Here is a 72,089-nt window from a genome sequence, read left to right as displayed (position 1 = left end):
TACACACCAGTATTCCATTTCTCCCTAAACATTTTAAGCATCGAAGTCTTTAACTAAAGAGATACCGGAGTCAACAAGCATACTTTTAGAATTTGATTAAAAGGGAATATAATATGGAATCGCGTATCTAAAGAATTTAATAACGATATGATTATATTTGTGTACTGCGACAGGGCTGTGTAGGGCTGTTTCGCCTCTCTCTTCATGTGACTTCCCTTGTAGCCTACTGGTCTACGTGCCCGATTACCAACTCACGGGTTGTGTGTTCAAATCCAGCTGGTGCTGGACTTTTCTTTTAACAAACATTTCTTCGAAAAAATAGAATAGCGATATTATGGACAATCAATTGACTTTTATATTTCAAAATATCACAACATGATCGATTCTAAGTCATTTTTGATAACAATGAATAGTCACCTTCTTCCCTTCTGACAACGGTCCCTGCTTCTGCTTCCTGCTTCTATTGTGTGTGTGTGTGTAATAGAGTAAATTTTTATAGAGAAATGGAGGCTGGACAGTATGCGATACAATATAAACATTTATATTGATTTAAATCGTGTTTTGATTTAAATCGCAAACGCGTGTTTAATTATATGTGTTTTTTAATCATAATCAGGCTAAAGCAACATAAATTGATACAGTATCTCTGTCTTCTAGGTATCTTAATGAACTTTCAGCATAGCTTTCTACCCGTTTAGATTTATATTTCTTGGGATTTTGGGATCAAACGTGGAAGGATTAGATTGTAATCGTTTTTATTTTTCAAATACGTTTTAGAAAAGTGTAATCTATACCTGCCCAGACTGTACGCCTTCCTAAACCCCGCCTTTCACTAGTGTCCTGCTCTTCCCCGCGCACCCCAGCCGGGCGCTCTTTGGCCTGTGCCCGGGACGAATGTATATTTTGATGTTTACACCCGGTGTGGCACCGAGGGAGCGTCTGCATTTATAACTTAGTTTTTAAAATTAGTGAAGCAATATGAAGCATCTCCTTTTACTTTTAAGTCCCTTAAATACATTGAGCACAGCTTTCTCACCACTTAAGATTACTTTTTGATACTATCCTTACACAAAGCAGAAACTTTCCGATGACATACGGTACAAGTGGAAAGATTACAGATTTTAATCGTCTTTAATTTTGTTACGTTATACGTTTTAGGAACATTCATCTAAACAAACACCACAAAACTATTCTCGATTGTATTTCTGAATGTTATGTTACACCTACAGTAGTTCACTGCTTTAAATACATCAAATTAAGAATGTTAGGTGTAGCACTTAAGATCTTTTTTTCTGAACCAGGGAAAATCTGATCATGTTTCTCTATAACAATAATAAAAAACTTTATTTTACATATCACCTTTAAAAGTGGCATCTCAAAGCAATACAGTAGATCGAAAAACAGTTAAGAGGGACCAAAGTAAATACCAGACAAACGCAAACGCGTTTTTAATAAAATGCTTTTATTCATTCAGCAGAGAGTGAGAGGGACATCCAGCAGAGAGAGACACACACACCGGTTTCCATTGACAAAATTGTTTTTTTTCAATTCCTCTTGTCTAACAGGAATGTTTTGTTTGTGGACAGACTGTTAGACTAGAGGAAAAGAGCGCCTCCTGATCCGATCACGAATTCTTTTCCAGTCGCACGAAGTAAGGGTTGAGAATCTCCGATTCACCATGCGACTAATGGTTTCCCGGAGATTGCAAGGCAAGGCACTTTTGCCTCTGGACCCATCGAAATTTACAGACGTGGTCCACCCCCAGTAAATTTCAAAAGTCACAAGATTTCGAAACACGAGGGCGGCGTAGCGGTCGGCTCTTGCTTTCCCGTCTATGCCGATGCACTGCAAGTACAACCCCCCCTCCATCTCCTGAGTGATGGGTAGCAGTTGGATATCTGGGAGAATTATTCGTCCCACTGGCGTCTGTGAATTCCGCTCTGTGAACGGTGCTTCCTGGGGGGAGATAGACGGCGGGGACAGCATCAACAAATTCCTGCGCGGTGGTGAGCGGAGAGGCCGGGATGGAGTGTCCTGAGGCGGTGTGTGCTCTACGGGGGGCACAGCTTCCGCCATGCATTGCAACTTGCGCGGCGGGGAGAGGCACTTTTCGGGAGACAGCTGCTCAACTGTTTGACTGCTGGAACATACTGTCTCCTTCCTCTGCATTTTCAGGAGTGTCTCTAGCCTCCCAATCCTCCCCAGTAATGCATCGTACTCCTCCCGCTGCTGCCGAAATGTCTCCACACAGATGCTGCTTCTACATGTTGGCACCCTGGCCAGTGGCCGAGAGTGGAGACCCACGGCCTGTGGCAAAATAACATAATTCATGTAAGAAATAAAGTCACACAGTAGTATTCATCAGTCGCGGAACAGACGTCAAAATAAACTTTTCTTTTTTTCCGTCTTACCGCTTTCTTTTTTACTGTCCTGGTGGTAGATTTCGAAGATCGTTTCGCCCGTGCGGTGTTTTCTTGAAGAACAGGCTACGAAGAAATAATTATAATTGAATTTAAAATTCAAAACGGCAATAATACCTTGTAATATGCGCTGTAATTGCGTATTTCAAATGAAGTCTGCTGTATTTGCTTACCCTTCGCTCTTTGGAAGCTGGGGCGGCAGAAGCAACCCGTCTCTTCCCGTAAAAGGTCTTGGTCTCCATACTGTACTGTGGTCGCTGTAGTGCAGGTTCGCAGTTTTTTTTGTGATGGGAGCTCACCCAATCCCTTGGTGTATTTATGCTATATTGACATGTATGGCTAGAATGTTCATTGTCTTCCAATGAAAGGCGGGTGCCTTTTGCCGAAGTCGGGAGACAGAGGCTTGCCACACCCGGACTGTTAAACCAACGCATTAGCACGTCAAAGCCCATTGAGGACCCGGGCGCAATAATTGTTTTGTCCCTTGATTTACTGATCTGCATTAATTATGGAAATCGAGTTCCTGCTCTGTGCAGATGACCTGGTCCCGCTGTCGCCCACAGAACAGAGGCTGCGCCAGAACCTGGCACTGCTGGAGCAGCACTGTCAGACCTGGGCGCCGACAGTCAATCTGGACAAGACCAGAGTTATGGTTTTCCAGAAAAAAAGCCAGACCTCAGGGAAACAGGTACAAATTCACATTTAACAACACATTAACACCTAACAACGGGAGCAGGGACGAATTAGGCCAGTACCCACTATTGTTAAACATACAGAAAAGAATATAAAAGTATTAAAGTATTAAAGTATTAAAGTATTGGCTTTAGTATTAGCCATACAGAACATTAAAGTGCCCCTTTTCCATTCAGCGGGTGCCTGAGCCACTGTGTCCTATCTTCTGACAGTCGCTGTTGTGAATGTCTATAGAGTGTATCTTATTTTTAGTACTATATTTTTGTATTATATTCCCTATTAATCAAACTCTAAGAGTATGTATTGGCTTGTCCCCTCCTCCTGCCCCTCTCTGTGTACAGTAGAGCCTCCTGTCCAGCCAGCACATGTCCACAGACATTCACAACAGCGACATATCATAAAACGTTTGCACATATAGTTAAATTATTAGTTGTTTTTCAGGAAGTTAAAAAAAACACTTGAACTACTTATCCAGTCTCTCGAAATAAAGTTATTTTTCAAGCAATGCAACAAACGTCGGGCAATGTGTTTTTTTTTATCCAACATTCAGCCACATCTTAAATCTTGTCAGTCAGCTCTTTTTTTCTCTATTTGAATTGTGGCTTACACATCGCACGACTTTAAAAGCTAGAAAGACAGGTTTCGATTCACATTAGCTGGCGAGCCTTGTTAACAAAAAAACAGACAATACCCAGGGAGGGGGAGGTCAAGCCAGAGAATTTTTTACCCTCTGTCTAAAAACCCAAATAACCCGGGGCAGAGACTCCGGGGGGATCATTGCGTGGTACAGAGCGGAGCTCAGTCAATTCTTATGGAATGTGTTTTCTTTCTTCTTTTTTTCAGCATGGAATAAAGTTGTTACTTGATTCATATGGATGCCCGGTTCCGCCGGAGATTCAAAACATTTTTTTTTTAATCGGGTATCAAAGGGAATAGGCAGTATAACCCTGTTCATGCACAAACTGTGGCATGTTACATTGATTTGGGTGTCTCCTCTTGCCAGAAAGCTCTAAATTGCATTTTGAGCGCGGTTTTTGACTTTTTTTAAATTGCATTTTGAGCGCGGACAGCACATACGAGGGTTAATTGCACAATGAACTGCGCCAAGAAATTTAAAATAGTCTTCTTTAGGTGTGAGGGTAGGAGTGGACCGCAGCAGGCATAATCAGCAAACCAGGAAAACAAAGAACAGGACAGGTGAGACGTGTATCCAGAAAGCGAGTGATCAGAAAAAGGAAATGGTGTTACGCCCAGGTTTTCGACCCAATTGTTTAACTTGCTAATGCATCAGACACATTTCCTGGCGTATTGTGTTTTAAATAAAATAGGAGTGTCTTTCCCTGGTATTAGCTCATCGGTATGGTGTAAGTTTTATCTGTACCATACCATACAGTATATAGGTACAGAATTCAAGCTGCACCACTGTATCGCTTTGGTAAGGAGACGGACAATGGCCAAAATCACGAAGACTCTCTCACACCAAATAATGAAGATGAAAAGAAACGGGAAGTCAACACGGGACATTGTACAGCAGTTGGCTTCGATGGACATCTTCGTTTCTGAAAGCACAGTGACACGGCATTATAAAGGGGAGAGGAGGCAAAGAGAATCTAAACCGAGGACGATTCAAAGGTAAATAAATTTCTAAAAATATCTTTCTTGCATGTAAATACAACTACGCACATTATTTTTAAAACTAACTGTTGATCTCTTTTTTTTCAAGTCCTATTGTGTGAGCTATCGACAAACTGACTAATGAAAATGATGAGCTACCGGCGATGCAAGTCCAAAGACGGCTATGGGCTGACCTCGGTGCGACCGTTAGCCCGACATCGATAAGAAGAGTATCGAGTAAGAGGAGGCTTGGATGGAGATACAGAAAAACCAACACATGCTCCATGATAAGGCTAAAAAACAAAGAGGAAAGACTCAAGCAAGCGCTCCAATGGATTGAACAGGGGGAGGCATTTCTGGATGTACTTTTCACCGACGAAACAACAGTGGCTCTGGAACAGTTTTCAACAATGGCATTTTGCAAAAAGGGGAGATATGTGGACAAGCCAAAGCCCAAGCATCCACTGAAGGTTCACGTCTGGGGTATATCTAGAAGAGGCCCGGGACCACTTCTTATTTTCGAAGGAATTATGGACCGTGAATTCTTCGAGGAAGTCGTGGTCACACAGCATGCTGCCCCATATATCAGGGAGCAGTTTGGATCAAGGCACCGTCTCTTTCAAGACAACGATCCGAAACACACAGCAGCAAGGGCGAGGCTTATAGCAGAAGGAGTGAACTGGGTGAAAACTCCAGCCGAATCCCCAGATCTAAATCCGATAGAGATGGTTTGGCATTCGTTGAAAGACTACGTTTGGAAAACTGCCAAGCCCGTCACAAAGCAGGAACTGATCGATGCGATCTATAAATTCTGGGAAGAAGAACTGACTGAACAAAATTGTAACAATTTTATTAACAGGCTGTTTCGTGTTCTTCCTAGGATTGTTGACCGGGGCGGGGGACATTCGGGAATGTAAGTCTGAGAAAGACAGTCTCACGTTTGTGGACAGTCTGTCCACAAACAAAACGTAAAAAAAATGTAAAAAAAACAATTACTTTTTGTCAATGGAAACCGGTGTGTGTGTCTCTCTCTGCTGGATGTCCCTCTCACTCTCTGCTGAATGAATAAAAGCATTTTATTAAAAACGCGTTTGCGTTTGTCTGGTATTTACTTTGGTCCCTTTTAACTGTTTTTCGATCTACTGTATTGCTTTGAGATGCCACTTTTAAAGGTGATATGTAAAATAAAGTTTTTTATTATTGTTATAGAGAAACATGATCATATTTTCCCTGGTTCAAAAAAAAAGATCTAAAGTGCTACACCTAACATTCTTAATTCGATGTATTTAAAGCAGTGAACTACTGTAGGTCTAACATAACATTCAGAAATACAATTGAGAATAGTTTTGTGGTGTTTGTTTAGATGAAACGTTCCTAAAACGTATAACGTATATATCTAACGTATATAGATGCTTCATATTGCTTGACTAATTTTAAAAACTAAGTTATAAATGCAGACGGTCCCTCGGTGCCGCGCCGGGTGTAAATATCAAAATATACATTCGTCCCAGGCACAGGCTGAAGAGCGCCCAGCTGGGGTGCGCGGGGAAGAGCAGGACACTAGTGAAAGGCGGGGTTTAGGAAGGCGTACAGTCTGGGCAGGTATAGATTACACTTTTCTAAAACGTATTTGAAAAATAAAAACGATTACAATCTAATCCTTCCACGTTTGATCCCAAAATCCCAAGAAATATAAATCTAAACGGGTAGAAAGCTATGCTGAAAGTTTATTAAGATACCTAGAAGACAGAGGTACTGTATCAATTTATGTTGCATTAGCCTGATTATGATTAAAAAACACATATAATTAAACACGTGTTTGCGATTTAAATCAAAACACGATTTAAATCAATATAAATGTTTATATTGTATCGCATACTGTCCAGCCTTCATTTCTCTATAAAAATTTACTCTATTACACACACACACACAATAGAAGCAGGAAGCAGAAGCAGGGACCGTTGTCAGAAGGGAAGAAGGTGACTATTCATTGTTATCAAAAATGACTTAGAATCGATCATGTTGTGATATTTTGAAATATAAAAGTCAATTGATTGTCCATAATATCGCTATTCTATTTTTTCGAAGAAATGTTTGTTAAAAGAAAAGTCCAGCACCAGCTGGATTTGAACACACAACCCGTGAGTTGGTAATCAGGCACGTAGACCAGTAGGCTACAAGGGAAGTCACATGAAGAGAGAGGCGAAACAACCCTACACAGCCCTGTCGCAGTACACGAATATAATCATATCGTTATTAAATTCTTTAGATACGCGATTCCATATTATATTAGCAGAAAAGCTTAAAACTACCACTTTTTCACACGCTATTTCACATGCTAGTTAAATACTTCGATGCTTGAAATGTTTAGGGAGAAATGGAATACCGGTGTGTATTTTTCCTTTAAAGTACCGATTCCTGGAATCTGACTGGCTGACACCCTTCTGAAGTGGTTCCATAAACTCTGGTATATGGAAAAGAAAGCATTGATAAAAAAAAGCCTGGATTCTCATGTATCTCATACAAGTATCTTTTAATACAGTCTTTGCTGTGCTCTTGAGGATCCTTGTGATATTTTGAGCTCTAGTTGAATGATAAGTGTTGCATTTTAAATCATTTTTGTAGTTAGAAATTATGAAACGCCCTGTTAAAAGCAAGGGAGTTTTTATGCCCGTTGAAGTAAAACAAAATGCCTGACAAAGTATGGCTTGGACAGATTCCAAGTGCTTGTACAAATGTGCTAAAGAAATTATACTTTGAGTATACAGCTTGTCCAAAGTCATTCATTATTAATACTATTAGTAATATCTTCGGTAAAGGCTTTGATGCATAAATATTTCTGATAAAGGTAGGTTGTGTACTTTTGTCCAACTGAGCAATCTTGCTTTCATAAAATATACCAACATTTTAATGACTGATGATTAACATGCTGTAATACACAGTTCAAAATTAAAAGCTCAAATGCTGTACATGAGAGGTTAAGCTCCCCCTGGCGGTTTTACAAGGTGACGCTGGATAGTTTCCGGCATGACGTCAAATGACACGATTAACCGCGTGATACTGCGTGATACCGCGTGATACCGCGACACGCCCACCGGGGTATGCCGCAAAATACCCCACCCATTTTGAATGGCTGCATCTGTATTACTTGTTCATATAAATGATGTACTGTATACACATATTTTTAGAGTGATATCCTTTAATCAAAACAGGAATCCTCTAACCAAGAAAAAATATTCTAATAATTTAAAATTATTATTAATAATAATTATTTTATAATTATTTAATGATAAGTTAAATACAAGCAAAAAAAGGAAAACATAATAAAATGTGTTGATTGCATATATTGACACCGCTGACATGGAAACACCTCTGGCAGCAATTACAGCCTCAAGCCATTTTGATCATTTAGATGTCTCTCAAACAACTTTGTACCTGGTGCAAAAGTGGTGTTTCAGAAGAGAGCAGAAGCCTTTTTAATTTTTTTTAAATGCAAGTTAATCAATGATGCTCACAATGAAGTGTAGCAGGCATATTGTTGTATACAGGTGTTTAATTTAAAAATATGTTTCCATACCTTATACATGTAGTAAGCCACGTCCTCTGGCTTACTACTGTTGATCACAGAGATAAACAACATCAGCAATGAGCTACACGGCTCTGTGTCAGATGGTGACATTTTGCATGGTTAACTAGTAGTAATTAATATCAGTGATTGAGAGCTTCAGTGCAGACATAGGTTTTGACCTTTTTCAAACCTTAGCTGTGCGACAGTTAATGCCTCTGCTGTGAGCTAAATCATGATTTGTTAGACTTCCTGAAAGGAGCATGATTTATGGAACTTTTGATTTGCAGCACAGTCCAGGTCTGAACACAGAAAAGACACTTCATTTAGATATTGGTCCATGTACCATACTTTCTCTAGTTATGTGCTTGTTGTATTAAGCTTTCCTCCAGCATGGGAAAAATACAGAGGTGGGTATTATTAAATACCATTACATCTGTACCCATACCCACACTTATACCCATAAATACAAATATGGGATATGGCATATTATTAAAGACAAATTATTTTACTTTTCAGCCCTTTCTGTAACCTGGGCTATTTTCTGGTACAGAGAATGATAAGACACAAGCACATTAGTGTGAAATTGAAATTTTGCAAAGCAACTACAAGAATGACTTGGTTCAAACTTCACGTATTCAATTAAAACCCATTTTAGTTTATCACAAATATGTTGTGGCTATCTGATGTTTGTGTGTGTATGTGATAAAAGCTGTGCTTTTCTTAGAGAACTTCCTTTTTATCAATATCAGATAAAAGAGAGTGCAGTGAATTGGTAAGTAATGTATGTAGAAATTTTAATTACCCTAATGCTTTCTTTAAAATATAAATCAATGCCATTACTTAGGAGCATAATTACATGATGATTTATTATTAATGTTTTTTTTTAAGAATGGCTCAATACATATCCTCTGGGAAAAGAAACATAATTAATATCTAATTACACTTCTTAAAGTAAAAGTCTTCCATCCATGATGACACAAAAGATATTGTTCTAAAAAAGGACAAGCTGCATTGTCAATTTGAGTTGTACCTAGAGATATAGAGCTCAGGGGATGAGGAATACTTTGCAAGTTTGTCAAAGGAAACAATTTGAATAAGAAGAGGATTTAGAAGAAATGGGTGCATTTTTGGATACTGCCTGACAGCTGACCATCTAAAGACAATTTTGAATATGCTGCAACATCCTGTTGTCATAAGGTTCATGGACATCAAAATACATAGTCCCACCTTACAAAACAAGCAGCCTTGATACAAGACAGTTTTTGTTTTTTGAGATGACTCATGTTGAAGTTTAGAAGTAGGCTGCCAAGTGTTGAAAATAAAACACTTGGCAAAGTGAAAATAAAATATTCCACCATTAATTCTCTTTATACGGTATTTATGTGTTTAGTGCAGTGAAGGATACAAAAGACTAGTGGTGCCCAGTTTGGGATGAAAAGTGTCTGCAGAATGAGGGTGTGATTGAAGTGAAGCATCAATTGGGAGTCTAAACAAGAAGTAAAACAGTATTGAACACTCTTAAATAATAATCAGACTCAAAAGTTCAAGCAAATTAGTGTCTGACAAAAACCTTACACAGACTTCCCTAACCCCGTTGCTTGGTTCACCAAAATAAGAGATGTACTAATGGAACCAGTTCATGCTTATTGTTCTCAAGGCCCAAAGGTTTACAGCCAAAAAGCATAAGGCCAGAGATTACCTTGTAAAACACTTTAATGCTTTTGTCAATAGGTTTCTGCTAGACCTGCTTTTAAAAGCGTACAGTAAACCCAGTCTGCATAACCTGCCATGAGGAGTGTCTCATGGGTTCCGAACAACACAAAGTTCTCTGGCTGTTTCAAATGGCTGGCCTGTGTTAGTTTCCTGTCTCCTATCTCAACAGACAGGTGTGTTTAGAAAAAAAAAACATTCTTAAGCATTAGCTAACTTTATAGCTGTGTCTTCTTTGTATTTATTCAACAAGAATCAATGCTGTAATTTTTTTATTTTTCTTTGGCTATTATTCTTAATAGTATTTCACAAGGAATAACAAAATTCAAGAATCCGTATAAACGGAACTCAGCAATAAAGAGATTTAAAACAGCTGTGGGAGACTGGCTTTGTCTGTTATTATCCCTCCTGAACTTCAGCTAAAAACTTCCATTTATACTACAGTACATTTTGGTATGAAAAGTGTGACGCAATTTATTTACTGATTTGTTATTTTTCCATCTTGTTTATAGTATTTTTAATGTTTTAAATTACTTTTAAACTTTTTAAAATAATTTACATTATTTTAATAAATTTAAATTACAAGTGTGCATTTTAAAAATAATTTTAAAAATGATCATTGTTTTATTTAGTTATAATTACTGCAAATAAATACTTGTTTGCTCACTATGTGTGAATAGCTTGAAAGTAGGCTTGATTATAATAGTGTGAAAAGAACAGGACATGGAACCCCACAATTTGCTGCATTGTTGATACTGTAACAAACAGTTCTTTCCGGACCCTATGCGGACGACACAATCCGAAGAAGTGGGGGAACACTAGGAAAAAGTCATGCAGGAATACGGGGATGAAAACAGGGGGGTGTGTCCAAAGTGCCCTGGTGCACGGGGGAGGTGTGGCCGAGGCAAACAATCCAAAAATAATCCATAGAGGGAATCCAAAAACGCAAGAAAGTCCATAGCCAGGTGATCCATCCAAACAAGGAGTTAAAACACGAACCGGTTTGGAACCAGTGGACAAGGAACAGGAACAGAGATTAAAACCTTAACGGGACCAGGCGCTTCCAGATCTCGGACTCGCACGGTGCAGAAACCAGATGCAGAGCCAGGATGAACATCAGCGCCTGGCTTTTAAGGTGGACTAGGAACAGGGGTCAGGTGCACACAATCAAATCCAAAGTGAAAGAGCCGGAGCGCCTTTAAGGAGGAGGGACTACAATCGTGACAGATACCAGTGCAGACTGTCAGCAATTGAAAGGGAATGATAGGGTACAAATTTTGCACTGCCATTAGCTCACTCATGCTTAAATCTTCAACAGCATATTTCTTCAGAAATCAGGAGAAATTTTGGGTAGGTAGAACAGTACAGAACAGTATTAAAACATGGTCAATACTAGATGAGGCTACTTGTTTAAGGAAAATCATGCTACTGTACAACGCACATCTGTTCATCCCTTTTTTAAACCAAAAATGTGTTTAAATCATTGCTTTCTAAAAATAATGAAAAAGATGATAAAGTTATCCATACAATGAAATGACTTTAATTCATAGAAAGAGATAATTAGATTAGATTACGTTAGATTCTGAAAATCTTAAAGTTCAGAGTTAAAATGGTCAAAACTAGAGTAGGCCTAATACCATTATTATCTTATTTTAAACTATTAATTAAAAAACGTTTACCTTGTTAGACATTTATTGAAAATACTTTACAATTATGTTAATCGTTTTGTGCATGTCACAATTAAGTGCTTCTGTTGCCCCACCGACTGTATATCCACACTCTCCCATACAAACTGAGGTTCATTCAATCCTCATGATTTAAAATTTAAACACTAAATATGTCCACATTTTTTATTTAACTAATTGGTTAATTATTCTTGAAAACAGTTTACTATGAAATCTCACTTTAGAAAGAACTGCTGTATACAATGATGTGTACACACCGATAAATGGCATACACATACTGTAGATCAATAGCACAATGGGATATGTATTAGTGTTCTATAATAAATTGCTTTTTTATGTACTATAATAATAGGTATATATCCCTTAAGGCATTCATCAAAATAAATGTCAGCACATTTATGTGATCTGCAATCCTTTAAATATGTGGCACTTATTGACCTTTACTTCTGTTGTTCACGAACAAGTTCAGCTATTCATTGCAGTTAGGCAGTCACTTCAGATTCTTGAAGAGAATCAACTGTCTGTGTCCCATGCATAACAGAAGGCATCTAGATTAATGACTTTGTTTCTAACCCCAGCCACAGCACGTGAAGCTGCATAGTGTTGAGTATCCATTGTGGGCAGCAGGATGAAGATGAGGTCCTGGTTCTCTGCAAAGTCAGGAGCTATTTTTACACAAGCCAAGGACACCTGCAGCATGCAGTTGCAGGTGTGGAGAGGGGCTTGATCCCTGGGTCAAGCTGTAAATCATTCCTATCTTGAGTTTATGCATGAATTGCTTGCTGCACAGGACTTGGATATAGATTGCACTCTATTCACCTTAATCAGAATTGTCCTTTCTGGTATTGATTTCTTCCTGGATGATGGTAGTAAAATAAAATGAGGACATATCCCATATTATCACATGGAGTAAGTTGATGTTTTTAAGCTTCTGTTCTGTCATTTTCATTTTTTATCATCCATTTATGTTCATATTCAGGTGTAAATCTAACCCATTGTCGGCTACATCTTGAGTAAGAAGCATCTATTTAAAATGAATGCATGGGAAAATAGAGTTGGACAGTTTTGGAGTTTCATGTTGGTAACTTGTACATATATATCTTTACATATCTATGTTCTTATGCATATGTAATGTTCAAGAATATATACATTACATGTACAAGACTGATTTGGATGAGCTGTGGAAGGTATGTTCTTAAGGGAAACTAATTATTTAACGTCTACACCTGTCTTCATTCCAGTGTTTGCAGGTAGATGTTGAAATGTCTGAAGAAAATGAAAAGGGGACCATCTGTGGTGCATATAATTTCCACCCACTAGTGTCCTTTAGCAGAAAATAAATAGCCTTGCATATATCAGAAAAAACAAAAGAGACAGGCACTTCAGTACTACCTTTAAAAAAAAGAAAAGGAAAACTGAGGGTAAGAAATAAATTAGTAGGGTTCAAGAAATTTCTTGGAAATTGTTTTTTCCAGCTCTAGTGATCTGAATTAAATTGTTTGCAAGGAAGAAGCCTTCTTGCGTTGGGTTGCTATTTGCTGCAAGATCAAAGAAGACACTCCAAGTTCTATTTCATGGCCTCATCTCCATACACGCCTTTCATCTCCGTGCTCAGCTAGTCTCGAAGCACATACAGCTCCTGAAAAGATTGCTTCTAAGTTTTTTTCCTTAATTCTGAAAATTGTTTTATTGATCATGAGAGCTACAACATGAATATGACTGTGTTCTGGGAGTTCTTTGCTGTTTATACAATGCAGGCAGCAAAGCTAATGGCATGCAGTAGGCTTCCACCCCCAAGTCCCACTGCTTATGTTAAACTTTCTGGTTCCGTAAGTGAAATCACAGACTTCAACAGACATAGTACTTTGCTTTGGTTGTCATTACTGCTTTCGTGGTTTGAGATATTTGGAGGAAAAATAAAAATATATAAGTTTAGAGGTTTGTAGTGAAAATGTAAAAAAATATATAAAAAGCAACAATTCACAGCAAAATTCACATTAGTTAGCTCATGCACTTCTGTTTATGGATTTGTGTGCCATTGATATTCTTAATGTCATTAATAGCTCTACTTATATTTTGATTTATATATATATTAAAGCATAACAATATCTAAAATTAATAAATTGCTCATATACACATCTTACCACTTGGTGTGATCTTTCCCCTTGCTGTCCCTTGCTGGTTCTCCAATTGCAGGCTCATAGCTTGACACTTCAGGTACCACTGTCCATCACCTGCAGCAGATTTTGAAACTTGTGCATCAAGGCAGATCAAGCAACAGGAAAAGTCTCTATTTTCACCACTGTAGTTATCACACTGTAAAGCTCATAATTCAAAATCATGGCACTAAGATTTTCTTAATGAATAATACAATGAAAATGTACCATTGGGTTGGCTAATGACATCCACAAAGATCTTTACAAATCCCTCTGTTTCCTGACCGTAGCAGGGTGTCACAAAAATATTTTCTTAATGTCAATTCCTCTTTTCTCAAAATGATTAATAAACATCTTAGCTATATCTCCCCCTTGTAGTTGTCACGTATAGGTTTTAGGTGGCACATCTTTTCTCAAATTCCATCTGAGTCACAGTGTCTTGAAAAAATTACTAACTGCAGTCGATCATTTATGTCCACACACTCATCGAGAGCAACACTTTTGACTCCAAATTTCCGATTGCCCATTACCAATCATAATATCTAATAATCCCCTCTGAAAATTCCTAATAATAATAATAATAATAATAATAATAATTATTATTATACATCTTTTAAAGCCAATTTCTGTTGTTTGTTAACATTTTTGACCATTTTGGTTATGTTGCAAAGGAACAAGGTGAAATGTGTCTGTCCTCATCCTTGAAGTGTTTGTCGTGTTGTGTAAAAAAGTTCTCATAACATAGAGCACCAACAGCACGGTCGTATGCTGAACAAATCCATATTCACCTCTCCAAAAGGGCAACCTTTGTCCAAAGTGTGAAAAATGTTGTTAGTGGTTCAGATTGCAAACTCTCCTGTAAAAACAATAGGCTAGCCTTGCTAAAAATAATGCAGTAAATAAATCACTCATTTTTTCTAAACTAAATACCTTTCTTTGGGTAGCAGACTGTAGAGAATTACAGAACAGTCAAGCATAGTTTTTATCATTTGTTTAACTTAATTTAAAAGTCTTTTATATCACATGCTGCATCCATTGCGTTAATAATCCCTTTATGTGTCAATAATGCCACATGTGCAGCAGGTTGCTGACCCATGATTTAGACTGCTGTCTTTTATATTTCTCCTGGAATTTCTTGCTCGGCTTTCTTCAGCCCTCCTTTCACCTACCCCTAACTATTCTCACATTTTCTTTCATCTTATCCACCCGACCCATTTTCCTCATATTTCTCTCTCTGCCATACACTTAAAAAGCTCTAAAACTAATATTGTGTGCATTTCTTTTTTGCTTTTCACTTTTCTGCCTGGAATTAATGATTACACATGCTGAGTGTTCATGGTTAGGTACTTTGTTCACTTTTACATTCCACCAATATGGAATATGGATACAGGATATGAATGTTTACTTCTGCAGTTCCATAGAGTTCTTTAGAATTGTCCCAATCTATATAACAAAATAAAAAGAAATTGTCGTGGAATGGAAAAATTGTGTATTGTCGAAGTATAAAAGGTACTACATGATAAAAAACTACAAAATGGATATTTAAAACAGGGCTTACACATTGAACATCCAGATCTCTTAAATCTACATATTGGCTCTCATAAAATCTCATAACATCACAGTAAGTCACAGAGACTGTAAGACATCTATTCCTGAGTGACAGTATCACATTGGTGGGTTCTGGCCTTTGCAGCTGCTGTCTGAAGACAATTACAGAGGTGCATGACCTTGATCCATTTCTCTTGTGCTAGTGTTATTACACATGAAAGTCCTGAAAGTGCCCTAATATTGAGATTATAATTGGTATTGCAGCATCTTATCAGTGCACTGCTAATATTGTTTTACATCTAAAGTGGTCTGCAACACTTGCTGAGACATTCCAGACCAAAGAATACTAATCTCTTGCTAATATTCATCATTGGATAACCATGGTATTACCATACATGGCTCCTTGTCCTAAATACTGTACACACAGTTACTGAAAATGTTCCTATGATTACAAATATAAGGTTTTGTACAGTTTCACTTATTTATGTTCATAGACATATATAAAAACAACATATAAATTGTGTGAATTAGATTCTTATAAATCATCATACAAAGCAATTATTTTAACGGAATTTTAACAAACTAGATGACATTCAATAGTTTACTTCATATTTTTTTATTTCCAACTGCTTGAACCTACAGTATGTTGATAAACAATGGGTGCAAGGCAGGGTACACTCTGGACATGCACACACTTACACCAGGGACAATTCTTTTTCAGAAGACAATGAACCTACAAGTATATCTTTGGCCTGAGTGAGGAAACCGGACTAAACCCACATGAACACAGGGAGAACTTACAAAGTCCACAAGATACAGAAGCTCTCCATATCTGGAATTGGACTCAAGGCCCCATTACTGTGAGTTAGCAATGATAACTACTGTGCAACCGTGCTGTCCATACTGGACATACTGTATGTGTGTACATGTAATATACTGTATAAGTAAGATGCAGAAAATAGGTGTGGATGGGTGGACAGGAAGTACACATTACATGAAGAGAAACAAACAGAATACAAGAAAGTTGCACAGGGAAGTAGAGCTGCTTGAAAACAACTACTCTAATAAAGAGTCAGAAACATGCTGTAGCAGAGAGCTATTTAAATCAATTGCTTTCTATTCCCCAGTCTCCCTGGTTCAGCAGTCAAATATTTAAACTGTCCAGTTGTAACATTCGTTCCTTGGAGGGCTTTTGAGCACAACTTTCCCAGGCTCCCCTTGGACCATACTGAAGCATCTTAACCTATGAGAAAACATACAAAATACAAAATGTAAAGCCAAACACAAGTACAGGTTAATATTGTGATATTATTTTGGAATTTTAATCATTATTGTATATATTATATAATCTAGTTTGAAACTCTTATAATTATATGTCTTTGTTATTATAACTCTTAGGAACCCAATTGTTTGTTTTGTTTCTTATTGAAGTTAGTTTTTAATTGTTAGTAGACAATTGTCCAGATGTTTCCACTTGATAACAGCTCCTGTAAAGCATTTTTTTCAGTTCTAAAAAAGAAAATTAAGCCTTAACAAACCACAGCATATATTCTAAAAAACTGACTGTGGATGTGTTCTTTCTTGTCAGGGTTGCTAATATTTGGCCCAATAAAAGTATATCATAAGTTAAGTTCAGTTTTTTATAAGCATCAAATAAAGTGTGATTTGGAATCAGGAAGATCTGGGCAGTGTCCTTGTAAGTAAATGCTGAGTAAGCAGTGAACTCTTCCCTGCCTCTCTGCCTGTCAGGTTCACTCACAGTTAGAATAAATCAGGCCAGCCAGTGTTTGATAAGGAAGCCTCACATTAAACTCTCATAACACCCCGATTAACCCAGCTGAAAAACAAGGACAAAGAACACGCAAATAATTATTTTCTAATCTTTCAACATCACTTTTTTCCTATTATAGGTTATTGTATCTGTCTAGTTGTCAGAATCATGAATTTGATTGTATTCTTTTGCAAACTTGCAGCTACAAGTGTTTTGGTTATTTGCCTATAAATGGAAGAGTGCAAGATAATTTCTGAGGCACAAAAATACAGCCTGCTCTGCTTCATTCTTGTCCTGTTATAAATTAAATATATTACATTTTTTGGAAATGAATGACATAGAGGCTTTTTTGTTTTGTTTTGTTTCAGTGTCAGAAACTTCATATTTATGGAACATACAGTTTTGTAGAATGACAAATGCCATGTTTTGCTTCAAAGTTTCAAAGAAGGTTGTGCTTTTACTGCATGTAGGGTTTGGCTAGAACAAAGCACATTACATAAACATAGCCATAACATGAATAAATGTCTACATTTGGGAAAAACATTAACTCTAACTCAGACTTAAAATATTTCATTAAAAGTATAATTTAATCGTGTTGACACTTGTTTGTTTAATCTGTTTAAAAAATTGAACGATTGTTATGTGAAATCTTCTAATATTCCATCATGTCCATTTTAGCCAGTTTACAACTCAAATTATACAGTACTTGTTGTTCATAAGCATTACTGAATGTGGAAAAGCCTAGTTCTTTTAGAAAAAGTCACCCTAATGTGGCAGACAACACTAATAAAGTTGTGCTGTATATTACAGTACATATATACCTAGAGCTTGGAAACAATATATTTTTTTGTTTCAGACAAAGAAATACTAAGAACACTGCTATTAAGTGGAATAAAAACAGTGGAATGGTTTGTATCTGTTGTGTTACTACATGTTATTGAAAAAAATAGCAAAAAAATGTTTGGACATTGCATGCAGATTAGATCAAATAATTTCTTCCTTTTGAAACTGCCAACTCTGCATGAAGAAAAGTCTGTCATTCTTTTATATGAACAGATAATAGCATGCAAGTGAGGAAATGAAGGTGCAATGGCAGTTATCCTTGACAAGAAGGCCTTTTGACAACACAATGTGTCTCACCTACTTCTTGCCTGCGTCTCCCTCACATTGCAACGAAGGAGGCTGAGAAATCCATTAACCTTTGCTAAAAAGGGAGCTTTGGAAAGAAATGGCTTTAATTCAGGATAATAGGGAGAATAAATCCTTGCGGATGTGACACTTAAGATTTTCTTTTCCTTGCTGTGGTTTCTGACTTGCGGTTTCTCCATTATGTGTCCTAAATTCTAATCTATGTGATAAGCTCATCTCCCAGATGATCAAAGGTGAAATTAACATACAGAACACTAGTTCTCTACACTTGAACTAGTTGAAAAATATTAAGATATACATGTAAATTTGTTTTGGACATTTCTCTACTTATTGTTGATAAAAAATTAATTTATTATTTAGTTTATTACTTGAAATACTGAAATAAAAAGCTGATAACTAAGCTAACACATTTATTGACTTCTGCCTATAATATTATAGTTTCAACTTGTGTGGCCAGTTTGCCCTCTTTAAAGTTTCCACTGTATATTTTAGCGCAGTCTTATTTTCAGTCTGCCTGTTGCATGGAAACTAGTGAGCTCTGTTTAAGCATACACTAAGTCTTCAAAATACAATAGGATCACTAAAATGCTTTTATGTCATTTAATGCATGGGAATATAAAACAAAAACAAGTGTTATAAACAAATATTCAGAGATTAACCTTACATTATACTAGAACATATAAAATAACTAGGAAGACAGAACTAAAACATGTGTTAATTGTACTTGGGAGTTTGCTTGCCACTTCACACACATGTCTCACATTTATTTCTAAGATATTCATGAACTAATTAAGGCAGGGTTATATTTTTTTCAGTTTTCAATTAATTTGAAAACTGGAAAAATAGTGGCTCGTGTGTTGACAGACATTACGCTAATATCCGTGCGGTGCTTTTATAGTTGTAATTGTGAAGTCTAGATCTTACAATATATCAATATAATGTAATTATAATTATAATTACAATACAGATGCAGCCATTCAAAATGCACGGTACAAACCCGCGGTACGGGAAAGCCACCACAGGGCACCGCGGTAAGTGATTGGCTGGCCAAAATGACCGACAGGGGCACTCGTGGTGCATTGGTCGGTAGTGAAAAGATTTAATCATTTAATCTCTTTACTGTGCACATTTTAATCCGCTTTGTAATGAATATTTATATGAAATTTTACCACTAAAGGGAAATTTTAGTAGCTGAGCATAAAAAGAAGTGGAGCATAACGCATCTGAAGGTCATAAACGATATTAATTTAGGAACATAAACATTACAGTATGTAAACTGTACTGTGTATGGCTGGTCTTGGTAGTTTAAAGAAAAAATACACACCAGTCTTCCATTTCTCCCTAAACATTTTAAGCATGAAAGTTTTATGAAACGGTACCCAAATATGCGATTGCTGTATAGAATGAATTTTAATTTAAAAAAATTATTTAAACACGAAAATTAAGCTGTTTACATCTTCCGCCTGAGAACATAGTCACCCGTTGCTACCCAACGCAGAAACACAGCCAGTAACTAGCAAAGAGAGGACATTAGCTAGCCAATATGATAAAGAAATAAATGATTATTTTGTTTATTTCTTTTGCACATTTATTTGAACATTTCCATCGATTGTACAAGCACTTGGAAACGCCCGTTTTCCATGTAAATAGTTCCCTGGTTCCGCACCCCGCACCAAACAAATTTATATTTCTAAATATCACAACATGATCAAATTTAAGTCATTTTAATAACAATGAATAGTCACCTATGCGTTATAATATAAACATTTATATTGATTTAAATCGCGTTTAAATCACATTTATTTAAAACCCATAAATAAAGCTGATACTGTTTAGACTTTTAATTATTTAAAACTGTATTACAGCAGCACAATGCACAATGCAACGTAAATCGCTATCTTTGTCTTCTGCGTAATAATGTTCACCTCTCTGTCCAGCAAATTAACAATAGTAATAATAATGAACTTTATTGTATATGGCACCTTTAAAGGTGGCTCCTCAAAGCGCTTTACAGGATAAAAACAATAACAACAATACTGTTAGGCTGGGCAAACAATTTTTTTTTTTAAAGAAATACAAAATGAGATATAATGATGTGTTCCGGCTTAGACATTAACGAAGAGCATAACACGTGGGCGGCGTAGCGGTCGGCTCTGGCTTTCCCATCTACTGTATACCGATACACTGCAAGTACAACCCCCCTCTCTGCGGGAGTGCTGGCTGTAACGAATTAAGCCAGTTTCACAGGTATTTTCAAAGTAGAAGGGGGCGAGATTTCCAGAGAAAGACACCTCCCCCCCTCCAAAACCAAGTAAGTACAGTACTTACTAGTTAAGAAAGCTAGGCTCCTCAATGAAATCACTTTAACATGCTAATGCGTTGGTGTAACAGTCCGGGTGTGGCAAGCTTCTAATGTCAACCCGAATACGGCGAAAGGAACCCTTCTTTCATTGGAAGACAATGAACATATTCTAGCCCTAAATGAATTAATAGCAAACATGGTTTACATAAAAGACATTTTTCCAAGAAAGTTTAGCCTTTGTCACTAATGAAACCACTAAATAAAGACATAAATATAGAAATCTTAAGATTTTTAAAATACATGACTTTGCTAAAATTTATTTAAAAATAAAAACGAATACAAACCCCAGCGGAGAGAGAGAACAGGGGAGGGATGTTGGTTTTGCATAAGGGGCGGGGCTATGGAAATGAGGTCTATTTGGGAATGTGGAGTTACATGTTCTGGCTGTTTGTGAATTATCGTTGTTGAGTATGGAGTGTTGAGGTATTGATTTTGTGTAATGCTTTATGTTGAAAATTGAGGTGGATTTTGTTTATGATAAAGAGGATAAACTGGGATGGGAGGAGGGTTTGGTTTTGCATAAGTGGCGGGATTATGATAATTGGAGGAATTTGAGAGAGTTTGCGGGCTATTGGTATTCTATTTTTTCAAAGAAATGTCGCAGTACACAAATATAATCATATCGTTATTAATTTCTGTAGATACGCGATTCCATATTATATTAGCAGAAAAGCTTAAAACTACCACTTTTTTACACGCTATTTCACATGTTAGTTAAAGACTTCGATGCTTAAAATGTTTAGGGAGAAATGGAATACCGGTGTGTATTTTTTCTTTAAAGTACCGATTCCTGGAATCTGACTGGCTGACACTCTTCTGAAGTGGTTCCATAATATCTGGTATACGGAAAAGAAAGCATTGATTTTATGAAAAATCAATTATGAAATTATGAAACGCTCTGTTAAAAGCAAGGGAGTTTTCATGTCCATTGCAGTAAAAGAAAATGCCTGACAAAGTAGGGCTTGGACAGATTCCAAGTGCTTGTACAAATGTGCTAAAGAAATTAGCAAAAAAAGTCATTCCTTTATCATTCCTTTATCGTATTGGCTAGCTAATGTCCTGTTTGTCAAAGAAAAAAACTAAAAGTATTTTCGTTTAAAATGACGGTTAGAAAGAATGTGGACCAGCGTAATACTTTGAGTTTACAGCTTGTCCAAAGTCATTCATTATTAATACTATTAGTAATATCTTCGGTAAAGGCTTTGATGCATAAATATTTCTGATAAAGGTAGGTTGTGTACTTTTGTCCAACTGAGCAATCTTGCTTTCATAAAATATACCAACTTTTTAATGAATGATGATTAACATGCTGTAATACACAGTTTAAAATTAAAAGCTCAAATGCTGTACATGAGAGGTTAAGCTTTATTGGCTCCTCCTGGTGGTTTTACAAGGTGATTCCAGATACTTTCCGGCATGACGTCAAATGACGCGATATACCGCGTGATACTGCGTGATACTGCGTTTTGATGCGACACGCCCGCGAAATACCCCACCCATTTTGAATGGCTACATCTGTATGTTAGACACCTATATTCAAGGGCTTAAAAACACAGCAGCATTTGGTTTGCAAATCATTTTTTTGTGTTGCGGTGCAATGCAGGGAGTGTCTGGAGTAGGGGGGGGAGCCCCAGATTAAGGAAGATGTGTTGCCGTGGAAACCACACCTGACGTGCATAATTGAATGAACAGCAGGTGTAGAAGTGGTTTAAGAGGGGGAAAGATGCAGCAGGACCTTAGTCTTGCTGTCGCTGTAATGGTGAGAGGACAATGCGGAGGCTCTGCTGTGAGAGAGCCGGGCTACAGCATGACAGTAGAGGGTGTGAGACGCTACTAGTCGGGGTGACATTAGAAGTTTGTTCCGCTGTGTATGAGTGAGCAAAGACTTGATTTGCTGCTGTAGTACCATCGTGAGGGGGTGGAGAAGAATGACAATTCCGGAGGGGATTGTGAGAGTAGTAGCCTGCGAGGAAAAAAATGAAAACGTCAGTCTGCAAGAAGACTGACAGAAGAAACGGAGCTTTGTGAGATCATCGAAATATTTAAAGGGACAGCATCCTGCTAGGGTGTGAGAGCAGGGCTGTCGTGTCCGCTGTGTGAGTGACTTGTGATTTGATTAGGAAGTTAGTGTGGATGGACCAGAGTGGGTTGTGTGGTAGAAGGACCATTCCCCTGGCAATGCATTATCAAGATAGCGAGTGGGGTCTATCTAGCTGCACCCTCTGTGAGATAGTGCAGTGGAGGCTGGGCACAGTGAGGTATGCTGGCAGCTGTGATTTCACAACCTAAGGGCGTGAGAGCGAGACACCAGAGAGGTTTTGAGTGTGTGTTAGAGAGGGACAGTGTGTTGGGTCTCGGCACGGTGTGTAGTGCGGAAGAGACTCAGTGATGTAGGTAGTGTGTGTTTGTGTAACCCAACCTGTTGGCATCAGGAAGAGGACGTCAGGGCTGGAGGCGGACCTGGGAGTCTGAGGCACTGGTTGTGTGTAACCTTATGGAGTAGGAGTAGGAGCAGGAGGCTCCGTGTTGGGGTTTGGGAGCAGGAGGTTCCTAGCAGTGAGGACAACAGGATTAACTTGGTGAACTTGACTCTGAAGTTAAAGGGCCCAGAAGTAACGGAATGTGGAGTCATGTATCCTCTTACCCCATGAGAGGGTCAGTGTGATCACCACTCTCATTGGAGAGTGCGTGTAAGATAAAGATCTTATAAAGGGACGTGACGGGAGAGTGGGAACCTGACCGTGCCCAATGTGGTGTCAACTACCCCCATGGAACCACAGTATTCACAGATTCTTTTTGGCTTCTTCCCTTTTGAAGTATAGTATTATAACGCTTACGGCCGACAGGTACTGTGTAAGAGCCGGCTTACCAGAGCAGGTGATGTCACCGCCCTTCCCTGAGATAGCAGGACTACAGCTACTGGGCTCTAGAGAGATCTCTCTTTAGCTCACCGGGCTGGGTCCCTGTTGAGTGATGTGGGAGTCCCGGGTTCGAGCCCCCGATGGTGCAGGGCCGACCTAATGCGGCTAGGGCGCCCGCCTGAACCTCCTTTGCGTTACAGTATGTTAGTTAAATTTTGTTTCGGTTATAACACATTTTGGCATGCTACTGTAGTTCATTTTGTGAATTCTGTGTTATCAACATGTTCATATCCATTAAGTGAGCAGTGTGGGGATGTTAGATGAAAGGGAATGGACAAATCAAGAAAGAATATGCCAGTAATTTATATTGTCACTTTTAGAGTACTTTACATGTATTAAAATATTAGTATCCTTGTCTCTACAAGGAACAATATGCCAAGAAATACAAATGCTTCAGATTTATTTTTCACTTTTTACAAGGACATATGGAGTCATAATTATGTTAACAGAAAATGAGAAAGAAAGCAACTAGATTGAGAAAAATCATACAAGGATCTCTTTTACTAACATGGTTACTATTGATTATGCATATTAATTAACCTGTAACATTTCTTAACACTAGGAAGACAAAGTATTTTGCAAGACCAAAGTTTACAGTGATAGATTGTTGTTTTGCCCCATCAATGTCACTTAGACCCGTGAAATGGTGAGATACTGTATTGAATTGTTGACATATATCATATAATGAACAGATACAGTAACAAAAATCCTTGGGTACAAATAAAAAGCAATGTTGCCACCTTTTAGCTTGGTCTTAGCTTGTCTGTGCCAAGTGGAAAGGAAAAGCAAGTTGCTGCTGAAGGTCGTGTTGGAGGAACAGTAAGTGGCACCCTTCTCTTTGGCCTCTTGAATAGAATGTCCAAACCAGTCCCCTTCCATAATGATGATAATGATAATGATTGCTTGCACCTGTGTAGCGCTTTTCTGGACACTCCACTCAAAGCGCTTTACAGGTAATGGGGACTCCCCTCCACCACCAACAATGTGCAGCTCCACCTGGATGATGTGACGGAAGCCATAGTGTGCCAGAATGCTCACCATCCATCAGCTATTAGTGGGGAGGAGAACAGAGTAATGAAGACAATTTATAGATGGGGATTATTAGGAGGCTATGATGGGTAAGGGCCAATAGGAAATTTGGCCAGGACGACACGGTTACAACCCTGCTCTTTTCGAGAAACGTCCTGGGATTTTTAATGACCACAGAGAGTCAGGACCTCGGTTTTACATCTCATCCAAAGGACATCACCTTTTTTTTTTACAGTATAGCGTCCCCGTCACCATACTGGGGCATTAGGACCCACATAGACCGCAGGGTGAGCACCCCATGCTGGCCCCCAAAACACCTCTTCCAGCAGTATTTAGTAAGCTCACACCAGGCTTACACCTGCTTAGCTTCATTGGGTTGCCAGTTGTGAGTTGTAGGGTGATATGGCTGCTGGCTAATATAGGGAACATAGTGCTGTAGGATATGCTATCATCTGCATAAGATGTTAAACTAAGGTACTGATGTTTTGGTCACTTAAAGCTAAATTCTGCCCCGGAATTACTTCATCCATCTATTTATTCTTTTTCTCTTTGAAAAATGAGAAAATGCCTTCAAGCAGCAGGCACAAGGCAGGGTACACAGTGGACAGGATGCCAGTCCGTCTTAGGGCAGACACGCACATATTCATAACTATGGCCAATTGTCCCAGAAGCCAATTATCCTACCAGTATGTTTTTGGGAGGAAACAGGAGCACCTAGTGGAAACCCATGTGGAAACACAGGAAGAACATACATATTCCACACATTGTACCCCAGGTTAGGAATTGAACTGAGGGTCTCACCACTGCAACACACCAATGCTTACCATTGTGCTACTGAGCCACCTGTCACGAGCCGCATTCCTACGAGCACCTCTCACCATAGACAGTCACGCACTAATTAATCAATTGTCATTCCTCACACTCTTCCCTATTTATACCCTCTCACTCTGCACAGTCCCCGCTCACAATTGAGAATAACCCTTGGCTTTCTCTTGTGCACGTATACTACACTCGACCTGATTTCTGGCTACCCAACCTTGTTTTCCTTCTGCTGGGACTTAATCTCATCTCTCGTTTTGAATTTGGATACTCTCAACCTGAATCTTGTGATACCCAGCCTAGCTCTTCTACCTTGACTACGACTTTTGCCTTTGGGATTTGGACGCCAATTACTAGCTACCTACAGTCTTAGCACTGCATAGGGTCCAACCAGGTTCTCCTAACACCATCCTTGACACCCCCTTGAAACTATTTCTCATCTCCACAATTGATCTGCTGTGTAATGGGTGCATAAATGCTGCTACGTGTCAGCCAAATGGGTGCTGCACTTCGGTGGTGGATGAAGTCTGTACCCTTTTCAGTGTCAATTTCTTTGAGGTTCTGGAGCATAACAAATGCCCCACTAAATATAAGAATATATATGTAATCTTTTACTGGTTAATAGTTAACTGGTTACTTACAGTACATTACTTACAGCAGTGTTTACAGTAGATTCAGAACTACCAGAGGTCTTAATTTACTTGTGAGATTATTCTGCTGGATGGCCTGGATTTTTTAAAACCATGGACCATGGCATTCCATTGGAATATGACACTGCTCATTCATAAAAAAATAAAAAAAAATGCTCAGTAGCAGCCTTCCCAAGAATTATTTACACTACTTTCTTTTCCACAAATGACTCGGGTTAGTTGCTAGAGAGAAGTGAGAGTGATATTAATTGTCAGAATATTATCTGGTTGTATCAAACATGTCATGTCGACTAAAAGCTATGCAATTAGATTTTAATGCTTTGCCATTCCCCGAATTTGGTGTGATTGAAATCACCAAATCACCAGGAGAAGGTAAAGAACCAAAGAATAATGTGGTACAAAAATAGAGAACTCTTATTTTACATTTTATTTTCTGTTTTCTAATCTGGAGAAAAAAAAGGTAATGCAATACAAAAAGGGGGCTCAAAGTGGCAGCTGGCAAGTGGCAAAACTTTCCAAGTAAGAGAGGAGTATTCAACATCTGTATAGTTTCTGGCAATGAGTGGATCTGCAGTACAATTTTAAAGGTGGTGGGATTTATAGCCATCTTCAAATGAAAATACAGAGAAGCAGAAAAGAGCAAAGTTATACTATAGTATGCTTTGGTACTATATACAGTATAAATTTAGTATTTCAAGGATGCATTTCTACAATTAGCAATGCGCACAATTGCAATTTATTTTGTTTACATGAATTAAAATCGCACTATGATTGCCTTTTAAGTGACCACTCACAAAATATAAAACAAAGTCAAGAAAAAATGCAAATTCTTCTATCCTGGGAAATCTAGAACAGATTTAGTGGATTATGTGGTAATATGATTCTGACAGAGAGAAATAAATCTATTTATTTGTATGATATGTGATGCTAGTTCAGACATTTCATGTAGAGAACAAAATGGACTTGATGTACATTCTTATTGATAAAAGGGGAAAGAAAACAACATTTGCAGATATTTTGCTGAGTCTGTTAATTCTGCAAAACAGAACAAGCAGGAAACTTCATGAGTGCTGCAATAAAGATTGTAAAAGAAGTGCATTAGCATTGCTGACTGCAGAAGAAAAGGTTTTGACAATGGAGTCAACATGTCTGAAAAAGTCAAGGGAGTACAAGCTTATGAAAAACCAACTTGTACTGCAGTTCTTACTTTCTAAATAATGTTGGAGTGAATGCTATAGAACTGTGCTTCAATATAAACCTCCTTTTTGACTGTGCAAATCATCTATATGTTCTTTTTCAGCAGGTTTTCTTTTCAGACACACTGAAGGAAGAAAACAAGTTGCTCTCTAAGTGAAACTATGTGGGGTAGCAAAGAACTTTCCCAACATTATTGCAATTCTAAATAATTTGTTCCTCCTGGTGAGGATCGTGGCAATTATCTTCAGCAAATCTACTGAACTGTTTCAGAAAGCTTCTGTGTACCAGAAAAAGAAGGTCTAAAAAAAACTATTTCAAGGCACAATTGTACTTGCCACATTCTTGACAAAATTCTATAGAGTACAAAAACATGCTTCTTTAGTCTGCAGGTATTTCACAGAAGCTGACACAGAACCAATCAACATACAATATTTACAATAGTGGAATTAAATTATTTTTTTCAGAGGTTAAAATAGTGAGAGATACACAGAAAGTAATTCACGTGTTTGATTATAAAATTAAATTTAGCAGTGAAAGTGCAAGTGAACACATAATGAAACTGCAAAGAATGGTTCGGTAGATATAAACCAGTTCCACAGAGATATGGATTTAGGGCACTTTGAGTTTACTTTGACTTTTACAGTCTTTGCTGTCTTGGCTGGTGACAACCTAGCCACAGGGATGAGTAAGAAAGTTTGATATATATCATTTTTGGAGGAGGGAGTGATTTGCCAAATTGAACCCTTCAGGAGCCATTATATATACTGTATTTCAAGTGAAAGTGCAAAGACTATGTTTAACAGTAGAGTGTTTTATGTGGCAAAGGACAATATCATCAATCAATTAAGCAGAACTATCTGTAAAGTATTTGTGGCAGTTCTTAAGTTTAGGAGCATGCATGCTGATAAAATAAACACTGAAAAGGCAGTCAATAAGTATTGTACAGGATTGGACAGATGGTTTAGAAAATGAACTTCATCACCTGCTGAAAATACATGGTGCCACTTGTCAAAATAACTCAAGCCTTTTGAACCTACTGAATGCAATGTACAAAATGAAACTGTAAACTACTTATGAGAAAATGTGAAAAGTCATTAAGATCTTTTGGATGCTACTTGTAACTTGTAGCTGAAAAACAAAATCATCAGAAATTTTCTCCAATCCACTATCACGATTGAACACCTTTACAATTCTGTAACTCATATGCATATTGGCTTGCAAAATTGAGCAGAAAAACAGCATTCAGACCTGTATAAACAGAAAAATGTGGCAGTGCATTATGTATATAGCTTATGAATACACAAATTCACCAAGTCAGTGTAGCAGCGATGCTTATTGATAATCCACAGAATTATGTGTGGCTGCTGATTTTATTTTTAGTGAGACCACTCTATTTGGTCTTAGCGACACTATAGCCTATTGATCCTTGCTTGCTGGAATAGAGGTGAGATGAGCTTCTTGATAAGCAGTACCTCTCAGAACAGTGTCACAACCTAGAAGCAGTGCTCCCTATGACCACCTCTGGCGCATGGATATCTAGAAGAGAATCATAGGCTTATCTGGACTTTAAGTTACAGATTGCAGTCAATCATCTGAAAGATGACCATTCAATCAGGGACCTGCATGTCGTGGAGACCCATTCCACCTGCTCAAATAATGACCAATAACTGACCATATGTTGGCCAGTTATAAAGCATTGCACCTCTGAAATTGCTCTTCTCCACTCACCCAAATATTCAGAAGTAGCCACTACGTCAGTAGCACACCCAGTTTCACCTCTGCCAGTGACGTGCTCTAACCAAGCATTCATCCTTATGCACAAACTTTATCCTCGTTCAGCTCAGTGCTAACTGGGAGGTCCTACTGAAGAGAGCCTACTGTTAGCGCAAGGCTACAGCAGATCTTCTATCTCTCTCTCCTTAAAATCTCAATGCTGCACCATGACTGGATTGGCATTGGACCAGCAGAGGACACAGCTTCAACAAACATTGTCAGGTGTCTCTCTCCTTCTCCATGGTGATAACAAATCCACTGTTGTTGGATGAGCATAATTAATTATTTTAACAATATTGATCTCAGGAGTTCAATTGCTGTCTAAAACAGCATTTATTTGTCTGAGTATCTGAATATTGAGTATTTAAATAAGACCAATTAAAGAGCTATAATCATAGTTATACTAACTGTACTTGTATTTGCATCTCTCCTAATCCTGATAATTGCAGTCTTAGTAACCCTCAGGTAAATGATCTATAATTTTGTATCTAGGCAGATACTGTGGTTTCATGCACTTACTTTGATGTCTTAACATGCACATTGTCTGTATTAATAAATGTATTTGGTGTCCTCTGAATCCGTGTTCAAACTGCTTATTATTCTGTCAATTGATTTGATTTACTGTTACAAAGAATTAATTCTCACAAGACCGCAGCAGAAAAATGCTTTGTTATGTTTGTTGTTTTTAATGTAATAAATAATGTAATGCATACGGCCAACATTGCTGGTTGTGCAAGCCGGCTTACCAGCTTGGAGACGTCACCGCCCTTCCCTGTGAATAGCAGGGACCGCAGCTGTCGGGCTGATGGGAGATTTCCCTTTAGCTCAACTGGCTGGGTCCCTGTTGAGTGAGGCTGGAGGCCCGGGTTTGAGTCCCCAGTGGTGGGGGGCCAACCTGAGGCTGCAGCAGCGAGGGCGCATACCCACGTGAACCCGAGAGCGCTACAATAATATTAAGAAGAATATATTTAAATTATTAAATAGTGTAGAAGTGAAAAATGATAAAGTGTTAGAGTACGTTAGTACAGTATGTTACATGTTGCTGTTTACACATCAATGGGCACTATTTGAATTGAGAAGAGATCCATTCTTCTATTCTGGAGCTATGATTAAATGTTCAACTAAACAAACCAGAAAAGAAGGAAAAGCAACAAGCAATGGGGTCACAAGGATCAGGATTGAAAAGTCCTGTTTGTCATTTAGAATTCAGGTGGTCTGAAAACCAGTAGACTCTGGTTCTAAAGGTTCAAAGCTGACTAATTCATGAAAAAAATCAATTGAGCCAACAACAGTAACAAAACATTATTTCTAGAAGATGGAAATACCTGCTGAATTTGTTTGAATTATCCTGGTAGTCATTATATTAAAACGGGCCTACAGAAAGTCAGCAGAACCTTAAATTGGATTATTTCAGGGATAATTAACCACCATTTTTCCCAAAGTGTGGATACATCTTCAACTTTGCTGGAACTTAATGGTTTAACGATCCTTTTTGTTTGACCTGTATAATTGAACACATCTGTATCTCATTACTCCAACTAATTTCAGATTTGCATAAAATGTTACTTTCCTGCAGGCCAATTAAGTCAAAATTGAACTGTCTGTCTGGTGTTAAAGAGATATGAAATAGGGGTTTATCTGAGAAAGATGAAGCGCTTTGTTCTTTATATATGTAATTAGACACAATAGCCGATCTATTTAAATGTTGGTTGGTCGAGAATCACTCCTAATCAAAAATTAGATCATAAAGAATAAAAAAGAGACAATTAAAAACAAAACCTCGTATTCTGGAGAAGTCTTTATTTTTTACATTTGTGATGCTTTAATTCATTTTACAGAATTCTGTATTAAATTCATACAGATGTAGCCATTCAAAATGCACAGTAAAAACCTGTACCACGGGATTTGAGCTACAGGCGGCTACAGTACTTGATGCGCTGACCAAAGATTATCAACAGGTGGCACTTGTGGTGCATTAGTTGTTAGTGAAATGATTGCTTCATTTAATCTCTCTATTGTGCATGTTTAAATCTGCTAAATATGGAATATCAATATGTAATTTTACAACTAAATGGGAATTTTGGTAGCTGATCATAAAAATAACAGGAGCATAATGTCTCTGAACGTCATATCCTCATAAACGATATTAATTTAGGAATAGAAATATAGTATAATACTGTATACACATAAAAAGTACACAACAAAATTTTACTTTCTTCATAAACATTTTATACATCAAAGTCTTTAACTCAGTCACTTACTGTGGTTATTTTGGAAAGGTTTTGACATGCTTGTTCTGACTATATTAGGTTTATATACTTTGTAAAAATGTTGTATAATGTTTTAACCTTTTCTATGAATACTTGCTGGCGTTATTTCAATAATAAACATGTACTTTTAGAATCTGCTTAATAGGGAATATAATATGGAATACCAAATTAATAACAATAATTATTAATAACAAATAATAATTAACAACAATATTAATTTAAGGATCTAAATATAATATATTTATATAGCTGGTAGTATTATCATAGTCCACTTTCTTTGTAAACATCTGCATTAATTTCTTTGACTCATTTGCTTGTGATTACATTGGCAACATTTTAACCTGTCTGTTTCAGTACTATCTCTAAATGATGCTTTGGTACAGTGGATTAGGTGCTTGCTATGAGCCTGGAGGTCAGTGTTTGATTCCCTGTCAAGGCACATGTTTTTCTTTTAACAAAGACTCATTTTAAAAAAAATAAAGTATGAAATATTATATACATTATATTGACATTTTATTTTTATATATCACAATGTGTTCAACAAATAAATTGCAAATATGAATACTGTCAACAGTGGGAGTAAAAAAAACAGTTCAACTGGTTTAATTCAATTCAATTCAAAATACTGCATCGCAATGGGGTAATTCAAGGCAAGCCTTTACAACAAGTCTTAAAAACGAAAACAGTATATATTACAATTATAATCGAGAATAACAAAGTAATACTAAAAACACCACTGAAACCACTGAACTATAATAATGTATCTGATCACTATTAAAAATTAAATTATTAATAATAACTATTTCAAACTGTATTTTGTTCAGGGTTGTTTGTGACTGTTTTCACAACCTTCGCTTTCTTATTAAAATGCCTATTTTGAGACAGGATGCTTCAGATGTCAATAACTTCACCATCAAATAACACAGAGCCTTCAAACCACAGGCATTTTAAAGATCACAATTTCTGAAATTTTTCACAACTTTTATATAAACATCTAGTATCTTGTTCCATTTTCAGAAACCTTATTTTGAATAAAGGGGATCCCAGGTGTAAGCGAGTTCATAATGCGAGAATTATTATTCCAATGTATGCAAAACACCTGACTAAAGCTTTCAGTGCTTTCTTTGTGTATGTCCTGATTGCAGCAGGGGGAGGATATGTTGGGGAAGATTTAGGCTGCAATTGGATTGGGACTCTGTATTCTTCACAACTGAAACATTGTATTTTTTTCCCTTTTCAGCATGGAATAAACCTTTAGTTGTTCCTTTGCAGCCTACGCATGCTGATGCAGCCCCTACTTGAACTCTTGGTTCTTGACTGAGAAGGCTTTGGAGATCTTTACAACTATTTGATTGTAAATATGATGTTTACAGTACATTGAAGTTTTTTTTAATTTTAAATATCACAGTATATTTGCTTGACATTCACTTCCGTGTACGGAGGAATGTCAGATGTCAAGGAGATGCCCCCCCAGACAAACTGACAAAGCAATTTGGGAAAGTTAACTATATACTGTATATAGTGGGACAGAGGCTGAGAGACAGTCTCTTCACTTCCGTTGGTTCCGTGTTGGTGTAGGTGCAGCACTGTACCTGTGCCTGTGTGTGTACAGTACCTTTCCCCTGTTCCGGTTAATAAATGTATTGGTTAACCCGATTTCCTGAGTCCTACGCCTGCTCCATTCTGTGCCGAACCCCACAGTCATTACAAGATTTATGTAGCTGGTCGTATTAACGTAGTCATCATTAACTACCAGTCCAAATATTTATCTAGATCAAAATTTAAAGTTAAATTCGTCGCTGAAATTTGTATTAAGAAAAAATATAGATTTTCTTAATGCGGATGTAAACCTAAAAGAGGCACATCATATTCACAGCAAGCTATAATAGTGGACTTTTTTTATATATTATATATATATAAAATATATATTTATATATATATTTGATATATATTTGTGCTTTTTTCTCATACCTGGAAATCAGCAGAACTGTAAGATAGCAAAAAAAATTAAGATGTTCAATTAAGATATACAATTTATCCAGTGCTATTTTCAAATGTGAATGTGCAAATGGAATACAATCACATGAAAAAGACACGTAGAGAAATGTAAACAGATGACTAAATTTGATTATTAAAGTCCATGTGCCTGCAAGAAACCAGATGCCAAAGACACCAGAAACTGAAGCAAATGCTTCCCAGCTACATTGAGTACACCTGGCTTTTTTCTCTAGGGAAATCACTGTAAATACTTTTCACAAAACAAACAGTTCTTCAAGCATCTAGACAATTTTTGGACAAAAAATATCCACATTTTGTCATCATTCATCTGTACAAACTAGGGGCTAGGATGCTGGCTAGTTACCTTTTTTTCTCATATTCTTCAAAATGTTTCTTACTGAAAGAAGAGATCCAGGAGTAAGAATGAATATTTTCATGCCAGAATTGAAACAATGACCAATAATAATTAAAGCTGATAACCTGGCTCTCTCCTTGTTCTCAGTCAGTAGCATATAAATTGCGATCCCCTGCATTTTAGCCCTTTTATGATGCTGACAAGAGCTTCATCTATGCGGTCTTTCAGGTTCTACAGTATGTCTCTTACTTCAAAAAGTGTCCTAAATTTCTTTCATTGGTATTAATAATGTCCGTTTATCTAGTCTCCATCCAGTTCTTAAGGAGTGGAAAATTTATGAAAAATAAATTCTGGTTCCCTATGGATTTGTACGTAGCTCTACAGAGGGCAATGTTGTAGAGTAGATAGTAGTGCGATAGCAAACTCATCTAACTTTAGACTATGAATCATGGTTGGGATTTTTGAAGTTAATGCAAGACTCCTAAATCAAGACATTTTTCTTCTGTTGTACATTATGTCTGGAAAAATGTGACTGTATTGTAATAAATAATTAAAAATAATATAAATAATAAATAAAATAAAGTTATTAGAATAAAGAAAAGAAGATTAAAGACAGATTTGCCTGAAGAGTGAAGCAATACATTTAGGTGAATATTAGGGTGTATGTTTGTTGTAACAGTCATTATAATGACATTTCAGTACTGGGAAGTAAGTTAAAAACACCAGACAGCCCAGGATAACCCATAACCACAGGGAGTTTTAATCAAGACAGCATTCAGCTACTGTATATGACCTAGATGGAACTAAGAGCTGATGGGTTTAATTTTCTTGCTTTGACACTTAATTAACTTTAATTTCAAACAAGAAATACTGGATAGTACATCTACTGTATGTGTGTGTTTATGTGTGAAGACTTATGCACTGTGGGAGCAATGTTTGAGAAAATGTCCCCACAAAGATAGTGTCTCTTTAACAGATGATGTCCCCAAAACGTAAATTAGTTTTTTATCAACAAAACCACATCTTTTTAAAATCTAAACATGTGTTAGAGCTACAGGGAGTATCCCCTGCTTTTTGCAATCAATTAAAGTATTATTATGGTACTAGAGTCATGTGCATTTAGACTTGAGTACTAAGTTATAAAAGCTAATGAGTGACTCATACTGTAACTCTTTGTTTGTCTTAGACAGATGTCTGTTCAACTTTACAGTGCTATCACTTCAGTTACCAGAATCTGGCTGATTGAATACAAGCTTTGACGTTTTGAGATACTGCAAATATAAAAATAGTGAATCATTTTCTTTTATTCATCTGTCTAAAATGGTTTGCTAATACTCATTAATTGCACATGACAACTAATTCAGCATTAATACTTTGTAAGAATGCTACAGTACATACTGATACATACTGTCACTTAGTTTCTCAAGCATGGATTGTTTCTGACCGATGCTGTATCTAATAAATAAATCAGAAGTTTATTTGGAACTGAGTAAAAACAAACCAAACACCCTAAAAAGGAAACAATAAAAATCATTTGATTGTGTCCAATAATTTAATGAACATGTGCAGGCATGCCAGGAATTGACTTATTTCAGTTTCAGTAATTGCTGTGTAAAAATTCAAAATGACATTTTGAAATGTCAATACAATGTGTGTCTCAGACAGAGGGGATTTTTTCCATTGAGCAAAACAGATTTCAGAACAGTTGGTCTGACTTTGTCAAGATTCCACAGTAGCTTTTTCCTTGTTTAAAGGATTGGTAACATTTATGAGGAGAAGGTGTCACAACCTCCCAATACCACAGGTGGTTGTGTTCTGTTATTATTATTTATTTTCTGAAATATTTCCCTAGTAGGTACATATTGTGCTTTTTTTCTCTCCTAGAGTAGGAAGAACCAATAGATCCCCAACAAACCATTTTAACAAAACTATTTTAGCGACAACAAACTTTGAATTTGAAGAACTATGATTTTACTTTTTGGGAAATATATTTTAGGATGGTAGGAGGTTCATATAAAAAAGGATGTTTTTGTTTATAAATCACATTCTCCAGAAGTAAATGAGGAATGACCTGCCATCCTCAGTCACGTGGCCAGTTGATGGAAGCACAGGCTTCCACTTTGGCAGTCATTTTTCTGTTCCCCAGGAACAGAGGAGCACCTCAAAGGAGCAGGAAGTGAGCCCATAGGATTGAAATTAGTTTTTGAGGAATCTTGGAGGGAGGCTTAACCTTAGGGAAAACTTTTTGAAAGAGCCTTTGAGAAAGACTAGCATTTGGAACAGAGACCAAGTGTCTTGGAGAGAGTACTTTTTGAAAGAAAAACTATTTTGATTTGAGTTATGGAAGATACTGTGTGAACATAAGCTGCTTAGCTGCCTGGTAATTTATAGAGAGGGAAATAAGAAGTCTAGTTAGATGCTCAAAGAAAAGCTCAGGCTGATATTTTGTTGTGGTTTTTGGTTTAGTTCCCTGCACAATAAATAGAAGAGCACTGTTCTTGATCCTTACACACACCTTCATTTACAGTATGTGTCTGTTTTAAAGGGATTCACCTATTTACAATATAATATGATACAATAGTCTTTAATGTCTGATTTATCAAAAATCTGTTTTGCATTATAACGCCTATATTTTACACACATAGACATACAAAAAATACAAATAGTACAAATGAACATCACATTAAAATAAATCTAACATTATGTTAATGACATACTGTAAACCCATACACAGTTATTACGCACCACTCCTACAGGAATCCACATAGAGTACCAGAGCCTGTTTACTTCTCCAATAATAAACTTAAGCCCCTATAATTGCACTATAGCCCTTCATTTTTGCATAAAACCATTAATTGCACTTACTCATAAAGTATTATTTTTGTCTGTTTGAATGCTGCAGTTGGTATTTCATGGAGAACATACTGTACTGTATGAAGGATAAAAAGAGATACTAACAGCTAGTCTAAACATACTCTAGGAAACAAGTAAAGCACCAATGGAATGCGGTTGTCATGAGTTCCTAATTTAGTTGATGGTCCGATGTTTTTGGCTCAGATGAGGCCCTGTCAATAACATGAGTAGGGTATCCTCTGTTGATGAAAAAAGTGCATTTTGAGGGCTTGGTTTTGGGAATCCGTGTCGTCACTGAAAAGTTGTCAGAGCCTGAGGAACTGTGAAAAAGGGAAATCATTTTTAGTATGTGTGGGGTAAAATGAGCTGACAGGAGATAGCTGTGTGAATCTGTTGGTTTGTAATAGACAGAAGTACAGAGTCCTGAATGATTAATGCATAGGTTTATATCTAGAAATGGAAGAGTACTGGAAGATATGTTAACTGTATACCTGAGGTATGGGTGGAAGTTGGTAAAGTGATGCAGGAAATGCTCTAGCTGGTCGTTAAAGCATGTGGCGACACCGACACAGTCATCAATGTATCACCTGTAGAGGTTAGGCACAAAGCTGGTGTAGGAAGAGAAGAAGCAGTCTTCTACCCAGTCGACAAAAATATTAACGTAAGATTGTGTTGTAAGATTGTCACTGTGGGGAATGATGGTGTATAAGGATGTGATGTCCATGGTAAAAATGTAACATTCTTGGCCCTGAAACTGGAAATCGTTAAAAAAGTTGAAGGTTGGTCTCCTTGATATCTGAAGGAAGCCCTTCAACCAGCAGTCTCATAAAGCTGTCAAGAAAGGCTGAGATGTGAGTTGTGGGACAGTTGCATGCTGAGATGATGGGGCATCCAGGGGTGTCAGGTTTGTGGGTTTTTGGGAGGAGGTAAAATTGGGATACCTGGGGATGTTCAATGATGAGACGGTTCACCTCCTGGGGGGGTTCCTTGCTGCTGATTAGAAGAGAGATGGTGGATACCACTTCCTTTGGGTAGTTAGTGGTACTGTAGGATCCTGTGGGAGAAAACTGTAGGCAAAAGTGTTGGTTAGTTATCTGGAGGCTTTATTGATATATACTGTAGGTCTTTTTGCCACACCAGAACAGCACCTCCTTTGTCCTCTGGTTTGATGACAGTATCGTCTATATTGAGATAGAGAGATTGGAGTGCTTGAATTAGACTTGTGTTTCCTGGGGGTGAAAAGGGTCTTGAGAGCCTGATGTTGCCTTGATTAATGAAGTAATCTTCTGATGGAAAATGACTGGAGAGGGGAGTCCAACAGCTCTGTTTAGGATTGATATTGTTAATGACATCAATAACCAGGTTGTTGTCAGTTGCCGGTGAAGAGGAGCTATCAACAAAATGTGCTCTGAGCCTAATCCTGCAGTAAAAGCAGTTGAGGTCAGCTTGGGTTTGGGGGATGTCCAGCATCTTGGGGACTGGTACAAAACTGAGGCCTTTGCTGAGAAGAGATTGCTCATCCATTGGTGCTTCCGTATCACTCTAAAACCCTTTCTATGGCCAGGATCATTAACGACAACTTCCCTATCTTACGGGATGGCCCCCTCCACTGGTACCCTTTTTTTCTGACTGCTCCATCATCTCATACCGCCAACCACCTAATCTATGTAACCCTCTTGTTCACAGCTCCCTTCACCACCCTCAGGAATCATCCACACCAGGCACTTTCCCCTTCAACAGAACTTGCTGCATCACCTGTAAATATATATCAAATACCACGTTCATTCAAGGCCCCTCTGGACAATTCCGGATCACTCAGATGACATCACATCACAGATGACATTCCAGCAACATTATTTACTGCATCCCTTGCAAAAAATGCCCACTATTTACATTGGTGAAACAGGAAATAGACTGGAAGATCACTTCAGGGAACATGTCAGAGCTGTGAGGATCACAGATTTCTCCAAGCCCATAGTTCCTCATTTCACCTCTAACAGCCATGACCTCTAACAGTACTGATCTCTCCATCTGCGTTCTCAATGAGGGGTTTCTCAACTCCTATTGCAGAAAGACATTTGAAACCAAAATTATGGTTTCTTTCTAATCCTCTCTATTCATTTGTCTCCTCTACTCTCCTGGCTTTTGTTCACACATGCTTTATTAGCTGCTGACTTTCCTCTCTTAATCACACCCAAAGAAATCTCCACAGCCAAAAAGTTGTGTTCCTTTTATTCTCTTTTCAGAATGAAATAAACCTTTACTTGTTCATTTGCAGCCTATGCATGCTGATACAACTAGCTACTTGAACTACGTAAAGCATACTCTTACTGTAAGCAGTTTGTGGTCAAATGGCTGCCCCATGAACTTAGATCACATCCTTAAGAGTCTGGATATCTGGTATCTGGTTATACCACTAATTCCATACAGCATTGCACTTTGTATCACAAAACTGAAAAACATGGACAGAATCTGACTACTGGCACCAAAAACATGTAACCTGTGAAGAAAGTAAATTTGCTGTTTATTACAAATAAAGTCAACATGTGCCTTCCAAGACAGATTAGCATTTATGTTATTTACAGTATGTATATTCCTAGTTATTTACAGTATAGGATGTAACCTGTTTGATGCAGTCATTATGAAATATGACTATTCATCCTGTTCAAAATCAAAGACAATTATTCCTTTTCCAGTATTTAAAATCAAGACCTTCTAGTCATGGAACCAAACTATCTACATCATTCTGATATAGGTTGGGATAATCATTATCATTCATCAGAAAAAGAAAGTGGAATTGTCAGAAAAAATGATTAAGAACTGTTATGGACCACTGTCAACACAATCATTTAATTTAGAGAGTGAAGAGCAGTGGTGAACTCACACTTGCCTGGGGTGCTCCACAATTAGTTATTATCTTGGAACATCACATTATTTAAAGGTTCCTATTTAAAGATCCCGTTATGACACACTGCCCTATAGTATGCCACATTATATGTACAGTAAATTAAAAATCACCCATGATGGTCGTTATACCCAGCCATCTAAAATAGGCAAATGTGTAATTTTTATTTCCATGTTTTTCAGGTTTTAGCTAATATCTCCATGATCGCACAAAGGACAGAATGAGAAAATATCGGCAGATGCCTCCAACCAAACTTCGAGTCATTCATGTCTCATGTAGCACAACTCTGTATCAGACCTTCTACGCTGGTTGGAGAAGTGGGGCACTCTTCACTGACCACACTATATGAGTGCAAGCACGTGAGAGTTCACAAGGAGTTGAGTTGAGGTCACTATGTCATTGAATGTTTGTGAGTACTTTGGTCAACAAGTCCCACTTTACTGTTCTTGCTACCCCTTAAGGCAATACTGATTAGCTAATGACATGACCCAGGTACAAACCTGTGATCATAGAGCTTAGCTTGCATTCAAGCAAGTGCCTTTAGCAATGGGACACTCATATTTCTATTTTAATTGTATATGTTTCTGTGCAATTGTAAGCACCTATGAGATAGAAAATTACATTTTGAATTATTAAAGGATGTTAACCCCACTGCATACCTTTTTGGAGGCTCATTACTTTTTTATTTTTATATTTCTCATATTGCAGCTGAAACCCCATAAAGGGTGCATGAGGGACTGCAGCAATAATGGAAATCTTCTGTAATATTAGGGGCATACTGTAAAGCCCATTAAAATTCACCTTTCCACCCACTGTATGTCATAAACCTGATTTTTAATAACACACTTTAATGTCATAATCACCATGGTTAGAATGTCCTTTATTATGTAATCAATGTGAAGGCTTCAAAAATTCATCATGTTTTTATTGCTTTCTTTAACCAAACCAAAACTTGGTGAGCATTCAAGGTTCAGTAACAGCAACACACTTTCCAGGTTTAAGATCCCCATTTATTTACATGATAGTATTCCTTTAGTAAGTGATGCAGCTGAATCTAGTGAATCCCCTATGAAATGTCCAGTCCATTGGCCAGACTGGGCTTTATGTAGTCTTTTGGCTTTGAAGAAATATTAATATTGGGTTGGAGGGAAAACAAAGGCAGAGAAATATGTGTAAATTCCCAATGGAAGTTCTGCTAAATGACACTTCATTAAAGTAGAGAATTATTAGTATTTTCCTCACCTAGGGTTGAACTAAAACATTAAAGGTAAAATTATAAAATTACACAGAATAAATAATCTTGGTAGTCTCATTATAAATTAGGAGTCCAGTTGCAATCCACATACTTTCTATGGATTTAATCCTGTAATACTGAAGATTTTTAGAATCACAAAGGTTAACGTCTTGTAGACTGAAGTTGCGTTCCTCATCAAACAGACACACACAAAAGCTTTAATGGATTTTCACTGTAATGACCTTATTGCATTCTGTTTCAATCAGCTAATCAGGAACACTCCTTGGATTTACTGTTTAATTTAATTGAAAATGTAATTACTCCAAAAGTATGTTGCATGTCAAATGATTAAGCCCAGACTGTAGTTTAAGACTATTTCCTCATCATGTCTTTTTGTGCCTTTTCGTGCATGTGGCCAGATATTATGGTAGCCATATAACCATTAGGGATTAACTCTTTTCAAATACAAACTTGTATGAAACTAATTTTACAAGTTAATTTAGCTCAAGACAAAAAACAGGGGTTCCTCACAAGTGGTCAGTAGCAGAGGAGGTCCCATAACCTCCCAGACAAGGACTAGATAACCAAGGCTTATTTTCATATGATATGTGAACATACAGTATGTTGCATAAATAACTCCTTTCTCTCTGGGCTGTAGCCCTTTCTTTAAAGTAATTCAGGTGAAAAACCCAGAAATGCTCAATTTGTATAACATTAAAAAGACAGAGAACCAGAGTTTGAAACTTTTACAGACTTTAAACCAAAAATTAGTTTTAATCAAACTAATGATTCATACAGATGCAAATTGCACATATGTTTGAAAAAATCTGAAGCCACCTGAAACTACTATTCATGTTTTAAAATTTAACATCTTATTCAAAGAACAACACTTCCCATAGCTCAGTCCCAGGTCACTATCTTGAGGCAATGGTTTAGTTATTCTGGTAAGGAGGCACGAATGATCCAATAACACCACTCACAGCTACAACCTAATTTTCCTTGGCAGTCTGCAATGCTGGTATTACCCAGAACCTGCCTTGTTTAGATTATGAGATTTTACTAAATTAGACTCCAAGGTAGTAACTCTGCAATAGAGTAAGTAAATCAAACTGAATTTGCTGCTGCTTTCTTTAAGGTTTTACTTGCCCTGTTTACAGGCTAAACACATTAAAAGTAGATGTATAAAATGCAGCACAATGAGATTATTTTATTACTGTAATGCTTAATGTTATAATGTTTTTACCATCAAATCCTGTGTTATTTCAGCAGCACATTACTATAATGCATTACACATAATTCTGTAAATGGGATTGAATGTAAATAAAATGTTTAAAGAAATATTAAATATTCAAACTTTTTATACAATTAATAAAAATAAATAAAACTATATCTAAATTCTTTGTGAATATTTCTTTTTCTCAAAGAACTCTGGGAATAGCATTTTCTTCTGCCCCTGTAAATACTATACCTATTTCAAGTTAAGTGTGAGCAATTTAACATTACATACCACAATCATTGTGGTATGTCATTAAGAGATTACCTCTTAAATTGACATTTCGGCATGGTGCAATGCTAATGGACTTCCCACACTCACTTCCTGGCAAATGCCTTTAAGAAAGTATTTTTAAGTCCATGTTTTAAACTGAACAGCTATTTATAGTAGATTGCAAAATACAAAGTGAAGCTGATGCAACAACCTAGAAACATTGTAACAATGCAACAAGTAAAATAAGTATATGGTATAGTAGGAAATTTTAGATGATATAATACACTCTTTTTATTTTTAAGATAAAATAACTACAAAATAAATATAAAATGAGAAACTGAATGTGCGGATTCAATAACTAATGAATCTCGGGCTAAGATTTGATTCTGCAACAATCCGCCTGACATATTAAGGTCGCTTGAATAACTATTCTCTCTCCCATATATAAAAAAGTCCTCTGCCCTTCTTTCTATCCAGTTCAATGGGAGTGTTCAGCAGCAGTCAATACCATGAAATTGGATACTATGGCCAGGAATTCAATCTTGGAAGAGGGGTGCTGCTATTGACTTACGATCCCGTCAGAAACCCTTGATTAAAAATATAGCCAGGTTCAATTTCATAGCATCGATTGACTTATTTATTGTTATTACTATATTTGTTTCAGTCTTTGCTTTCAAATTTATTACAGTTGGTGTTGGAGTGAATATGAAATGTATATTCTTGTATTGTGCTGTATAATGTACATATTTATTTTTAAACAACTTCTAATATTTATATTAGCAAATATATTCCCTTATTTATAAACTATTTATATTTCCTCATTTGTCCTTACATATAAATTAGATGTCAATCTTTTTTCATTTTCCATTTTATGTGTAACAAAATATGCAAATTATTTGAAGAAATTAAGCCTAGTGATGTACTTTGCAGCATCTATCAAGTTACTGAATAAGACTTCATATGAATCTTTAGTTCCCCAAGGATTTGATGTTCTACTTAATGTTCAAGTGCTAGAAGTTGTACTACTCTTATGTGAAGGAAAAAACAGAACAATTCTTTTTCTTTTTAAAAAGTTATACAAGCAAAGGTCATCTGTAACACTTTGTGTACTATACTGTTTCAAATAATGGTTACACAAATACTGAGTGGGATAATCAATAATTATAACCCCCAAAAAGATACTGTATGCCAAGAAAATACCTGAGCAGTTGGTATAGTTTGAGCCACCTGTGTTCAATGTTCTCTGGCACAGCTCTGGTAAAAGTGTAAGAAGTCAGAGACAAACAAATATTTATTAAAAATGACAATAACAAGATGTAAACTACACAACAAACAATACAACATAAACATACGAGTTTTCAGATTGTCAATGTCCTGACCAACCAGCAAAACCTCAATTTCTATCCAGTATTCAAAATCCTATATAATGCCTTACAGGCCACCAAAAGCTTTAAACCTGCATCCTAAATAAAACAGAACACAATCTCCCTTCCCCTTCCCAAAATCCAGATGCTCCAATGTGACTGGAAATCTTTCTCCCTATTCTAAAAATCCATCATTAATTTGGAGAGATGTCTTCATCTTGGAAATTTTCCTAAAAATGTCAGAATAGCAAGCTCTCTCAAACAAGGTTCTAATACAGAGAATCTGGTCTTCAAGGGTGATTCAAACAAATTCCTCTAGCCTAGCCTGCTTCTTCTTCTCTGTTTCTTCATTCTCTTTTCATCTGTCTCTACCCATCCATCATTTTCTGTTTCTGCCTATCTGTCTTTTATCCCGTGTTCGTGGATTGTTGATGTTTGTTAATGATTTACGAAGAACTTAATTAACTTAGGTAAACCAGACAATTCCTTTTGATCAATATACAGTATCTATGACCCTGTAGCAAAGTGGGGCTTGGAAACATGGGTGAATTCCCCAGGGGCAGGGTCATCTCATTTAGGAGAATCACATTCTTCAGATTCTCATGGAAATTCTCATAGAAATCACTAAATTGGCTGCACCTGGTGACTTTAGCACCCTATAAAAGCAGTTTCTAGGACAGTCAGAGGTTGTCTTTTCAGAGAGCTTCATGCTTTAATAAGACAGTGAGTATTCAAAGAGACAATTCAGAGAGAATGGTTTTGTTAAGCACTATCAGTCAAAGAAGGCTTATAATGGGATAAAACTGGTAGCAGCCTCGGTCGTTTTCTGGGTTGGGACACGGTAAATAAGAAGAAGGTTAATGAATGTACCTGTCCAATCCGAATTGACTGAGAAAGGTTATTGCCACTGCTATCCAGGGAAGATACAGTTACAGTTCTTGTGGAAACCCCTTGCCATGCTAGCTAAGAGGGGGATCTACCACAGACCCACTACAACTCAGCAGACACCTTGTCTTCCATCCCTTGTTTCTGCTTTCTTTGAAACCTTGAGAACTGCAAATGTTTTCTCTATCTAACTGTAACTATATATATATAATGTGACAATAAAGGACTTTACTTACCATATTCAGTGATCTCCATCATGATTATGGATATCAAGTCAGTATATCACAACAGAATATCAGGAGTCCTTAAAATGAACTGATCATTTCATACTGCACTAATATAACTATCTGCAACAAGGTTAATTCCACACTGAAAAATAGAAAAGAGGATACATTTCAGCTGAAATCCCTTCGTTGGGTGTACTGTACATCTTCACTCGTTCCTTGGCAGCTAGCAAATGCTGATGCAGCTCTCCACTCAAATACCCAAATCAAGGTTGGGCGTCTTCAGTCCACAAGGACTGCAAGGTCCTCTTATTTAATTGAGCTAATTATGTGGATAGAAAAAAAAATCCCTGTTAAGGCCTTAATCTGTTGCTAAATAAGAAAGCTCTTTAATAAAACACATAAGATTCCAGCACTGGTGGTCCCAGAGTTTTTCATTGCCAAGGTAAATCTGAAACTCAAACAAATAATCTAATAGACATCTTTAATTGAAAAGTTCAAAACCCCTGAATGTATTTTCTTCATATTTTATATAAGCAGAGACACTTCATATAATGGTGCTTTGTTTTGACTGGTGTCATAACTGGTGGTGGTCTATAGTAACTCAATTATTAACAGCTTCTCCTTAATTCTTTTAAGTTCCATGAAACACTGAGAAAACACTATTTACACTAAACCTAAAATGTCTAACAGAGAAAAACATTCAATATTTAATAATTCATTATTGAAATCAAGTACCTACTCACAAAACCTGGAATGCAGTTAGGTTCTGAAGAAGGTAAGATCTGTACTACAAACTGGTGAAAGCAGTTAAACACTGAATATCTCTCACTTAAATGGGACCTCTGCCCCTCAGAGACTTATTAATGCCAAATTACAGGGACAGCCCATTAATCATAATGAGAGCTTGCTGTGTACTACTGTGAAGGCTGATCACTAATCCAGTTGTGTCGCAAGCTCAGGATCAATAACTTAGGGTCTTGTCTCTTGAGATCGTGTGATAGATTTTCTATAAATTAGATTGTAGAAACAACAAGGGCTCCACCATGATTGCGTACCCCTTTTTTGTAAAACAGCTAACTAGATGCAAGATATACAAACTGTTTTTAAAAACTGAAGTTTTTAGAATGAATGCTGAATGCTGGGAAAATGCAGATGGACAAAAAAGGTAGATGAAATGATGCATGATACCCTGATCTTGGTTCCTAAAAATGTAAGGGGGCATTATTTAAATCTTAACATAACTTTTATAGGAATGCTATGCTTCTTTCGCCATGTTACATTAACTCTTAATAACTGTTTTTTAAAACAATACAGTAGCTTTTGTAAAAATAGAAAAATCATGTATGCATTATACTTATGCAGTTATATTATGCAAATATTATATTAAATGGCCATGAGATAGTCTGACTAAACATTTGACAGATCAGTTGCATTTGAAGCTCCATTGTACAGGAGCTACATTATAAATCATAATATTTCAAAACATGTTTTTTGAAGTTAGAATGTACTGTATGTTTGACATACAGATATGTTTGACATATGATCTTGAATTGGAAATTCAAACTAAAGCAAGCAAGGAAAAAAGAAAAATATTACTTTTTTTTTCCTGGGAAACACAGGGAAGGTTTTTTAACCCAAAGAGAAAATGAAATGCAATAACTTTGTGCAATATTGTGTTTATAACTGAAGTTCAGGAGGAAGGTTGGATTCTAAATTTGCACTCTTGTTTGCCTACATATATAAGTCTCATACTCAGAATGTCCTTTCTTGTATCTCTCTCGTATCCTCCCTGTCTCCCCACCTACATCCATGCAGCATATTCCCTTGCTCACTCCTTACAATAGTGAAGAGTTTTTGGGCATCCTAATCTTCAGATACACTGCCATTCCCTCGCTAGGTGATTTGCCTAAATCAACACAACAGCAGCATATATTTTCATTGTGAAACCACTAAAATTGTACTACATTATTGTAACCACTAATTGTACTAAAGTGTCTAATAATACTTTATACCAAACAACATTACTGGTACAACAAATGTGTATGACTCAAAATATTAGGACATAAATAATAGAATCGCAATTAAATTTGTCATTATATTAACAGATATGGTTTATTATGCCTCTGAAATATAGGTAATAAACATTAATTATAACATTAAGCAAACTCACCAGTTTTTTAATTACTATATGAACATCACAATTATTAATGTATACAGTATATAGTTCTTATAAAACAAATACTATTATTAGCATTGTAGTAACATTACATAGCATATGTAGAGTAGAGTACTTTATTGCCAATGTATACTTACATTGGAAATCTTAATCACGCTGATCTCTTGGGACATACAGTACACAGTACAACAGACAACAACACACAATACAGACAACAGGAAAAATAAATATTTTGTGGAAAAATAAATATGTAGTAGTGAGACCAAAAAAAAGATAGACTATGTTAAATGTGCATAGTGCAGATGTGTATTAAGGCACTGCAGTTAGCTGTTTAGTTGTGTACTGCAGTGGGATAGAAGCTGTTCTTCAGTCTAGTGGTCCTTGCTTTAATAGTGCAGTACCACTTACCAGAGCGTCAGGCGGAGAACAGTCTTTGGCCGGGATGGTTGGGATCCTGAATGATGGATTGGGCTTTATTGCGACAGCGGGTGGTGTGGATCTCACCGATTGATGATAAATCACAACCTATAATCCTCTGTGCCATTGCCACAACCCTTTGTAGTACATCTTTGTCATGCATAGTAGTATTACTGGACCACACAGTGATGCCACTAGTGAGGACACTTTCTATGGTGCTGCGGTAAAAGTACATGAGGAACTGCTGCCCCATACCGCATTTCTTTAAGCACCTCAGAAATTGCCAGCACTGTTGTGCCTTTTCAGATTGGCTTCAGTATTGAGACCAAGCCAAGTCAGTGGAAATCTGCAGGCTGAGGAACCTGAAACAGCTGACAGTTTCCACTGTCGTGCCATGGATGCTGATTGGGGCATGACTCCCTCTGGGTCTTTTGAAGTCCACAATGAGTTATTTTGTCTTCTTGACATTCAGGGCCAGATTGTTATCAAGGCACCATCTAGTCAGATGCTCCACCTCAATCCTGTATGCGAACTCATCGCTGTTGTTGATCAGCCCAATAATAGTGGTGTCATCTGCAAACTTAATGTGGTTGCTGCTGTAAGTGGCTGCACAGTTGTAGGTGAACAAGGAGTCAGGGTGGTCAGCCTAGTCAGACCTGGGACTGAGACAGCAACTTTGTGGAGCCCCAGTATTTAGGATCACTGTAGAGAAGATATTATTGCCAATTTTCACCACCTGGGGTCTGCCCATCAGGAAATCCAGAATCCTGTTGCAGATACAGTAGTTGCATAAGCCCAGATTCCAGAGTTTAAATGGCTGTCCGTCTAAATGTTCTAGGGCAGTATGAAGTACTAGAGATATGGCATCATCAACTGACCTATTCGGGTGGTAAGCAAACTGAAGTGGGTTAAGGGAGTCTGGGATAGAGCAATTTATATAGAACAATACTAGTCTTCCCAGGCACTTCATGGCAACTAAAGTGAGTGCCACTAGGCAGTAATCATTCAAGTTATCATGGTCTTCTTGGGCAGTGGCAAAATTGTGGTTTTCTTAAAGCACTCTGGTACAACTGACAGGGACAAAAAGATTGTAAAAATGTCTGTATACATGGGATATAGCTGGTCTGCACAGGTTTTAAGGACAAGAGGGGAGACACCATCTGAGCCACCATGTTTACGGGTTTTCACTCTCTTAAAGACTCTACAGACCTCATGGTTAGAGAGCTGTAACACAAAGTTCCCTGGTTCACTGGGAGCCTTGATAGTGGGCTTGGTGTTCTAAGTTTCAAAACTGTAGTAAAAGGTGTTCAGCTCAATTTGTAAAGATGCTTTAGTGGAGGGAATACCGCTGGTGTTGCCTTTGTAGTTCATGATAGCCTGCAAGCCTTGCCACATGCACCTTGAGGCACTCCAAGCTGTTTTTCTAATTTGTCCTTGTATTCCTGTTTTGCCAGTTTAATAGCCTTCTCAAGGTCCTTACTTGATTTTTTAGACAGTTTTCTGTCACTTGATTTGAAGGCAGCAGATGACTCTTTAAGTTTGGAGTGAACATCTTTGTTCATCCAGGGCTTCTGGTTGAGATATATCTGGATCTTCATGGTACGAACACATCTATCCACACAGTAGTTGACGTAGAATGTTACCACCTCTGTATAGTCAGTTAGATCAGTGGACGAATCTTTGAATAAACACCAATCAGTCATTTCAAAACAGTCTGCAAGTTCTTCCTCAGCAGCATCTGACCAGCGCTGCACGGTCTTTACGGCAGGTGGCACACTCTTTAGCTTCTGCTTGTAAACAGGAAGAAGGAGCATGGAGGCGTGGTCAGACTTCCTGAAATGCGGTCGTGAAATGGAGCGGTATGCTCCTTTAATGGTGGTATACTGTAGCAGTGATCCAGTGTGTTATCGCCTCTAGTGGGAACAGAGACATCTTGAAAGTACTTTGGTACTACTTTTTTTAAGGCTACAGTGGTTAAAGTCCTCCACAACGATAGAAACAGCTTCCGGATGCGTGTTTTCATATTTGCTGATGACGCTGTACAACTTGATTCAGCATTAACATGGAGGTGAATGTACACAGCGGACATAATAACAGCTGTAAATTCCATTGTTAGGTAAAAAGGGTGACATTTAATAGTGTGGTATTCCAGATTAGATGAGCAAAATCTGTAGAGAATTTCTACATCAGTGCACCAAAGATTATTAATCACGAAACACACTTCACCTCCTTTCTCCTTGCCGGTAGAATCAGCTGTGCAGTCCATTCTGTAAAGCGTGAACCCAGCAGGTTCTACATCGGTGTCTGTTGGTCGTAGGTGATGGTCACACACATATTTTTGCATATAAAACAAGACATAGCACGTAAATAACATAAACGAGAGAGCTACACATGAAATGTCACCATTGAATGATGCCATCTTGGATCGAAAACCAATGTAGTGACATTGAAAAGGTGTTTATGTATAGTACAACAATTTTAGCCCAATTGTTTCTCACTAGCTATGAAAGCACTAAAACTAACAGGTCTGTAAATATTTAATTTTGGTTCTCCATAGTACTGTATCTATTGGTCTATTGACCACACATACTAGATTGCACTCTTAAGGCAACAATTTCAACCTCTTTCCACCTAAGGCACACTTTGTAAAAATTATTAAATCTCACTATAACCACTTTCTAAGAAGCCAAAAATAAATTAAAACAACTTTGATGTGATCAAGAAAAGCCAACATTCAGAATACATTTTTGATAAGTAATCTGGAATTTAATGACAGGGATTTCCGAGTGGTATTTATTAGTTTTGCATTATTGTATTTTTTTCATTTTAAAGTTTTTTTTACATGCACATTTGAGCTCGACTGACAGCACACCAGTGTGCAGTGGCATGGTGGTTGGGGGAATTAAGTGTTCACAGTGCCACCTTGTGGCACTGGGGAAAAATCAGAACCAGGTGCAGCACGTCGCCTCTGTACACCAAGGAGCTTACCTTGACACACCTATGGACAGGCAAGACAAAATTGAAACATTTTAGTCTACTGTAAATGTAAAGCAAAACCTCTGATGCAAACCCAATTCAGCATCACTCAGTCAACACAGTGGCGGTGGCATTATGCTATATTATAGGTCTGTTTCTCATCAGAGGGTACTTGTTAATACTGATAGGAACATTAAAAAAGTACTGTAAAAGTGTTGTAAAAGTACTGGCAAGTCCTAGAAGAAAAGCTTTACATTTCAGCAGGACAATGTCTCGAAACACAAGGCCAAAGATACACAGCAGTGGCTTTGATTGGCTTAATTGAAATCCTGACATGAGTGTTCTTTTAAGCTGTTTCAAGTGTCCTTCCTTTGTTTGTGTAGCCAGTAGAATGTCATCAATGTAGTGGAGAAGACACTGGAGTTTTGAAAACTGTTTCAGGTGAAACATGAAAACCTTTTATATGTAGGAATGTCTACATACTGTATATTGTTGGTTGTCACAGGTAGAAACACATTTGTACAAACACCTCGGAGAAATTAGAATACTTCAAAAGCAAGGTGGGAGTATTTCTTATCATAGGTACATACTGTAAGCTGGAATTACTGTGTTAAGGTGTTTGTAGTTCATAGTGAGTCTGGCCACAAATTAGAGTTTGATGTTGAAATGCACTGTCTGATAACTCCTTGCTGTAAGAATCTATTGCCACAGAAATTGAGTTGTGATCTTCAAGTGGTTTGTCATATTGCTTTTGAAAAACATGAGGGAGACGGTTGAGATCAGTGTTGGGGATAATTCTGCATTGAACTGCAAATTGCTAAAGAGTTCCAATTCACTTCTTGAATTCGAAGTTGAATTGAAATAACTCAAGGATATACAATTTCAATTAGAATTGGCAAGAAAGGAAGCAGAATTTAATGAAAGGAATCCACTCGTTTTAAAACATATACAGTATGCCTCATTCTAGACATCACTACAAATAATACTGATTATAATATCAATGGCATACTTTAACAAAAACCTACGTGTTCAGACATGTGTTTTGAACATCACATTCTTATATGAAATGTTTAAAAGGTACAGCAGTCTGTTAATGTTTTATTAGTTTTATTAAGTTCATGTGTAGTATAAAATTATCCAGTCTCTATTTTGCCAAGTTAAAAAAAATGATGATATGAAACACTAAAAGTATTCGAGGAAACAACAGGATGGTAAAATTAAGAGTGACCGTATCAGCAGGCAATGCCACCCTCAACAGAGAAACCCTTCACCTTGTTTAAAAATGTGAAGTGCCCACCCTTGATCCATGTTTTAAACTGGATTGGTGCACAGCTGATGGGAAAACCACACCATCAAGTAAGTGTTAAAAGGTAAGATCAACTCTCTTTCTCCAAAGATGCCAACCAACCATGAACAAATTCTACAGAACCCTGAAAGAAGCATGCTAATCTCTTTGGATATATGGTCAATCCACAAGCCTTTTCCATGGTTCAAGTTTCTGATAAAGCCCCAGCATACTTCAGTTTACCATGCTTGTTAGAGAATACTGATCCACTGGTGGAGTAGAAAGAAAACAAATGCAGCTTCCCTTGCTGTGCACAACTTGCCTGTGAGTACTGTATCTTGTTATACCTGCTTCATCTATTCTTATAGAACACTTTTTTTGGGTGGCTGGAGACATTTAGACCAGTAAGATGCAACCTAAATTACAAAAAAACATCTGATGATTAGATGCAACAAAATTGATAATAGATTACTGAATAAAATAATCTATAAAAATCTTTTGTTTTTAGGTTTTCAAAGTCTTTAAAGTTTAATAATTGTGAGTGTAAATTAACATTAAGTTGCTTGTGGCCACTGAAGGGAAAATAAATTTAAAAATGTAATCGATAAGGAACTACAGAAACACTTCAAAATCTCAGAACAAAAAACAATGTTATGAAATCTTTCAGCTGCAATTGAGGTAGTATTTAGAATGACACATTAATATGTATGAATGATATCACAATCAGTATTGTTTAAAATGAGAAATGCCAAAAGCTTTTGGAAGATGGCTAAAGCACATCTGTCAAAATAAATGAGGCATTCAAGTTTTGAGAATAGGTGAAAATTATTTTGATGTAAAAGAATTAAATTCTACTTTTTTCATTCAAATTCTGTATCCTTGAGAGAACACCGTTCTTTTTTTGATCTAGTATAGAATTTACTTCCCCATAATTAGACCAGTCACATGCAGTACCAATAAGTTCTAAAATTACAGTCCAGTCTGCAGCGCTGCTTACATGAGGGTCCATTAATTCATAGTGTAGAAGAATACATTGCTAATATTACAGTTGTAGAGTCAGAATCCCTCAGAAATGTATTTGAATTTGAGCAAAAAGTCAAATGCAAAGCTCTTAAATGTCAGCGCCAAAATTTTTAGGACATAAATCATCACTGACTGCTCTGATCTCTAAAACTGCAATATGTTTTTGGTCTTTCACACTGCTCAGTTTCAGTTTCATGTTTTTGCTCCACTGAATTTCATAGTGCATAACATTTTTTAAAGCACTCCTTATAATCGCCCATATAGAAGGATCTGAAATGGATTGGGACACCTTGTTCTCTCTATATTTCTGAGCCTTATAAAGAATAGCATCCCAGTTAAATTCATTGATGTCATCATCATTCAGATCAGAGCAAGGTTCTCTTACACATGATATCATGACCAGTTTCACTCTTAATTTAAACTTTGCAGTTATTATTAATACTATAATAATTACAATTATCAACTACTAATTAAAATGATTAATTTTAAGTAAACATTCTTACATTATTTACATGTCTTTAAAATGAACCTTTTTGTATTGAACTATGTATTTTAAGTAGAAAGATACCTAAATGGACACCCTGCAGCTCTCAACTGGCTACGCACTGAAGCTAATCAATGTTGAGTTTGGTCATCAGTACCTGGATGAGAGACCTCCTGGGAAGCTATGGTTGCTGCTGGAAGTGGTGTTAGTGTGACCAGCAAGGGGCACCCACCCTGCAGTCTATGTGGCTTCTAATGCCCCAGTATAGTGGCGGGGACACTATACTGTAGTGGGCGCCGTCTTTCTGATGAGACGTTAAACTGAGATCCTGACTTTCAGTGGTCATTAAAGATCCCCGAGCATTTCTTGATAAGAGTAGGGAGTTATCCTGGTGTCTGGGCCAAATTTCCCTCTCGGCCTTTACTGTGGCCTCCAAATTGTCCCCATGTATGAATGGCTTGCACTTGCCCTGCAATGGACTGGCGCCCTGTTCAGGGGTGTACCTGCCTTGCACTTTTTGCTTGCCAGGTAGGCTCTGGGCTTTCCACGACACCGTGTGGTATAAAGAGGTTTGGCAAATGACATGAGAAACCTAAATGGGACCATAAAGTCAAATCAAATTCAGGTGGAATGGCATCAAAGTCAAGAGGATAACCCTTTATTCATGTCTTGATCTGCTTTCATTAGCTCAGAGACAAATGTCTGAAATATAGAATTTAGAACCAAAGAGGTTAAATTTAGAATTTATTTGTGTGAGATTTGGGAAAATCTGTAAAGAGTTAATTGTGGTAGTGTCTCAAAGGTAAGAGGTGGTGGGTCAACTGCCAATAAAGTTATAATTCTCCCTAGAGATCTACTGTATGTATAAAAATATGGCAGTATTTAAGCAAACAAAATTATTCCCTAACCAGGCTGATTTCCAAAAACAGTAGTAAAAGAAAAAATATGTTGTGGATGGTTTTCTACAAAATGCAACTTTGTTTTCAATTCAGTAAGTGTATTAAAATGAGATTTATGCAGTTGTAAGGTAAACAACTAAACTATTTTTAACAAAGCATTTAACTGCATTACATGGAATGCAGGGGTCATTGACTGAGTCACAGTTAAATTCAAAACTTCAAACAATTTGGCTTTAAAATGTGTTCAAAACATCTCATTTTGTAATAGTGTGGTATGAAAAAGCCAACAGAGGGCCTATGAAAATTTATCATTTTGGACAAATTTGCAGATATTGGCATGGTGATCTTATAGTGACATGGCTAATATTCTAGTTCTGTAATTTTGTCTATCTGGAATTAAATTAAATTATATCCTTAGGGTCTAAATACACACGATACATCTACAGTACAGTACTTATTAGAAATAATTTCTTAATATTGTAGATGCTAGAGCTCCGGCACTGGTCTCCCAGTAAGGTATAGATTTCAAAGCAATCATATTTGTACCCAGAATCAAATTAATCAAATACAGCAAGTTTCAGCAAAGATTTGTCCAGGACGCTAAAAAAAATCTAGTTTGTAACTGAAAAGGCATTTTAAATATGCTTTGTTCAATGTCTCCTGATTCCAATACATAAATGTCAAAATCACTTCATAATAAATCAAGACATGTTTTTTTTTTCTCTAGAGAATAGGAGACCGCCACATTCTAGTACTGTATTATTGAATCTACCGACTTATTGAGATTCCATTATCATGTTATAATCTGTTTTATTCCTTTGCAACAAATTTAACATACAGTAGTATAATATTATGCTTGATAAGAGAATTTAGCTTCTATTCATGCCACGACAAAATAGAAACATTAATTATTGGTACGAAAGCCTAAATATATTGTCAGAGAGGACAAATACTATCTTCAATGAATAAAGTACTGTATGCACAGCAGCTACTAGCCAAAAATGCAGAGACAAAATTACAGCTGTAGAAATTATACCCTTAGCCTTACTCCTTTTATTGGCCACTACCTCCCTCCATTCCCCATCCCAAACAACAGGAAGAATAAGAACAGGACCCTTTCCCCACAAAAAACAGAAAGAAGGTGAAGGAAACCCAACTGGGAAACCCCAACTGCTTGGTTCTAATAGTTTTAAAGCCCAAAAGACCGAAGAATCCTTCCCAGTTAGACAATGATTAACAAACATCTTCACATCATCGTCATTGTTATCTCACTCTTCCATATTGCTAAAAAATCAGAAAGCATAAAATATATTAAACAATATATACTGTATACACACATAAAGTCTATAATTAAGCAGATATCAAAATAAATTTGTTTAAAATTTTGCTTGAGGGAAAATATATATAGAGAGACAAAAATATTTTAAAAGTATGAACGTTTACTACAGTTAATGAGATCTCAATACCCAGGGAACAGGGAAATACCCAGGGAAAGTACAGTAACATAAAAAACATGTATTGATACCATTCTGCTCCACTTAACATTACTATAGTCTTAACAGTAAAAACACATATTTAAAGATGAGACACCTAGTTCTGATCTTTCAACAATAAATGTAAAACTAAAGAACTAGTACAAAGAACATATTGGTATCATTGGAAAATATATCACTCCATCACATTTGATTAGACAGACCTATCATATTTCATGAACACCTGTTTTGTATGCCAATTATCATCTATATCAGTGTACTGCAGAAGTTTGACTATAAATGTTCTGAGCTTTTTACAACCTCCAGAAGAATGATTACCATGTATTCTGTATGCCCTCTACATACAGTATCCTATATCTGCCAAGTTGGAAAATGACTGAACTTCCTCTTGTAAACCTGCTATACAAATGTTGTTCCAGTTTTCTCACAGGCCTCTCGCAGTTTCCCACATTAAAGTCTGAGCTACACAACTGAACTACAAATGTATTAAGTGGTATAATTATAATGTACATAATGCATGTGCTTATGTAACTGCTGAGTAAAGGTTAAAATAGGCTTACATAGTCAGAATAATGTACAAACATAAATTTGCTGTTATTTTGAAGATAACAGCAATATATAGAGAAACACCTGGGATGTGCCTGAAATTCCTTTTTTTTAGATCTGCAGAGAGAGACATCCTGGGCAACAAAAGATATTGTATGTAATACAATGAAGAAAATAAAAACACATAAGATCTTGTGAACTAAAGAAATTTCTTGTTTATTCTGAGCAGTCAGATGCTGAAAGGCATATTTTTTTTCTCCTAATCCTAATACTATTTCTGTAAAATACCACAAAATTACACTCTTGAATTCTCCACAATCATTTTTTGCAGCATGCGTCCATGTAATGTTTTTTCTAATTTATGACAAAAGCCTCTTCCATATTTCTCTTTCATTTATCAACAATACACTTCTGAATAAAACCCTTTATAACTGCAGGCAAGATGTCAAGCTTTTTGCTTTCCTCTATAATCTATATGCACACATGTCTATTTCTTTATGTGGATTTGCCTCCTACACAATTTTGTAGCCTAGGTACCTATTTACAACAGTAAATCTAATTAAAATAATTAGCTCAGATTTGCATGCTATTGGAAATAAAAATTTATTGCAACTACAGTATTTGCATGAATAAGAATGGGGGTAGGGGACAAGACCTAGTGTGGAATATTCAAATTATCCTTTGAAACAATTTTTACCAACACTCCCATATGCTCAGGAAGAGTTCTACCGAAAGTAGTTAATTTCTAAATCATTATTTTTCAATTCCCTTACAAGCTAGTCAATTTGATGCAGAACAAAATGCAAATTTAAATACTCAATCTCTTTTATTAACTTGGAAAATGCGTACCTATTATATTCACTGCTTAATTACACTAATAAACCACTGACTATCCTCAAAAAATAAACAGTGAATGACTGTATGGTACATCATTTAATGAAGGCAGTTGCTTATACAGTATGTCCTTATCTATATTTGCAACAAAAGTTTTTCTTTAATTCGAAAAATATATATAAAGGATGAGTTTATAAAAAAAGGCCTCACATTTTGTTGAAGTAGATATACATTTTGATGTAACTACATTTTTTATGTTGTGGTAGAAAAGTGTGTATACAGTAACTCAGTCACATTATTTGTCACAGTAATTGACAAGACCTGTCTTCAGACAAACCTTAAAATAGTATATTTCACATGCCCAAAGTTCTGCCTTTTTGCCACATGCTGAAACTGTGATGATGGTTCAGATACTGATGCCCCAATGAGCAGTCATATACAGTGTTAAACAATATTATGAATCATGTTATGTCAGTTGTCACCTGAGACACTAATTGTATGGGGGAGTCTTACAGTGAGGGTTGGGTAAAATACATAGGATACGTTAAGTAATAATTAATTTTTCACTTTATGGTGTAAACTGAGCTTGAAATGAAATTAATTTATCTCATAAAGTGATCTGGCTGATAAGGCTTTGCTGTCTGAAAGAGTAAATCAGCCTTTTGAGAGCCTTACAATATGAATGCAACTTTACAACCAATTTGGTCTGATCAGTGCATTACAAAACATTGGTGCACAAGTGCGAAACGAATGTAATGATATGCTACTCCCACATGCTTTGTGTGGATTTCTGACACCTGTAATTTTTTCATTGTAAAATATGAAAATAGGAATATAGGAATAGTTTTCTTATTAAATGAAAATAGACATTTTAACTTTTCTGATGTGGTGAAGTCTGATGACCACAAAAACATGAATACTCCAAGGTAGCCTCAGCCTTTAAATGCTTATATATAATTAATTATACAGTATATGATTTTTGGTTTTCCACTAATTTCATTTTTGTTTTGTGCATCATCAATCCCTAGGACTTCAATAGCTCATTATAACTATATAATCCTCTGTTTGTTATTATCATCATTTTGCATTGTTCAATTCATGCTCTTCAATGCTTTAAAAAACAGACATTTAAGTTATAAATGCAGCAGTGCACATGAGCTCATTATGAATAAAAGGATCAGACAAAGTAAGCAAGTAAGAAACATAGGTTACATTAAGCAACTACCCAACAATATTAATTCTAAATAAAGTAAAAAAAAACATGGAAACTATAAATATGAAGAAAATACTTTTTTTAAAGTGACAACATGGTTGCGCAGTTTTGGAGCATACCAAATGGACATTCAAAGTTCTAGTGTTACACCAGGGCATCGACTAACGAGCTGGACCCTATGCGAGGCAAGTGTCCGAAAAAGCAAAAAAGTCCGTGGGGCATAGTCCAAAATTGTAAAATCCTAGGGTTGAAAGGAGAGGTCAAAAAGCATAAAGCACGCGTTGAGAGAAAACAAGCAAGCAGTGAACTGACTAGCCTGTGACTCACTATACCAAGCAAGGAAGTGTGGGGACAAGGAGCTTAAATAGAGAAGAAGAAGGGACGTGATTGGACAATGAGTTAATGAGTGCAATTAATGTAAACAGGTGTGGTGTGTGGGCGTAACATCTAGTTGTTGTAGGTTAGAATAATAAGGAAAGGGGTTTTTAAGCTTTAGAAATCTTCCTCTACCAATATTTCCTCATCCCTAAAAGTATTACATAATTAATTTCATAGGGTGAAACATTAAAAGAATAGTACAGCTTTGAGCTCTGAGCACTGAGCTCTCAGCTAGGTAGCAATGATGCCTTTAAAAGTTGACCTTCTCTCTTTTAGACAGTTCCTAATTCTTCAGATCCACATAGAAGTTCATACTGCTTTTTACAGATTACTTAAAAAAAACTTATTTTAGCTCTCATTTTAGAATTTCAGTTTACTCAAGGATTTCTTATGCATCACATCTCTACTGCTCTCATGATTCTGTACTATATACTCACCTTTGAAATGATGTCCTTTGACCCAGACTAACTGACTAATTTTGATCCTGTCTTCAAGTTTCTAAATAATGTTCATAAGAACTGTAAAGTCCCTGTGAAGTCATACAACAGTGTACAGTTTTTTCTACAAATTTGCCTTGATTTTCCCACATATCTGTAACATTTCTCAAGTTCTATATTTGTTTTTTATGCCACTTTTTGTAAATACCATTTTTCCACATGTTTCACTATAGTATAACTTCATTAAAGCATGGTTTTCCAATTCAAGGGTTTATAATAATGGGGTATGGACCTAATTATGCAATTTAGAAGGACATAGAGGCTTTAGAATATGGTACTTAACTCGTTTCCTCTCTTACTTAACTCATTCTGTATTTTAAACTGTCATAACCTTGTGCAAAGCCTGCAATGGGAACATTTTCCCCTAAAGGACTGAAATAACTGACTCCCACTGCAACTCCTCGATAGCTCTTTTCAACTGACCTGAGAGGGAACTAGAGCTGGCAGAAAGTCACAGTACAAGGCTGCAATCAAGTGGTCAAAGAGCCCTCCGAAGCATGAAATAGACTTTGAATTGGACCACATACAAAGACCTAAAAAAAACCCTCAAACTAATGTTCATAACATTTACTGAGTGCACTTTAATGTAGATAAGCATGACATTTTAAGTAGGATTATTAATATATAAATTAAATTATAATTTAAGTATAATTATATCATTATATTAATCTAGTTCAAGCTGTTAATAATTAAAAAATGTTCATAAACTGACTCCTGATCTTTTGATAATCAGGAAATCTAGATTAGCTATAAAATAAAACTATGGATAGGCATTATCTGTTCAGTGTTTACGTATCTATATCAAATGTTTTTAGATTTTCTCCCTTTAAATGTGATGAATCAGAAATGCAGCCCTCTCAGCCCACACCTCTTTTATATTTTAATGCAAGCTGGACCTTTGCTATTTATTTAGCTAATTAACAGATAAATAATTAAGCAGTTGGTTATGACTAACACTCTGTGACTGAATGGACCTGAGGAGCTGCAAGTTTGAATAGCCTTTGTTGTCATTGAAAACACCCAAATCTGAAGAAAGCTATGAGAAACCTACTGCAATAACATTTCTAAACTCTTGACACTTTTAGTGCAATATGTGTTTTGGTGGGATAGATAGGTCTGACATGGCATAATGTCTCTCCCTTATACTGCAGCACCCTTAGGAGAGTATATACAGTCCTCTTTGCTACAAACATTGCTGTGCGGCCCAGACAGTGCAACCACAGCATAGTGGCCTGGATAACACCATTTCACTTTTTCCAAATTTAGAATCATCAGTTATTTTTTGATATACCAACCTAATTTGGAATTGCTAATTTTTTTTGTTTTCAATATCATGGCTCATGGCTACAAACCCTGTGAATGCACTCAGGGGAGAGTAAAAAAGTCACCTGCACACCTTAAAAGGCTTTCTTCTTTTCTCTAATACATCACAGGCAACACAGCCCATATTGGAGGTTCAACACCAATTGAAAAAAAAGCACATCCCTCACTAATAACACAAGAAACATGCAAGGGTCTGGGAGGCTGCAGGGGGAACTGTGTTTGCCAAAAGCCAAGACAGCCATCCCTTTCCTTAGTAGCACTCAGTTCAGTTCAGTTCAGCACTACTGTTAATGGAATTCCAATCACAGTGAGACTTCCATTGGCTAATGACATGATCCAGTCTCTAACCTGTGACACTATTCAAGTAAGATCCTGTAATGCTCAATATACTAAGGAAATCCAACCATTTCACATCTAACACTAATTTAATATTTGTGTATGTAGTACCTACAGTACTGTACCTTTCCAAAATAATTGGGAAACTAGGCAATAGGGTCCACCTAATAATCTACTAATCTATTATTATTATTGTATTAGTAATTCTCATGCTATTAAATATTATTTTGTTTTGAAATTCATATGGGCTGCATGGTCATTTAACCACAACAAAAAAGTAATTAATTTACACTGTGTTATGGTATTTTTGATGGTTGTAAGGTTGGCTTGTTTTATTATGATTTAAATATGGAATTTCCCACCTAAAAAGCCATTGTACATCTTTGAGAAAGAAAAACTTTACAAGTGGTTTCTATGGCAACACCCACACTATGATATTAGCTTGGTTTTGACCTTTGGTTAATAATAGAATTCTTCACAACATTTACATTCCAATTAATAAAGGCCTCTGGGTTTGCAGTCATACAGTACAAGGCCAACTATTGCCTGATAAATAAGCTTCTGAAAAAATACATTAACTCCTGTAAAAAAGGAAAATATATTGTATGTATTTTAAATAGTTCATGGTGCTCTATAGACCACTGGGGATTTTTTTTGTTTTTTTCAGATTATATTCATACTGTTTCAAATTATAGAGGCTTGTGTGGGATTAAGTGAACTCTGATGCCAATTGTAATAAATAGGAGGTGTAAATAAAGTAAAGATAAGTTTAAAAATCCATTACTGATAACTGCATACCTAGTAAAGTTATATAATAGTAATATAATGAATTATATTAATTATAACCAATGCAATAAGTTAGGGAATATTGAATATAGTTATGTAACTTGTTCCTAGTATACAGTAGTTTTAAAGTAAAAGAACAGATGAAAAGGATACACAATTAATTTTATTAAAGAAAGCACACACCCTCAGTATTATTATTTAAAGTCTCTTTAAAGGATATTTACAGAACCTAGACCAAACAGGTCCTCACAATATCTGAAAGACACTCAAATCATTCCTTTAAGAAACAAAATCCCATATAAACCATTATTTTACTATTGCTAACCTCACAAAGTCAAGTATTTTTTCCATAAATATAGGAATACAATGATTTTTACTAAATTCGATTTTTTGCTGTTCATGTGTCAATTACTTAGTAAGTTTCAGTTTTTCAAAGAGAAGGCCTGAGTGCTGGAAATCTGTTCTGTAAAAGTTGGCACCCACTCACACAAGTTTTAGAAAAATAAATTAAGGCCAAACCTCTGATATACTGAGCAGCTCTGCCTACATCATTTAGCTTGTCGTTTCATTACTATATTAGAGTATCCTTTACACAAGTTTCCATCTATTTATTCATCCTGCATAAAGAGGGTTTCAGACTGAATGTACAGTATGTGACCTGTGTTCCATCCCTTTGCAGCTCTCCTTTGTACAGTACATTGAGCTGTGTGGTGATTTGAATTGTCAGTGCCTATGTGACCGTTGCGGTTCCGCGTGGGCTCGTGCCCTCGCCGCTCCATCCCGCCGGTTTGTCCTGCAAAACCTGGGTGCGAACACAACAGGGAACCAGCCGAATGAGCTAAAGGATACCTCCCTCGGCCCAGTCCCTGCTACGTCACCGTGTCCAAACTAGCTCCGCTACACCTACATAATATTCAAATAGGTATTTATTTTATTTTTATGTTTCTAAAATAAAGGGCCATAGATGGAAGGAAAGACTTATAAAGTTTTCTACTCTATGATTTGTACCACATACATTCTTTTCCAAAATTCCGCTCTGTTTTGGTCTGCTTCTGCGTGGTTTTGATTGTTTGAATGTATGAGAGTTTGATGAATTCACTGACTTTCAGAGCACATATTTATATAATGGCACAGATTCCTCACTTTCCAGTTTTGAGACCCACAAAGAGATTGTTTAATCAAAGCAAACTTTGATTTCCTGCACTTAATACACACTGCACTCAGTGGCTTTTCTTTTCTCATTCACTATACTGTAGTCTTCTTTCATTGCTATATGTGTTTGTCCCTCATTGCCATCGAGCCTGCCAGGTCTTTTCAAAGTTTAAATAAATCAGGCTGTCCTGGGACACTCAGATTGAAAACTCACACCCATCGATTAAATGAACATATGACACAAAGGATACAAGAGATTCTCAGGAGTGGTTGGAACTTTCTACTGCCAGACTTTCAGCACATTTTAGTTTTGTATCAAGATGTATGGTGTTGCTACTTTGAACTTTTTTATAAAGCATATAACCTTTAAATTAATTTCAGTTTGTACGCTTCACTCTACTGCTTTCATTACTGTTTTCCCACTTTGCAATATAAAACTCTTGGCTTTTGCATGTCCTCAAGAATCTTAGTATCTTCTGTTTTTCAATTCAAAATGCCCAGTGACATTATAATAGAGTGCTAATTGTACTGTATTAATGTTTTCCTAGATAATGTGTAATGACTGAATAAAACATACATGAATATTTGTATGTGAAAGCTGATCAAAGTGTCCTGAAAGCAAAGGAGAAAAGTGGGGATTATGTAATGTTTAAATCATTTACAGTTGTTTATAAACAAATTTTAAAAAGAAACTAAAACAATTTCAACATGTACTTACAGTTCAATTGGTTTCCCTAGGGGTCATGTACATCCCTTTATCCCCTCCACATAACCTGGGGAATGGATAATATAGGGTCTGTATCAGAGTGAAATACTTAAAGACTATTATTTCTAGAGCTGCTTTGATTACCATCGTTTTAGGAAATGTATCCTGTATGCTCAGCAAATGGAGCTCTGGTAACCAAGATTTCATCAGAAGAACAGGTATAATACCATGTACTACCTGGATTATCTCAATGATTGTTCTGGCACATAAAGGTTTCAGCATAATGAGATTTCCATTTGTCTTAATTTTTATACTATTGTACTGTATGTCACATTCTGTCAAGATATGAATGGAAAATAGTGTCCAATGGGTTTTCAATTATTAAAGATATTATACCGGGGTATCTTCCAATCCCAACATATTGAAATTCAAAGGGCTTCATTGTTAATTCAATGAGGAGTTTTGGGAAATTAGATACAATTAACATAATATTTACAGTACAAACATATTATTAGATTGTAACGACTTACCTTAAAATGTCATTGTGAGACTGTCAGGCTCACTTCTGCTGGAATATTGCAGGCGACCTAGTGTTTGCCATGGCAGCTGCTAAATGGCTCCATTCACCTGTCAACCTGCTGGTGGCAATGGAAACATATTCTGACAATAAATTTGTATCACCTGCAAGCAATGTACAACCACAGCCACATCAGGTGGTGCAGAATATGGTCAGCTCTCAGAGTGCTTGGGGCTCTGGAACAGAGTCAGCTCTCTAGCTTTGCATTCCCTGCTCAGCTGTCTCTTGGACTCTTGATTCCTCTTCATCTCAACCTTGAGTTTTGGATCTCTACAGTTCTCTGCTTCTCAGTTTTGGACTCTTTGTTTCTGGACCTCACCTTGGATTCCAAAAATGGATTGGTCTTCTGTTTTTGATTGGTGCTTCACTATTGTGTCTTCTGGATTCAACAGTCACTAGCTTGGATAATGACCTTGGACTGTGCTTATCTACATCATGCCCTGTTTATTTTTTAGTCTACTCCCACACCATGCTGCCTGCAACTTCCTTGTCGTCGCACTGCCTGCAACTTCCCTGTTTCGCGTCTCTTGTCCAGCACATGGGTTAACCTTACATTTCACAACTGCCATTAGTTCCACCTCAAGCAGCGAGTATGACAAAGATACGTTCATTACCCGTTCATCAAGCTGTGACAGGAGATCACATACCGGGCTCTATTGAGTTTTCTTTCCCTCACCTAGTAGGACTGGTAGCTGTTCTGGTTTTGGCAGGAGTGGGAATTCTGGAATTAGATTTGTTGCTTTAAGGAGGAATGTTTGTCTAATCCCAGAGTATTTTTTGCTGTGCAGCAGAGACTGCATCTCTGTTTCCGTTTCTCCCTGCTGACAGTGGGAGCACACCCTGCCCTCTCTGGGTATCCAGGTGTTCACTGAGACTGATCTTCATCACTGTCTGTTTCTCTTTGCTGTCTCTTACTGTAAATCTGTGGGATTGCAATTTCTGTTATGTCATTGTGTCCCAGTGGATAAGGTAGTGTTGTTTGGATTGTGGAGTGATTTGATTTGGTAGTTGGTGTTAGTGAGCTTCAAGACCATCTGGCTTAAGGAGATCTTCACTGGGATCAAGTTCTAGTCTTAGTGGGGTCTTATGGTGATAGAAAGTCTGGTAACTGCTTTTAGGTATTTAAGGTGTAGGTGTATTAGGTTTAGGTGTATTTGTAATAGGTGCAATATTTTATTGCTCTCTTCTGTCCATTGGTTTGCAGTGGGTATTGACCTAATTCAGCCCTGCACAATTTGTTTGGTGTTTTCCTCTGTTCATAGGGAATGTTTGCAGATGTGCAGGTCTTCTATGGAGTGTTTGTCTATTTTGCTTTTAGGTAATGGTGACAGGACAAGAAGTGAAGTCTGGAAGCTACAATTCCCAATCTTGCACCATGGCAGCTGCCTGTATTACAAAATTATTTTCTGAGTATATTTTAAGGTAGAAATGTATTTTGGTATGTAAACTATAACTGAGCAGCCCTTATCAGTGCCCACTTAACTCAGTATTGGGAAAGATATTTTAAAAAGTGCACGAGACCTAGTCTTTTTCATTGTTCCTCACTGTATTGCTGCGCCCAGACAAATCACTTTATATGTTTAAAAAAAGTCAAAAGAGAGTAAAATATGGGATCTGAACAAGCACAATTCAATGAAGATGGTGGTAGCTATTGATTCTTCTGGAAGGGCTGGGTTTATCAATTGGGAATTAAATCATCAACCACCTTCATGGGTTTCCTGTTGGAATCAACAAGGATCTCATGACTTTTCATCTCAAATCAACAAAGAATCTATGTATCTATGAGATTTCTGTCTTGCTTTATATTCAGTCAATGAAACAAAGGAAGATCCTTACTGTATACTGAGCTTGACCAAATTGTTTCCAGAATCCTGAAGGAGGATAGACATATTATTCAATTGTAGAGTTAGAAGAGATGCTATACACTCAACTAGAGCTATTAGCAAAAAATTAGTTGAAAATATCAATGGTGTTCTTCTCCTTAACAAATTCACAGAGTCTAATCAATATCACCCACCCCCTGTTTAGCCAGAAACACAGAAAAAAAAATCATGGCAATATCCTTGACCCAAGTACTAATGACTGATTGTCTATGTCAGTGGTTCTCAAACTGTGGTACGCGTACCGGCAGTGGTACGTGGCGTGCCGCCCGGTGGTACGCCAAATGACCCTGGAACTGTGTTGTGTGCGCTGAAAAATCGGGACGGGTTTTCATATTTTGTATTTTAATACGTGTCGAATACGCAGCCTATGTACTACGATACATTGCGTGCTAATACTTCAGTGGACACGAGATACTCTGTAATTCTATACGACTCTATAGGAATGCGTGCTACGGATGCAAGTGACCAATTGTATTTAAAAAAAGCTACTGTATCTCCGGCAAATAGGGAGAAAGGAGAATGTGTGTGATTTTGGAACAATGCCAACGTTGTAAACACAGGAATGCGTAGAAATACGTGCTACGAACGCAGGTAATCTTGTGAGCACACGAAAGCGTGATACCAGAAAAATATTTAATAACTGTTCTAATTTGAGAAAAATACACCGAGCGTCTCTGTGTTTCACTCCCATGCGCATGAAATAAAAACTTTAAATAAATACGGAAATAAAAACGGAAACGCGGAAAAATGCAAGCTTGCGGATTGCTAAAGCAGGTAAGCTACACTATTTTGAAGAACCTTATTTACCGTTGGCAAAAGAGCTGACACGTATTAATTGTGGAGAAAAAGCTGCTAAACAGCTCGACCTGCTGCCCCCCTCCCCGTAAAAGACACAGTCATTCACAGAATTATTGAAATGAAGGATTATATCAAACGTACACTGATAGAGCGCGTTAAGATGAGCAGGTGTTTTTCACTGCAATTAGATGAGTCTGTAGTCGATTTGGTCAATTTGCTCGTTTACGTTAGATACGAGTTTGAGGGTACGTCCCATGAAGACTTTCTGTTCTGTAAACCTCTACCAACAGGAACTACAGGAGAGCGCATATTTCAGCTTCTGAATAAATTTATCGAAGAGAATGGCCTCGACTGGATAAAATGCGTCTGAGTTTGTACAGACGGTGCTAGAGCAATGACAAGCCGACATAACGGTGTAGTTGCACGAATTAGAGAGGTTGCTCCAGAAATTAATGTAAGCATTGCAACATCCACCGCGAGACCTTTGCCGTCAAGAAAATGCCTGACGATTTAATATGTTAGACTCGAAAAATTGTATCAAGGCTCGAAAAATTAATTCAGCTCTGCTTTGCTCAACTAAACAGGCTCACCCCTCTCACTGAAATGGTGCTTTTTTATTAGTTGTTGTTAATGTTTTTTTTCCTGTAAAACACTTTGAGAAGCCACCTTTAAAGGCGCTATATCAAATAAAGTTTATTATTATAATATTTATTATATGTGTGTGTGTGTGATTGTGTGCACACACGCACGCTCATGTTGGTCATTGAGAATTTCTGGGGTTCCTATGAGATGATGACTTGTAGGTGGTACTTGGATGCTTTGGTTGGATTAGGGGTGGTACTTGGTCCAAAAAGTTTGAGAACCACTGGTCTATGTTGTGGTAAATTTCCCAAATATGTCCAGATGATCAGAGCATTGAGAGAAGCTCACTACTGTTGGAAAAACCACTATTCTATGCAGCAATCTATGTCTATAAAATGTATCATTGCCAACAGAACCAGAAATGTCCATGGACAAAAGTGACAGAGTGATAAACAGGGCATGAATACACAATGCATTGTTAGACCTGGCCACCTGTACAAAGCCATTTCCTGATAAGGGCCTGAGCAGTTAGCTCTGCCCACACCCGAAATATCAAAGGAACACTTCTGCCCCCCTCAGAATAAAGCATGAGCCCTCCTGAAGGGGGCTTCAGAAAAACTAAAATAAAATTGAAAAAAAACAGAAGCTAGAAAAGATAAAAACTTTAGTAGTTGGACCCCACAAAAGGACTCAGACACCAGGCACTTAGAGCAGAGGAGGAAAGCCCCAGCATCATCTTCCTCTTCTCTCTATCCAAAACTGGACTTGAAGATAAATATGGTATGGGGTTGGGAACATCATGTACACATTGTTCAGGATGCCCGGGACTCATGAGAATGCCTGAAACTATGCCTTCTTTGCTGCAGCATAAGGAGGGACACCAAGTCATCAACTGGAGTTGATTTTGGAGAACAGCAAAGCTAGACTGTTCTTTTGTGACATTTGGTTCTAGTAACTGAGGTTCATGGGGTTCTTGTACATCTCTAAGAGTAATTGTATCATGTGTTCTGTGCGTTAAGTGGGCAGTTGTATTATGCTGTATTATGGGGATACATTTATGTGATAAGAAGATTAAAATACTGCAAATAAATGGGATATGATGTAAGATACCTTTCTTGCCTGGTCTGAAAAGGGTTCCTAGCACCCTTATAGTTGATAGGTGGTAAAATAATAACAATTGCTTACACTTATACAGTATAGCGCTTTTTTGGACACTCCACTCAAAGTGTCTTACAGGTAATGGGGAATTCCCTCCTGCACCAACAATGTGCAGTATCCACCTGGATGATCCAACAGAAGCCACAGTGCACCAGTACACTCGCCACGCATCAGCTATCAGTGGGGAGGAGGACAGAGTCAGGCAGCCAATTTAGAGATGGGAATTATTAGGAGGCCATGACTGGTAAAGGCCAATGGGAAATTTGGCCAGGGTGACACCCCTACTCTTTTCGAGAAACGCCCCAGAATTTTTAATGACCACAGAGAGTCAGGACCTTGGTTATACTTCTCATCTGAAAGACAGTGTCTATTTTATTTGTCCCTGTCACAATACTGGGACATTAAGACCCACACAGACTACAGGGTGAGTGCCCCCTGCTGGCCCCACTAACACCTCTTCCAGCAGCAACCTTAGTTTTTCCCAGGAGGTCTCTCATCCAGGTACTTACCAGGCTCACACCTGCTTAGGTCAGTGGGCTGGTAGTTGTGAGCTGCAGGGTGGTATGGCTGCTGGCTTATATGGTACAGTCTATATACAGTATGATATAGTATAGTCTGCTACTTAGCAAAAATATAAGTATTTATTGTATAAGTATTTTTGTATTTTCAGGTGGGGGATCATTATGTCTGTAACACAAAAAATATGTTGAAGCACTGAGGGATCCAACTAAAAGATACCATTTTCAAGAGTAAAGTACTCAAGCTTCCACGGAAGTCTGAAAGGATTGCTTCTACCATTTAAGAAGTCCTCAAGACAAACTCAAAGACACAGTCACACAATTAGAACTGACATACGTTTGTTAAAGGCCACTCCCAAACTACACCCTGTGGCTTTTTCATCCATTTCTCAGACTGTAAGAATGGAATGTCTCTTGTTCTTCATCATGCTCTGCATTAAAAGACAAATTCTGTTTTAATATTGCCAAAAAACATTTAACTACACAGAAAATACATTTTACTTTCAATACTATAATTTCAATGTGTTTTATTGTTCATGAATAGAATATCTCTTGCAAAGTTTATTTTCTATAGCAGCCCCCTAACCATTGCCACCACCACTACATTTTTATCTCTTTAAGCCAAACAAATTATTCCACTGAGAATAATAATGATACAAATATAAACAACAGCACACACAATTAACCTTACAACATCTAATTAGGTAATGCACCATAAACATATTTCTCTCACACTGAAATAAATTGCTAAATAGATAGTATAGAAAATCAAGTTTCACAGTAATCCCCATTCTTGCTCAAAATGCAGTCAACTGCAAATGCACTTTAAAATGCTGCCAGGGTCTGTGTGTATTTCCAAACAGAGATCATTTTAATTACTCAAGTTTGTGAGCACAAGATTCTCAAGAGCCTCTATTTACTTGATTTTTTTCTAAAAAAATGACTGAATTTGATTAAAAAGCATTCTTCATTGCTCATATCTGGTGAGTGGATGTGCTCTTGTTTTCTACGATTTTAGTATAATTACACAATTGAACTCCTGCAAAGATTAATTTATTTTCTTGCTTGATTATACTAAATGTGTTAACAAGCTATGACATGTTGCATTACTGATGATGTTTATTTGGGATTTTAAAGAACCATAGAAATATTTGGCATTCAGAAAACAACATAAGCATTCCAAAATATTTGTCTGGGGTTATTTTTTTGAAGTTATCTTCTTTACTTACTAAGATGCAGCTTTATTACTCATTTTCATTGACAGTACTATTTTAACAGAATTAAATATGTCCAGGATTAAAATGTTTTTGTCAGCCTTCTAAAAAATAAAATAAATTTATTTTTCCTAAACCATTTTTCTTGTTCACTTCTTTTTCACTTTGGAATGAAAAAATTCTAAACATATTTTTGTAGCATGGAGCAAGGAGAACCTTAGTAATGTGCTCTCAATAACACACAAAGGGTCAATAACAAAGCCTATGATGGAGCCAAGATTTTTAGAAGTGTATTTTTTAGAACTGGAAACCTTCTATGTAAACATCCCAAAACATCCTTTGTTATGTAATTGTTTTCAATAAACCATCATTTTTGCTTTCTCTGCAAACCAAAAAGAGGTTTTAGAGGATGAAATATTCAACGGTACCCCAGACATCTTTTTATAGATCCATTAATCCACTAATGAAAACTATACTGTATATACTGTACATGATATACCATAATTAAGATTATCTGAAGAATTAGAACAGTTCTATAGAAACCTTAAGGGCAATTTTACAAAATCAATGTCAATTTATTTGAATCTTACTATCATATTTTGTTATATGAGTTTCATAAAGGTTTGATTCCTAGGCAAAGACAAAAAATGTAACGTTTGGTAATGAAATACAGCAGGAAACAAAGATTATTACAAACCACATCTTGTTCCCGTTTTTAAAAGACCGCACAATTTGGCATTTTATGTAGAAATGCCAAGACAGGCAAAAAAAATCAGTGGGTTACATTCTTTATAAAACCTCAGTCTCCTTTACATACTGTAGTTATTAAAAATATTCTTCAGGTTTGTAATCCTTTTAGTTTTTTTAATCAGCATTTTTTGTATCTTGGGGATTACTAAGAATTGGGCTTCCCCCTTTCAATTTAGGTTCAGCATAATTAATTTTCACTGCCAGAAGAGACCTTTGCAAAAAAAATGCCCTGGTAAAAAAATAACCTCATTAATTGCGGTAACAGACAGAGCCCATTAGAGCTTCTGTGAGGTGAGCCTGCTGTCTTTCACTCTTCAAAATCAGCTTGTGAAAGTGTTGATGCAATTTTCACAGTTGCACGTCTCATGACATGATCTACATCATTGCTCACTTACTGTTCTGTATTAGACATCTGCTGATCACTGTCTTTTTGTATGTCTCCTGATAACTGGAATATGTACTGTACTTGTCATTTAAGAAAAAAACATTTCTTTCAATTTAAATATGTTCTTTTTACATATCAAATAAACAAAGTCTTCAAGCTCTAAATGACAAAGTTCTGTTGAAAGCATACCTAAATTGTTGGAATATTAATTTGATTAAACATAGTGTTGTGAAGCAGTCATGCACCATTCTTGTGTTTACTAAATTCATAATAAACTGCAATCTATAAATGGCATGGAAGTCTTTTTAAAATGTACTCTTCTCCTTTCAATAACTGCAACCAAGGACTGTCTGACCTCCACCACATTCACCTTTCCCACTGCCTAAAACTAACATATACAATTAAAAACCATAGATAAAGCTGTAGTACTGTAAGACAATGGCAGAAAGGGTGGAGGGAATTTGAAATAAATACAGCAACACATAATTAACCAAAGTTAATTGAAACCTAAAAATCGAAATTAAAAGTCTCAATAAAAAGTCGCAAAGTGAGACCTAAAAGTCTTTTTACATTCTCTTATAAATCTGATAACAATAATATGTACTGTATAAACAGTGCTTTGCCCTAAAAGGGAAAGATGTCTAAACTTCCCTACAAGCAAAAGTTTGAAAGAACATGACTTAACACTTTAAGCTTTTGCAATGGGTATTGAATGCACAGGTATCTTAACAAATAAGCCAGAACGTAGTACTTGTTTCTGTCTCTTAGGCCACTTAGGCCTGAACCCATTCAACACAAAACTTCCAATGAAAGACTACCTGACATTCTCTTGTTTTTGGCAAGGTTGTTTTATCTTTTCAGACCAAACAGTTGATTGAGATTAGCAAATTTTCCATTCAAATGAGAGAAAGATTATGAAACGTCTTTGACAAATATCTCAACCCAAACCTGAACCTAGCCAGACCCTTAGCTAGGGTTAGGGTTATTATTCCTCCAAAACGTAGACTGTTTTTAATGGCATGGCTGTATTTTAGGGCTGAAATGATACTTAGGAAAAG

The sequence above is a fragment of the Atractosteus spatula genome, chromosome 2 (assembly GCF_055471065.1).
Source record: "Atractosteus spatula isolate fAtrSpa1 chromosome 2, fAtrSpa1.hap1, whole genome shotgun sequence".
NCBI lineage: Eukaryota > Metazoa > Chordata > Actinopteri > Semionotiformes > Lepisosteidae > Atractosteus > Atractosteus spatula.
The sequence above is the reverse complement of the archived record's forward strand: the minus strand, read 5'-3'. Positions refer to the sequence as shown.